Genomic DNA, 72089 nt, shown 5'->3' on the forward strand with positions numbered 1-72089 from the left:
TAGCTGAATATGCGGTCGTTGTGGACCGACTAATTTGTTAATGATCATTGAGTTTGGGACTATTAATTAAGAGTGCATGACGGGCTAACAACTTTACTCTTCAAGTTAACATATATTCACAGAAACCTCTCCCAAACATAATCATGACTGATTTCGTTTGTGATAAGGTAGATGAATTCCAAAGAAACAAACAAAATTAACATAAAGGCTACAATGTCAAATATGTGCACCGAATGCAGTTTTTACAATTCCTTAAAGGTAATACAAAGTTTTGGTATGGGGTCATGAATTTGGTTTAAATTAACATATTCAGAAGCATATGTGATCCTACAATGTTCAGTAACCGTTGTCGCTGTTGAAATCGAATCTAAAGTGATGAAATTGTAAATATTAAGCTGTTCATGTTGTATAGCTCCCTCTTAAGGTCAAGATATCAATTTAGCTATAAAATAATGTTTCTTGACTAGAATCGACCGATTGGCTATTCCCATTTGGAAATTATATACCACAACTACATATTCTGAGATTTTCATGGTCGCAGCTACCATTGTTTGGCCGTAGGCGCTATTTGAAATTTATCAAAATTTACCGGGAGCACCGGTAAATTTTTTAATTCAAATTTTTTCGAAAGCAGAAGTGTTTTAGGGGCTAAATTTTCTGTTGCTTATAATACATCCACAGGGGCATCCAAATATATACAAATTGTAAAGAATCACTATCCAGCCAATTTTCAAAATTTACCAAAACTTTGTATTACCTTTAAGAGTTGGTAATTAAATGTTAATAATTCACTTTCGAGTAGGTTTTTTAACTTTTCAGTAGAGTATGGTGACCTTGAGGACGCTTGAAGAGCCTACTAAACGCGATGACACTAACATGAGACATTTGGAAGAAAGTTACACACACATACACATACACACAGACAATTAAAAGGGACAAGCAGGTTTGCCTAAATATTAAAGGCCACGAGATAGATGGTCCACAAGATTAGCAGCCCACGCAACCGACAGCCGACAAGACAGATACCGTGCAAACTTTCTGAAATGTACTTGTCAGAAGACTCAAGATCAGACCCATATACCTTCTGGCAACTTGTTGCGGGTTCACCTGTCCCACACCGTTGGTCTTGTTGGATGTTAGTCGGTTTCATAGGCCGTCTGTCTTGTGGGCCGTCGATGGTCTACTGGAATGTCGTAGTTTCCCCCCTACTTTCAGGGTTTCTACTTCAATATATTTGTGTTTAAATTAACAGCGTAGAGTGCATAGCAAGAGTTTCCGTTTTCCATTAGGCCCTGTTTTAACATTTTCAATGAACATTTTATTGAATTAACAATAAAGTTGCATATATATTTAATATCTAAATTCCATTTCATGCATTCCTTGAGCAATGAAACCTTGCGATCACTTACCGGGTGACAGACAGAACACGATGAATAATCCCACAGCTAGTGCCATTTTAACCGCCATGTTGAGCGATTTGTCAACAGTACAATTAATATTTTTTTCGCGTGTAATATTATTTGCCCAGCGGCGTATTTATAGGGGAGGGTTGGAGGAGTGAGGTGTCCCAACCCCTTGTGGACTCCTGATGGAAATCCATATCATGATGCGGTCGGAAAGTTTAAAATACTGGGAGTTATACAGCTTTTTAATTTTGTTCATTTAACTAAATAGCAAATTTATTAGTTTTTAATGCATGGGGAATCTTGGCCCGTTTTCATAAGATGTGTTCCAAATAAAAACTGCAATAGATCTAAGACAAATCTGTTCTTAGCTAATCAAATGTAAGGACTTCAGTTGCTGATAATGTTTATTGTATATTTTTTTATTAAAGGCATCGTTTAACAATGTTAAATCTGAGATTCACGGCCCTACGTGTTATCAGTGTCTGTGCAGTGATATGCCGTCATATTGAAGCCCTAACAAAAATTGCGCTTCAAAATGATCAAGAAGTGCTTCATAAATGTAAAAATCTTTGAGTGACCGGTTTTACCATACTTGTTTGGCAAACGGTTTTCAAAATTTGTTATTCCAATCATAAATATCTTGATAAGCATATTGGCGATCAGGTCATGGGGTTCCTGACTGACCTAAAGGTTTATAATTATCATTTTAGCATGAGCTAAATCTCGGATTTTGTTTCAGAATCTGAAACAAAGTTACCGGATCCCTTTAATAAAAAATAAAACATTATTTAGATAGGGCCTTGTACCTGTAGCAGAGACGATTCAATATCAATCTGAAAAATCTCTAATCTGGCTGCACTTATACTAATTCTTAATATAACATTGTATCTATTTGAGACATGAATTAATCGGAAGTCAGTATTTATTATATAGGATATATAATTAATTACGAGAGATCATCCCTTTTAATGTGACGGGGCCCTGAACCAATAGCCTCCCCCCCCCCCCCCAAACCAACTTTCCCAGCCCACACACACGCCAACATACGCTCCCCTTCAAACAACGCCTCTGCACACGCCTATACACGGAATCTTTCATTTAGTCTGATGTTTACTTTAATCAGATAAAGTTTGATATCATAGCCATTTATACCTCGTGACTCATTATCGCAGTCTGTAGTCCAAAGCGTACTGAGGCCTGCATGCACGGTAATTAACCTGCTTTATAAAATTGGCAGTCAAACATTTCCTCATTAGTAAAATTTGAAGAAATGAAAACACGAACAAGCAAACTATGTGCATGCTTGGCATTTCGCAAACCATCTCTCTTTAGCCTACAATCCTAGTAAAGTATTCACGGTCTTTGTGAAATCGAATAGAAGGGATGTTACCTAGCTTGGGGACGGTTCCCCTATCATTGCAATGCAGCTTTCATCATACAAAAAAGACAAAACGTTCGATGCGTATGAATTATGATTTGCATGGAATTGCCCCTGTTATTGGCGGACGTAGAATATGTCAAGGTGGGGTAGGGAAGGTGACATAACGTATGCATTTATACTAACCACGATTTTTGAAATTAGACCAGTCCCTTCATAAACTTGCTTGACGTGGCTAATTATTTTTTTTTATACCTCTCTCGTTTGGATAGAAACGTTATCAATGAAATAAAAACAACTTCGAAATCTTTTCAAAAGATAATGACTTCTTCTTGATACTAATAGGCATAGTGTCTAGTTAAATGTTCAAACCCAAGAGACCCATAGACGTGACAGAAGTACGAGACGAAGAGGGAGGAGTGTTTGAAGAGGAGGCTGCTGCCTTCTGAGAATCGTGCTTTTAAATGACTAGAATTCCACAAATTATCAGACTGTGATGTCGCCTAGGTAAAGATTTGAGATTTAGGTCGGTTTATTGTGATAACGGGACTGCATGTGTAAAATTATTATTTGGAGAGCTGCGAGATCCACTCGACGAGAGCTACCCATCCATATTCTTATCAGATGCCATACCTGAGAACTGATTTGCATCGATATCTAATTCTTTCCGAGAACAGTAAGGAACTGGAATTCTCTGCACTCGGAAATTGTTGCAGCGCCATCTGTTGGAGCCTTCCGTAATCGTCTGCAGACGGTTGGTGACAGTGGCTAGTCTTCCTCCATCCTATACATTAGCTTGTAAATATGTGTAAATATACTGTATCATAATGTAAATAGCACTCGAATCGGCGTAAATAGCGGTTCACACACAAACGCACATAGTTTGCAAGAATCTTCAGTCAATTCAAAGGAGGCAGACTTAAAGGTAGTACAAAATTTTGGTATGGGGTCATGAATTTGGTTCAAATGAACATATTTGAAGCATATGCGATCCTATAATACTCGGTGATCGTTATGAAATTGTAAATAATAATCTATTTATGTTGCATAGCTCCCTCTCAAGGTCAAGATATTAATTAAGCTATAAAACAATGTTTATATACTAAAATCGACCGAATAGCTATTCCCGTTTGGAAATTAAATATTACAACTGGTCGCAGCTACCATTGTACGGCCGTAGGCGCTATTTAAAATTCATCAAAATTTACCGGGAGCACAGTCCGGTAAATTGTTACATTCAATTTTTCTCGAAAGCAGAGGTATTTTAGGGGCTACATTCTCAAGCGCTTATAGTATATCCACAGGGGCATCCAAATATATCAAAATTGTAAAGAATCACTATCCACTCAATTTTCAAATTTTCCACTTTGTATTACCTTTAAAGAGAAGGATGAGTTCTGGGAAGAGTTGAAACCAAATTTGTGAGCGTTATCATTGTTATTATGCAAGTGTAGACAAATATGAGATACAAAATGTTCCTGACAAGCATGGCTCTTCAAATGCCTTAAAGTATATATTCATTAATTTTAAAAACTAACTTTATTTTCATTATTGCAAAGTTGAAACTTTGATTCGACAAGGTTATCAAAATTCAAGGCTTGGAAACATTCAAAGTAATGATTATTATAAATTACAAAACGATTAAATACAGCCCGATATAGCACCTGAAGAGCTCTCCGAGCGCTGCTGAGATGTGTGAGATCATAGTATGGACTGTATGGTAGGCCTCCGTGTTTAAATAAATAAATGAAATGAAATAAAAAATGACTTGCACAAGCAGACGATGTCCCATGACATCTCACACATTTTCAGTGCCTGTGTTTTCATCTTCTCTTGATTTCTTTCTCTTACTTCACTACCGCCAGGCTAAATGTATAATATATTGCCTCACTCTAAACCCCGCGCATGGTTTTATTTTGATGACAAATGCAGCGATACAAAAATAAAGGAATCTGTCGCTTGTGAACAAAATAAGACGCCATTGTATATTCAGCTGCACACACCGGGGTATGTTCGGCGTTTCAAGAGGGAACAAATGCCGTCCTTAATATCATTCCGGGGGTTTTTCAATTTGAAAGTCTGGTTTCTTTGATTGTTAATTAACCTCTATCCTGTGTATTTACAAGCAAAAGATTTTAGTTATCAGAATCGGGTCATATCCCCGTTTGAATGGTTTGACATGCCATTACATTTATTATACTAAACTCATTATAATTTGTGAAATAATAGCTTTGCAATTATGTTCATTCTCTATGGGATGTCGTCTGCTTGGGCAGTGTTGGTCCATATGGTGACGTCATTAAAACATCGTTATTGTTCCGGCGAATCTCTCGTATATCCCAGCTGCTATGGAGGTGGTTGTATTTGTATTTTTATAAATTACCCGATATGTAGCTGACCTAAAACTTGTACGATGGCCATCTGTTAGCTTACCAGTTTCTAATGATCCATTAGTTGACATTTTTGATCTTCTTTGAATTTCACCTTTAATATTATAAATATATGTAACAGCATAACAATCGGGACAAATTTTTATGCCACATGTTCGTGTAGTCCCATATACACATTTCTGTGTACAGTGCTTGTAACTTTACCAAGACTGGGCCAAATTTCCTCTCATTTTTGATGATTCCAGAACCTTGCAGTAGACACCAATATTTATATCCTAGATGATCAACTTTTCTGATCGATTCCACACCGTTTCTTTCACAATGCAATCGCATGACCAGAACTCAACTTTATCTTTAATCAGAAGAAGAAGAAGAAGAGACTACAGCTATAATATTTGTATTTTCTCGAATTTTCACCAGCAATCATTAAAGATCATTGCCAATAAGTTCATAAATAGCTTCGGAACGCATGACCCCCACAAATCCACAGATCTTTTACACTATGGATACGTCCCGCTTGTGCATTTTACAATAATCACTGTCGAAGTGATGAAGGTGCTTCATGAATACCTTTTGTTTGCCCTTTTGAGAAGAATGCTTCCACCTGTGTATCAGATAAATGTAATGTCGGTACATAAAATGAATACTAAATACATAACTTTCATGGGCACGATACGAGTATTCGTCTCAATGGTTTTACAATTTGGGAACGAATGACCTTTATCTGCACATGCGCAAATCCTAATTACGAACTCGCTTATTGTCATTGTCAACCTTACCATAATATCAGCAAAAGAAAAAAAAGGGGGATTTAACAATCGCCCATTGGACTTCGAACCCTGGAGATTTGCGTACAAACGCAGCGCTCTTTCCGATCACGCCACACCATATAGTTGCACACATCGGTTGCACATTTGTTTATTCAGCTACGATGCTGACTAGTCTTGTTGAAATAAACCGTATATTTATGAAGGCAAGCAAAGTGACCATGTGCGCATGCGCAGGTATAGATAGTCCCTACAAACATTAGCCCCCAGCTCCGAGTTTATAGGGTTAAATTTGAAGACACTGGGATATTGGCATTAATGTATTCGTCGGTAATTGGTGGCTAGTTTTGTCGGTAATCGGTGGTCTCTACACCCCCCCCCCCCCCCGCTGAAAAAGGTCTAGCGACGCCCCTGAGTGAACTGCATTTACATGTATATACTCATGCTCCATTCTACTTCTCTCCCTCTCTCTCTTTCTTGTTCTCCTTTTTCTTCTACCATTCAACTGGAGGGGTACATGTACGTGACTCTTTTTTCATTCCCTTTACAAGTCATGATTCGAAAATGATTCGCCTAAAGAAATCATTTTCGAATCATGACTTGTAAAGGTCCTGTTCGCATATTTTAATAGGTGACGCACGAAGCTTTACAAAGAACCGTATTTTGTTGAATGGTAAATGCCTCCCGCGATCGGCTTTATCAATTCTGCAGTTTTGAAAACAGCAATATAGATTGAGTCATTTTGAGTGAGCACCACCATTATGTTTTGCGATACGGCACATTACCTTAAAATGTCGGTCGTACACTCTTACTGTACACCTTTGTTGATTGCATTCAATGTGCAATGATGAAAGATAAACTCGAGTTCTAACCTCGTATTGGCATTTGTTACCTATTTGTTAGCTCTAATTACCAAATAATTCGTATATACAGCTAACAACAGTTAACAAAGGCCATAATTCAACCAATCCAGATTTCATTCTTGAGTTATGAAACAACATCGGATCCACCAGGGATATGAATAATCCAATTGTTAACATTTATTGTATTTACTTTATATGTATGTTCAATTGTACATTCGAACTTCAATCTTCAAACTTCAAATGATTCCTCGATTACATGACGCGAGAAAAATAAACTGGAATTGTAGTCTTGGCCTACATAAAACCAGGGCTATGTGAGTTAAACTCACATATCCCTGATAAAACTAAACAAATATCGCCGTTTGGTATACTACATATTTTATTCATTGCCCAGACTCGTCACGATTAGTCTATCTGTCTCTTATCAATCACGTTCAACAAGGACCAAAATCTTTCTGCGTTAGTAATCTTTGAACTATATTTTTATTAAAAATCAATATATCAATGATAAACGGTGAGGATTCATACTGCCATGGCGGTTAAAGATGTGTTTTTTTTAGCAGATAAGTCAGGTAAACAACAATACTTACGATAGATAATGTTGCCAATAGAGTGGGGCTCTACACAATGACACCGCTCCCGTTAAAGGGATTGGGTATCTTTGTTTCAGATTCTAAACTAAATCCTGGATTTAGCTCATGCTGCAATAATAGTTACACACCTTTAGGTCAGTCAGGAATCCCATGACGTTAACAAGCCAATCGCCCGTCTTGTTATCAAGATATTTATGATTGGAATTCGAAATGTCAAAAACTGTTTTCCCAACGGTTTTTATGACACTAAAGCCTATTGGGGAAAATGAGTATGATAAAACCGGTCACTCAAAGATTTTCATCTTTTTGTGGCACTTCATGATCATTTTGAAGCGCAATTTTGTTTAGGTCATCAATATTACACCATATCAAAGACGCTGATAGCACGTAGGACCATGCATCTCAGAGGTTGCATTGTTAAACAATGCTTTTAATGATTTAATGATTTTGATCTTAATTTATTATTGTAAATTAGTAACTTTGACAGAATTTAATGAAATTTGAAAACTATGTGATCCCTTATTTTTGTATGATTTCTTGGAATGTCTACGCCTATAAAATCATGTTACTTTTCATCTTGTTCTAAAAGTGATTAATGTCCGTACATACATGTCTATTTCAAGATGATAACAATATATAAAGATGTTTTATTCCCACGTATCACCTTGAATACCAATGAGTTAATTTTCTGATTAAGATTCTATTTCGCTACATGTCCATCTATCCCTTTTATTACCACTGTCAGATATTCCTCCTTGATATTAGGCCTTCCTCTTCAGTGTAGAACTTGGTGGTAGCTTTGGGTCATTTTCCTCTGACTGTACTCTTGTTATTAATAATCTTATGCCTTAGTACTGTAATTCATCCAGTGGCGGATCCAGGGGTTGGCCCCCCCCCCCTGGCGCTCAAGGGGGGGGGGGGGTGCAAATTGAAATTTTTTTGAGGATCAAAAAAAAAAAAATGTGCTCACTAAAACACAGCTCATAAGACGTTGATTGTAGGTGTCGGGAGAGTGAGTCATCCACGGCCGTACGCCAGCAGTCAATTTAGCTAATCCTGTTGACAAAAAGTATACACCAAATAGTGAAGATTGAGTTGGAAAATTGAAATTGAAATTGAAAATTTCTTCATTTTTTTCTCTCAGACACACCCCCCCCCCCCCCCCCCCCCGCCCCGCCCCCCCCCCCCCCCCTGTCCGCTCGATCTCAGCAGAACGCGGCGCTGACGTACGCAGCGCTTCTGTCATATTGTGCCCCCCTCCCTTTCCCAAGTTCCTGGATCCGTGCCAGTGGCTGTCTGGCATATGCTGAAAAATAATGTACCATGGAAATATCATTGTCACTGTTAATGCACTGCCATGAATGGACGTCACACGTATCAGTCCACGCAAATCTAAAAGTCCCCATTAGTTGCTCTATGAACATATTGCTCGACATGGCGGTTAAAATAGCACTAGCTGTGGGATTATTCATCCTAATCTGTGTGCCACCTGGTAAGTGATAGCAAAGCTTCATAATGAAAGGATTGCTTGAAATCAATTTCAGAAATGAAATATCTATACAACTTTATTGCTAATTAAATAAATCGTTCGGAAAAAATGTTCTATGGCAAACAGGGCCTAAGAAAAAACCGAAACTACGTCGGTCTCGTTGGTCTTCTGACAATTAAATATTCAGAAGGTTCGCACTTTGGGTGTTGCTTGGCTGAATGTGCAGTGTGCATGGATGTGGCTGTCTACCAAAACATGTGTAATTTATGTTATTTGTAATCAAATATTTGTTGTGTGGAGCTAATGTTGCCCGCAAATTCTGCCCAGCACCAAGGCCCGGCATCAAGGCCGCCTGCTCGCGTGCGTTCTGTGTAATGCAGTAAGATTGATTCGGCATCTGACCCGGTATTTTTGTCCTTATATTTCTTCTTTTAAGTTCGCTGTCTCTATTTTCTTTCACTTTATTCGAAAACTTTGTGATTTTTTTTCTTCATCCTGCTGGACATATTAATATGAGTTTCCGCTATTATTGTGAGTTTTGTTCGACGTGAGCGAGTTTATTACATATGCTATTCTCTGTGTATGTTGTGGATAGGCTCTGAATGCGAAGTGATTTTAGCATCTTTGGAAGCCGTGCTTTATCTACACTTCTCCTTCGTTCCTTTCATTTGAGCCTTTTGAACACTTAAATGTCTGTTTATGTGGGGGATTTTTAGTCATTGAATATTATATTTTTACCAGAATTTGATGTGAGTTTGCGCACTTTGTCGAGCATTGTTTGGCGATTACGTTGCCGATTTGTATGTCATTGTATAACGTTGGAACTTTTTCGTCCGTGCCAGAGACTTCGCAGTTGGTTCCTTTCCTTCTTTCCATCTCTTTGTGTTTTTTTAAACATAATATCTGCCTTCTTGCCCCAATGATGACAACAAATCAAAAAATAGCTAAGTAAATAATTAACATAAAACATTTACTAACCGTTTAATGAATACGAAGTACTAACATTTAATTCACCTCATAAGTCAGGAACGGGAATATCCCCCCCCCACAACAACAACAACAACAAAAACAATTAAATAATAATCGACGGTCCTATGAAAAAATGTAGCGAAAAATGCATCAAAGAACAAATATCACATTCATCCAATGTGTTTATACATTCACTACAGAAATACAATGGTAAAAAGGGAAAAACTCATATCCAGTAATCGAGCCAAATAAAGACAAGTTTACCTTTCCTATCTCCTATTCTTTCTAAATTCTAGGAATGGTCCTATGAAAATACGCTTTTAAGTTCCATGAAATAACAAAAAGTTACATTGATAATATTTTCTTATACTTCCACATATTTAAACCTTACCATGATATTAACTTCTAAAACAAAAGCCCCCCAAATCACAAAATTCCAGGTCAGGAAAGAATAAATAAATTGGAAAATAAAAACAAACATGTAAGACAACACAAGATGCCATAAGTATCAAAGCCATGTGTATATGTTTGCTGTGCAACATGTATATCCAGGAACTAGTAGTTCTTAGATATGTTGTGAATTAGGGTAGAAAAGTTTGTCACACTTGTATTATAATTTAAGTACTATTCTATTTTGAGCTATAGCATGTATATGTGTGGTTTCAAATATTTTTTTTTACAATATTTGATATTGTATTAATGAAAATAACAGAGATATACTAGCAATGTGAATTAATGAGATGTTCATACATGCATTAAAAGTGCTATGTCCCATTTGCAGGCCAAAAAATGAAAATGTTAAATTTCAAAGACATGTGAAAGATAAAGCTTCCCCCAAAACAAATGGGCTTGAAAATGTCTTTTTGTGAGAAAATAACTACCGTTATTTGACTAACTGAATTTAAGGATTGCAGTCCTTTTATTTGTCTGATTTTCAGACCCTTGTACTTAATGGTCGTACATGTTTTTGCTGCGCAAAGATTTCTATAGTTTAATTTTGGCCATTGCAAGAAGTGGGTTATTCATGTAGACAAATATTGTCCACGTACCTTTTACAGCTCATTTTATGTACAATGTATGTTATTACAACAACAAAAAAGAAGTCAGTCACTTACTCAATAATGTCTGATGGTGAAGTCTAGAAAATAAACGGGTTTCCTTACATAAGTTGAATACTCGGACACTGCTGACGTTTACATTTCACAGATAGGACATGAGTGACATATTCATAATTTCTGCAAAGTTCTACATAATTTGATGTTGGCTGCAACAGCGATACACTACCATAACATTTAGTGAATGGAGAACTCCTTCAGATCCATTATTTAAAAGATTGCGAATCTTTAATGTGTATAATTTACATGATTTATCCATTTATACTTTCATGTTTGATCTAGTCAATGACAATTTGCCTCATATTTTGATAGAGTACTGTGACATTATAGAACATAGCTATTCCACAAGACAAAAAGAAGGTGGACAATTACATCTTCCAAAATTAAGAACGACACAAGGTCAATTGTCATTGTATTTTGTGGGCAGTTAATTTTGGAATGGATTTGTTGAGCAACTCATGAATGAAATATCAAGTGTACACAATTCATAATTCATATTTTACATTATTTGTTTGTATACTGTGAGACATTGTTGAGTACTGATTCTTGTTTTTTAAAGTATCGATTGTAAAAGTAAATTTATTATTTTTTGTTTTGTTACGTTCTTTAAACTGAATTGTACCAAAATACTTTGTTTAGCTGTTTAAGGGATTAGGCTCGACTAGCACATGTGCTATTATCTGGCCCCTTTTACCACCCAATAGTTTTTCTTCCTGTATTTATTACATGTATTGCTGTTGGTAAAATAAATCAAATCAAGCTAACACACTAGAAATACACAAGTTAAAGCAACAAAAAGGTGAATTAAGTGTTCCTAAAAAGGTTAACATAAAGGAATCTTGCTAATAATGAATAATGAATATGGAAATAGTTGCCTGATTACAAGCTGAAAAAACGTGACGGGGAAAACCCGCAATCGAGTTACATTACACCGCTGGAAAGCAGAAGTACCAGCAAGCTATTTTTGGTTAAGTAAACACCTCTGCTAGTCATTTGTTGAGTTGTCTTGAACATGTAGTCCCCTATTGTCAACTGACAAGTGCACCAAGCCTTGAAGTGCTTTTTGTTCGATTGTTTGCTCAATATTTTATGTGATGTGTTTTGAATTCACATTCCATTACTAGGCCCCTGGAAATCATTTGTTATAAAGCATAAAGCCCCTTTCACACCGGATCTGCGTAGAGTTGCGTACCGAAGGAAGGTAAATGTAATGTAGATGGAAGGTTGAACTGGTTCTGTTAAACTTCAGATAAAAATGAACTGAAATAACAATTCAACATAAATTAAAACAACACTTAAATACAGCACGTAGATACAAAGCCAATGAAACCCAGTTACTAGTCATTACGGATTGATTGATATTGATGATGCACCTGATGTATTGAATACTATCGATCTTTTTTTCTACAATCAAGTAAGGAAAGCTCAATATCCATTTAAAAATGAGTAACATTAGAATATAAATAACATAAAGAGATTTTGTAAATTTGTGTAGATTTGACTGAATACATTTTTAGATTTTGATATCTCTGAGGATGATCAGAAGGACAAATAAACAGCCATGATTATAACGGTTTAAAAAAAAATTACGTTATCAAGATATCTATTACTAAATTCCACTGTTTATAAAGCCATAATGGGATACACTTGAGTATAAAACACTGCAGTCTATGGGTGAAAACAGTCTGAAATTGCTTAGATGTTTCTTCGTTTTCTGAAGTACATAATGATGCATTTGAGGTGCATTTTTCAGGGATTCATTTTGTTTACACAATTTGATCTTAGCTTCTGTATTATTTTCGGAGCAATGACGATCAAAAGCAGAATTATGAAATCTTTTGAGCAGAAAGTCGTGTGTGTGTAATCCAGCTATTAACAATGGAAGTTACAAACTGATTCAGCCGAGAACGCAGGTTCAAAATTGAGTCACGTCTTTCAGATGGTGATGTTAAAAGTCAGTCCCCAGACGAAATAATCATATAGTATTAATACACGTCTGTAAAAACCCAATTACACACATATGCATGTGTGTTTATATCGTGCCTGGAAACAAAGCCAAGCCAGAATAGAAGTGTGTGTTCTATACTGCGCTTTTATTGGTCAATTGGATTAAGCTCAAGTTCAAGTTTTATTTATCTTTCTTTTATAAGACACATTACAAATATGACATGAATATAACAATTTAATAGAATACGGCGTTACAGAACAATGAGATGACCTTGGTTGAAAGCATTAAGGCTTGTGGATTTAAGGTCCCTCATGAGCAGCTTATGAGTATATCCTAAAAGAACAAACTCGTCGGATAAGAATAATGCATACATTTAAATGCTTACAAACTACACTAACTAAATAACTGAGAAAATATAAACATAAATAAGTATAATAAAATCTACTGACTATTAAAATGACTATTAACTAGAGAGACAGGAAAAAAACTACGAGCAACAGGACTAAAACACAGACAAAAACTAAACAAGACAGACACATGAATAGATGTGAGAAACGGGAGTAGAATTATGCACAAAAAGATTCTTAAATATTGATCATAACTATGATTCTAGTCGATATCGACTCAAATAAAGTTACTTCAGTTTGCGCTTAAATACATAAATATTGACCGATTTCGCTATTCTTGGTTCAAGGGAATTCCAGAACCTAGATCCAGTGGACCCCCAAAGTAGTAAGGGCTCCTTGTAGAATAAAACCTATTTGGATTTAGCTCCTTTTGGAATGAATCATGATATGTACCTCGAATTTGTCATACTTCCTGGTAAAAAAATTAAAATGTGATATAGTGCATTTTATTCCCATGTAGGAAATTATTATTTTAAGACAAAAAACCCAATTTTGATGAAATATGGATTTAGCTCCTTTTGGAATCCAGCTCTTCATGAAGTAACATCCAACAGAGTCAGTCCAAAAAGATAATATCAATAATGTTACATTACAAAATAAACAACACGAATATACTGACTGGTAGATAGTTTAAATCAAATATATAACGTAAAGAAGTCATAAAATGCATGTTTTCACTTCAGAGCAAAGATGTTAAAGTGTGAAATAACTTCATCTAACGGACAGATTCTTCAAAAATATAGTATATCATTCGAAGCAAGAATAATTTTACTTAATAATAAAGAATATGGATATTTATATAGCGCCGGTATCTGCCAGGCCCTGACGTTTATGGTACTTCACACATATTACCCTGGTCAAACCGAGCTGCCAAAGAATCTTGAAAGTTAATGTAGTCTGAAATATAAATTTTTCCTTTTTCAACACCTTTTCACATTCTATAAATGCTTTCAAGTGTCTTTAAACCTGTTGCAATGAGTATACAAGGAGTCAGATCTAAATGTGACATGTTTCCCATTCCTGCAACACTTTAAAGATAATCAATCAATCTTTCTTTCATGTTACATCAACACCTTTATATACATCGTTTACTTCGTCAAAGGACATCGTGTTTAGTTTTTTAAGGCTTAATATTTCCATCTTTTTGATAAGGCTCCCCTCAATGACTATGCGGCAAAAGTTCCGCTATGATTTCTCATAATGCTGCACACCGGTCCTCTACATTTATTTCACATTTAGAGGCAACCTTTGTGTATTGTTGGTAACAGGATTTATGATACCTTGCCTCCGTAGCTACAACATATTCACCTCTAAAACAGTAGCCCTTCATCTTGTTCCATGGTCACAACATTAATATAAGTAATTGCCCCCCCCCCCCCCGCTCTTTTGTTCACACCTCGTTAACTTCTCCACCTTCCTTTTTCCAGTTCCATATTACCTTAGATATATTGACAACTTTACAAATTATGCAACAGACCGGTAGCACATAAGTTACCGCCCTACAAGAGATGGTGTCCTATCAGTGGAAGAACGGAGACATTTCTTTGGTGTGACACCATAGAGGGTCGTCTTCAACTTCCTGGCAAAATATGATTTAATTTGTCCAGAAAAAATAATGATTTGTTTATACGTACTAGAGCTGAGTTAGGTGAAAACTAATAAAATTCCCATATATTAAAAGTATCAATGAAAAGAGTTATAGGGCAATTACCCCCTGGACAATCACCCTCGGCCATTTACCAGCGGGAAAATTAGCCACAAGGAAAATTACCCCAAGGAAAAAACCACCCTGGAACAACATCACCCGTGGTCAATGATCCATAAATTTATAGTGTAGAAATATCGCTCTGTGTTTGCGTGTCCATTTGTTTTGCTATTAAGCAAGAGTAATAATCGGGGCAGCGCCAGGAGCGTCACAACATGACGGACATGTGCGCTATATAAGAAGCCTATGTTATTATCATTATTAACTATAACATCATAAGGAATTGAAATTACATAGCAATCAAAATTGTTTCTGTTACTACTGACCGCACTCATATACTTTTACTCTTGTGAATACGTGTTTTCTATGTCAACATTTTAGTATGCCATAATTAATTCGCTTTGCGTTTTAAATGTATATCAGGTAACAGAGCTTTCTCGCAAGTCCTGTTTATTTAATGAAGTTTTAAAAGAAGGCTCATTGAAAATTAAAAAAAATAGGTACATTTTACCTCTACACATTGCTGAGAACTTATAAAGAAAATGAGCAAAGTACTTTTTAAGACCCCACCAATGTGAGGAATAAATTAAGTGCAATTTTGATTCCCTTTCCAGAACCCACTTATAAAGTGAAATTACGGCGATAAAACAAATGCGAAAATGGTGACGTCACGGTATGAACAACCCTATATTTCGAGACCATGTTGGATGTCCATTTCAATTCTTAGATATGGGTTTAACGCTGTTTGTATATTTACCACCAGTGGCGATATTTTCTTTATTTGTTGCACTTTAAATGAGATACACCTAATAAATAATCCTTTCTACAAATGCCTGTTTGATTTTTACGTATTTCCGTCACATTTAAACATAAAACTGAGAATAATAATCAAATATGTTGAGGCCATGTTAGCATATACGTGTCTGATCTTGGACAGTACTGGGAGTGCGAAGGACATTTTGCCTGCTGACTTAACGACTTTCTGGAGCAAAATAGGCTACAAATTTACATAAAACTGTCTATATATTTATTATGAAAGAGTCTGTTTAGGCTGATCGGATTAATTTATGATTTTTGATAAATCTAGTTGTAGTACTAAATAAATGGGGTAAGCGTACAGCAAATACCCAATTTTTGTAATCTTTTATCAATATTTGTCTTCAAGCACATTTTTAGTTTCGGGGGGGGGGGGGGGGAGTGGAGAATCTTTTCAGAAGTGTGTCTTAAATGAAATCCTCTCTCACATTATGATACAATTTAAGTGAAATTTTGGCATCAAATCTTTGGCGAATTTTGGACTCCAAACACTTTAGAGGGGCTTTAGAAGTCAAAACTATGCAGAACACAAAAAATAGGATCGTCAATTGTCACTAAAATTGTCCAAATTAAATCAAAGTTAAATAGCCCATGAAAGCTGAAAATACTTGTATTTTATTAACAATTGGCTTCTGAAAAGAAAACAATGTTCGAAAACGAAGGTAGATATATCAAGCAGATTAAAAAAAAATCGAATGTCATTTATGATTAAGGAAACCATCACAAAACTGAACAAACACAAAAGTCTTCTGTCCTATTTGGCTTAGCTCTAACGTATAAGGCAAAGTCAAATCCCCGATTTTGGGGTATCTGGATTTCGAATATTTGACCGACGTTTGTAATTGTGATATGGTTAAGTCCATCTGAATATTGTGGGAATATCAAAGTTTATTACAGTCATAATTTCAAACACTAAATTTTCTTGCCAAATAACGATGCTTAAAATCATCTTATTTTTAAAAGTTTTTAAACAACATGGTTGATTTTTAAGCTAACGGAAATATTCATGATGAGGAGCGATCGGGATTGATATTTTAAAGCTTATAAAAATGCATAGCATTCCACTAGGACTTATCCGTTGGTGAAAATAATTTGGCAATAGATAGACTGACTGACTGACAGACAGACTGACAGACAGAGAGACAAAGAGAGCGCTAGAGAGAGGTAGAGAGAGAGAGAGAGGGATATATTGAGAAAGAGAGATAAAGAGAGAGAGAGAGAGATAGAGAGATATAGAGAGAGAGAAAGGGGGATGTATAATTGCTTCGATACAAAACATTGAAAATGCATTCATGTGCGGATGCAGTTGAAAGGAAAGCAAATTTCATTGCATTCCACATGATCCATTCTGATAGAGCATCTACATGATACTTTATGAGGAAAACGGTCGTCATGTCATCAACATACTTTTATCATGATTAAGGTCTATTGTTATATCAAGTTTTTGAATGCGTTATTTTGCTATACAAGTACGTTCTTTTGTTGGTTGTTTTTCAAATTTTATTTCTTATATTATTTTGAGCATGCTGAGTGGTCATTCCGACAGAAATGTATTTCAAGTCAGACTTAATAATAAAATAATTTTTCTGATGTCACGGTTCAAGTTTAAGGTCGAAAATCTATTTGAATGGATGAAACATTTCCTGCTCGAATTTGTCATACCCACCCCCCTCCCCCCTGTCTGCACCGCTGGGCACAGATCTTTACGTAAATCCGTTAACATTAGTTAATCTGTGGACAAGTTGCTCAACATGGCGGTTAAAAACAGCACTAGCTGTGGGATTATTGATCGTAATCTGTGTGTCACCTGGTAAGTGATTGCAAAGTTTCATTGTGCAAGGTTTGTATTAAATGTATTTTATAAATAAATATATAAAAAAAAACAATTCAATAAATCCGTTCGGTTAAAATGTTCTATGTAAAGCAGGGCCAAATTAAAAATTGAAACTCTTGCTATGCACTCTACCCCGTGAAATTCAGCAGAATTAGTTTGAAGGATCGATCCCTGGAAGTATAGTAGGAGGCAAACCCTGCCATCCCGGTAGCCTGACATATCATGATATAGACGGTTTATGATACTGACAGCCAAAGAAACCAGCATTCCCAAGAGGACGACAACGTCGGTTTCGCGAACCTTCTGAAAATTTAATCTTCAGAAAGCCCACGTGGCCCACCATGACCGACACGTCGGTCTCATGGGTCTTCTGACAATTTGATATTTCAAAGGGTTCGCTAGACCAGGCGCGGATCCAGGATTTCTTAGGGTTGGGGCGCAGTTTGAAATCATTTTAAAATATAGTGTGCTGAAATATGAAAATCGTGCCGGCCAATATTTCGCTCAGTAGGGGGGGGGGGGGGGGGTTAGGGTTAGGGTAAGTGAGCACTAATTTGTTTGGCCCTCGAAAATTTGACAAATTGCACCCCCCCCCCCCCCCCTTGAGCGCCAGGGGAGGGGGGGGGGGCATCTAAAAAAAAAGGTAGAATCAACGTTAAAAAATGTTAGAATACACTTTTTTTCCCCAGAGGGGGGGGGGGGGGGGGCGGACCCTCCGGCCCCCCTAGATCCACCACTGCGCTAGGCCGTTCGTTGTCGGTCTTGTATACCGTCCGTCTCGTTGACTTTATAATTCCCTTGCCATTTTATACATATATTTTTGTTTACTCTTGTAACATTCTCCCAGACTTGTCATGGTAGTGTATTTTTTAGTAGGCCCTTCAAGCGTCCTCAAGGGCACCCGCTTATGCGGTCATAGTATAATACGCCTACTTTAAAGTAAATTATGCACAGTACCAACTCTTCAGGAATTAAAACAAATTGCAACCTTTGATGTGAATATTGTACCAAACAAATCTTTATTTAGAATTTGTCTTGCCACAAACAAAATCAGTCATGAATATGTTTGGGAGAGTCTCTGGGAATATATCAAATATTGAGGAGTAAAGGTGTTTAGCCCGTCATGCACTCTGGACAATATTAAAACTCACTATAGGCAAGTCCTTACGAATCATCATACTCTGAGATCTTTTGGTTCGATGAAATTATGAAAAATGATTTGATTCACAACGACCGGATATTTTACTCTATTTTGTTTGATGCAGGTATAAAATCATCCCAGGTAGTTCCAGATGGTCTGGTTTACACCGAAATAGAGAAGACACTGGTCCAAGGAGTGCAAGGTGTTTTCACATGTCGCTTCTATGGAGACCCAGTTGCAGTCTACTGGAGAAAGGGCCTAGATCCTGGCAATCTAAGACCCATGGTTGTATGGTATGATGGTGAAGTATCAGGACCAAGATATGACGATGGAAGTTGCGACGTCGACGAAAATTATTCCTTGATCATCAACAATGTTTCAACGGCAGATGTTGGAAGAATACACTGCACAGTTTCCAACAACAAGGGACCTCTGATGCACAACTACACTGACATTTCAGTTGTAGGTAGGTTATTTGGAAGAGAATCTAAAATTCATTTACACTTTTGATCAGTACTGATTACAAAAACAACCCTATAACTTACTTAAAACCAATGTTATAAACATTGTTAATCTGAACAACTGAAAGTCGATTATTTTGAAGTATAGGTTTCATGGCATTTCCTAAAAAACATTTAATTGTTTCTAAACTTGTAGATTTCCCTTTTCCCAATAATATGTATCATTCCTGCTCCTCTTCTCCGACTTATTTTATTACACATATTCCTATACAAAGTTTTCCCAGCACCCTTTTCTTCTACAACATGTTTTCGATACAGCAACTCTTCCTTCGCAAGAGCTTGATTTGCTACAAAACAATATGTTACAAAAACGTTTTGGATTTTTTTTTTTTAATATTTTTTAAACAAAACTAACTTGAAATAAGTTTGATATTCTTTAACCCTACAGCCTTCAAAATGCATTTTGCTACAGTTTCAAAATATGCCCTCACCTTTTATATCTAATATTTTATAAAAACGACATGGATATATCTCTAATTTTAGTTACGTTGTGGAATGTTTTCATGTTATAATAGCTAGCTGGACACCAAATAAACTTACACTTGAAGCTCCTAAATTGGCTGCGCCTTAATTATAGTTAGTTTCATGTTCTTTCATGTACTTTGGTAGCATTTGCTCTTTTTATGACGTGGCTATCATCGTTTTTTCTTCAGATACTGCAATCACAACAAATCCACAAGCCACTTTACAGCTGCGTCAAGCTACATTTGGTCTCCTGCAATGCACTGTTCATATCAAAGCCAGAAGAGTCTCTTGGAAGAAGAGAACTACCTCCTTGGCGGATGAAAGTCTGGTTGTAATGGAAAGCAACAAAAATATTTCTGAAAGAAGTGGAGCTGGATACTACGACGGCACGTACAACATCACCCAAGAATACTCGCTGGTCATCAAGGAGTTACAGATCCATCACGAAGGTCTTTATGTGTGTGAGGTGACCGATGATACTGGAATGTCCTTCAGGAATCACACATTTGTCAATGTGGTTGGTAAGTATTCTTCATGTGCCTAATAGAATTTGCCCACACTAAAAGTAAAATGATAGGATCAATAAGGTTAAACCTTAAATATGAAATGTTGTTTAATTAATTTTTGATTTGTTCAGGGGAAAATCAATGTATTTTAATTCCCAGTGAGTTTAAAATATCTATCTTTATTATCATTATTTCGTATATGAACCATAGCTATTTAAAACTGACTAGTGTGACACCAGGGGGGTTCACAAAGACTAAGATCGACATTAAGTGGAACTTAACTGTGTCAGGCCGTTCATGCCACGTTTAGCTCTCACTAGTTACTGACATTGGTCTTTCAAGTGACGTACAAATCATGGTTGCAAATCTACAGAATTTACATTTTTTGATAATTCATTATTGAAGGAATTGTTTTAAATCTAAAGTGGCATGAATGACCTGCCATAGTTAAGTCCAATTTTAAGTCGATCCCAGTTTTTGTGAAACAACCCCCAGTAGTGGGTTGTCAATATCAGCGATATGGGGGCTGCTATAGCACACGCATTCGGAATATGAATTTGACCACATGGACATAGGTAAAATTCTTTGAGACCCCAAAGCTTCATGCTTGCTGCAAAGCGGCCTAGCTGCGCCACATCGTAAGCGGTTCAGATGAAACCGGGGCTTCCTGGGAAGATTGCTGCCAGGAAGGTTAGAGGACCAAGATAAAAGATATGGTTTAAGCCTTTCAGTGATAACTGGCTCTGTAGCACCAGCTAAAGCAAGGTTCTCAATATAGAGGGCTTAGAGGCCCTGCACGGCAGCGCGGGGGCTCTATTTCAAAGATATTGTATTGTGCGGCCAGTCGATAAAGTTATATGCAGTTGTTATCCCGACGGATCTGTGGAGGTTGAATGTTTGATATCTGTCTAAATTGTAGTTGCCCCAAAACTATGTAGCAACTGATGAGTGCACATTTCGTCGGATGAGCACAACTGTATATGTGCATGTGTGTGTGTGTGAATGTGTGTGTGTGGAGGGGACGGTACTACACACTGAAAAACTCAACTTAGTATAAGATGTTCTATAGTTCGTTCATTTATTATTTAATTTGTTGATTCGTTAGTTTATTGATTTGTAGAATTGACAGCAAATATGAAAGGGCAATTTGACAAACCATTGTTTGCTTGATTATATTTCAAATTTAGCCCAGCCTCTGGAACCATATCCAACTATCCAGGAATGTCTAAATGCTGAACAGCACGACTCAAACTACTGCCCCCTCGTCGCCAAATCAGGAATGACTCTTACATGCCAAGCGACGAAGTACTACCCCTCTACCAATCTTGTCTTTCTATATGGATCCAAAGCAATTGAGCCATCATATACAAGAGAGTGGAACAACACAGACGGGACGAAAAATAAAACCATAACTATCACTATTGCCGCCAGGAGTATTAACGAAGAATTGTATACATGTGTGGCTTCCAGTATTCCAGGAATTTATGCAACTAAATCCACCTCTGTCTTACTCCAAGGTGACGGACAAGTGCAACCAACTACGATTGTAATCTTAGTTTGTAAGTCATTTCGAATACTGGACATCCTGAATATTAATTAAAGAAATCCAAGAAATAAGCACAATGTAAGTGTTACGTGTAATCATGAAACTATTGAGAATAGGCAAATTTAGTAACCAGTAACCTTGCTACGGACCTGATGAAAACTATCGGGAAGTAAGATGAAAAGCGGTCCTGAGCGAAAGCTCACTCAAGAACATTACAAGAAAGAAAGTGATACTCATAAATTCAACAAAATATCAAGATGGTATACCATATGTGTGTTACGCAAATGCAAACTAAATAACTACGTATACATATACAAATTTTGTAAAACGTTTGAGCCATGAAATACCGTGAAAGTGTTGGTTATGAGTTATGTCTACCACAAAACAGCACCTTGAACATGTGAACATAAAACTGATATACGGAGCTTCGTTTTTTTTTTTTTTTTCCTTTGTAATTTTACTTTAGGAAAGTTAACAAAACAGGAAGTTTATAGAAATCAGATTTTAATTAATTAGAACTACATTATTAGATTTTAACATGAACAAGCTTTTTGGTTATATCACAGATTTATGACCAGAAGGTCATTTTGACATTTGAGCGCTTTATAGCATACAAACCTGATGTAATAGTTATGTGTTTCTCAATGTTATCTTCTTCGTTTTTTTCAGGTTTTTGTTTTATGATACTCACCTTTGCAGTGGCCTATTTCATTCGGAATAAGAAACGTAAGTAATTCGGTAGCATGGTACATTCAATGGTGGAAGATGCAAGTAATAGGAAAATAATTAGGTCAAATAAAATGCTTGGTGAAACACCATTTATTCACCTGACAGATAGAGTTTTGTTCTCTCTTTAGTTTCATTGGTTTCAAACTTTGATACTGATAGCTGATAACATTCGTGAAATTTTGAAGAAAATTTCTCCATTTTTCATAAGTGATAACAGATTTACTGTTAATCTTATAAATCAAATAAGCTTAAGATGTTCAGATTATCTAAATGTAAAATGCATGTGTATACATTACAGTTTATAGCCCTATAAAGTAATGGGTAAATGTGGTAAATTTGACTAGCGTTTGATAAAGAGCACTGTAAATAGGTATTATGTAAGCATCTTTGTCTGTAGCAAGGGCAACGCCCCGACGAGGGTCAATGGCAGGCCACATTCAGAGTAAGCTTCTTTTGTATTTGACAGGAAGTGTGCTATTAAGTCTTGACTGTAGTTCTTCATACATGTAGCTGAATGCAATGTTGTTAAAGATAATTTACAAAAATGAGGAAAGTTAAAAAAGCAATAAGTAATCAAAGTGTAATTGTTTGTGACCTTTTTCAAGCTGCCAATGACGTAAAACATATAAGCCAAGGCCAGGAACTCTCGTGGGGGAAATGACGCCCCTCGCACTCTCATGGATAATTTCGGAATAAAATACATAGTATAACGACATTTATAGTAACGAAGGAGCTGGTGAACATAAGTCTAATTGGTACTGTCTTGTAATGTAAAAGTATCACAACTTACTTAGTTTAATATGTTAGCCCTCCTTTAAGTTTTCTAATATTTTTTTAAAAATCTATTTACAACTAAGGAATACCCGCCCCCTTCCTTTCTAGTTCATCACTTTTTGTTTTCTTTTCTCACCGAGGATAAATCCGAGAGTGCTTTTCAGGAAGTGAACTGATATTTTTCATTTTCAAACAGTCTAAAATTAAACTAGAGACACACACCGCAATTAAAAATATATAAGAGAGACAGAATGCGTAATATTCGCTCTCCCCTCATCCCCGAAAATCTCCGCAACACGATTACACGATATATTTTTTGGATTACACGGTTTACACGATTCACCTGAATCGTGTAACTGTGTAATCGTGTAGACTTACACGATTGAAGATTGTCGCTCTGAATCGTGTAATCGTGTAAATAGTTAAGTGCATTTGTGGGATGATTCGACCAGATGCAACAAACGTGTAACTGTGTAATCGTGTAAATTTACACGATTGAAGACTGTCGCTCTGAATCGTGTAATCGTGTAGATAGTTATAATGGTTATAAGAGCACTGGAAGGGATGATTCGACCAGCTGCAACAATCTGTAAATCGTGTCTTGCTTTCACCACTCGCTTAAACCAAGTAATTGCTTTTTACACCACTTGCCTACATCAGGTAATTACTGTACTTTATGTTCGTGTATAAACCTCATCACTTTCTACTAACCTGCACCATGAGACATAGTAGGAAAACGTCAAAAAGAACAAAGATAGCTAAGAAAAGGGAACATGTAAAAGGAAAATGAGAGTTGAAATGGCACGATAAAGATAAGAAGAAAAACTATGCAAGAGAGAAAAAAGGAAAACGAAAAAGAATTTGATCGGAAGAAAAGAAGGGCGAAACATAGTGAAAGAAATAGAAATGAGAGGTAGAAAGGCTTTGAAACGGAGAGGAAAAGAGAAAAATGAATAAGATAAGAGTGGAAGAAAACGGAAGAAAGAGAGATGAGAAAGATAAGGGGGCAGTGGAAATATATTGAGAGAGAGAGAGAGAGAGGGATGAAAAAAAAGCATCAGTTGAAAGAAAAGGGGCATTAATCGGAGTTGATGGGGGCATTTATCAAAAGTGAAGAGGGGCACTTCTCGTACCTAAAGAGGGATAATACTTAATTGAGATTAACAAGGACACTTGTGAGAATAGAAAATGGACACTTGTGAGAAAAGAAAATGGACAAGTATTGCAATGGAAAATAGGAACTCGTCGAAGGAAAAGGGGCGCGTGTCAAAAAAGTAACAATAAATAAAAGTGTCAAAATAAAAGGGGCACTTGTCAGAGATGAAAAGGGAAAGGGGCACTTTTACAAATGAATACGGGCAATTGTCAAAATAAAATGGGGACTTTTCCTACGGATAAAGGGGCACTTTTTGGATTCTTTAATAAGTGGGGGTGGGCACTGTACCGCCAGCTAAACGTAATGCAAAGCCAGTTGGCCATTCACTTATTATATTTATTCTCGTCTTAATTGCTACTGCTTCCTGTACTCTGTAGCCAGTGGCTTTGATCCGAACGTAATACCTATTGTTCAGGAGATCATATGTTCAAAGGGGATTCCCCTGAACAATAGGTATTATGTAAGCATCTTTGTCTGTAGCAAGGGCAACGCCCCGACGAGGGTCAATGGCAGGCCACATTCAGAGTAAGCTTCTTTTGTATTTGACAGGAAGTGTGCTATTAAGTCTTGACTGTAGTTCTTCATACATGTAGCTGAATGCAATGTTGTTAAAGATAATTTACAAAAATGAGGAAAGTTAAAAAAGCAATAAGTAATCAAAGTGTAATTGTTTGTGACCTTTTTCAAGCTGCCAATGACGTAAAACATATCAGCCAAGGCCAGGAACTCTCGTGGGGGAAATGACGCCCCTCGCACTCTCATGGATAATTTCGGAATAAAATACATAGTATAACGACATTTATAGTAACGAAGGAGCTGGTGAACATAAGTCTAATTGGTACTGTCTTGTAATGTAAAAGTATCACAACTTACTTAGTTTAATATGTTAGCCCTCCTTTAAGTTTTCTAATATTTTTTTAAAAATCTATTTACAACTAAGGAATACCCGCCCCCTTCCTTTTTAGTTCATCACTTTTTCTTTTCTTTTCTCACCGAGGATAAATCCGAGAGTGCTTTTCAGGAAGTGAACTGATATTTTTCATTTTCAAACAGTCTAAAATTAAACTAGAGACACACACCGCAATTAAAAATATATAAGAGAGACAGAATGCGTAATATTCGCTCTCCCCTCATCCCCGTTGTCTTCGTTCAACCCTCCCCCCCCCCCCCCTCTCTCAGCTGTTGGTTATTCCTGGTTCTACTGAACTAGACATCGTAATCTGCTCACCCTCACCACTGAAAATAAATTGTTACTCAATTCCAGCGAGCAATCGAATCGTGTAAATTTTTAATCGTGTAATCGTGTTGCGGAGATTTTCAGCGTGCAGATTACACGATTACACGATTCGACCTGAATTGAGGAATCGTGTAATTTTACACGATTACACGTTTACACGATTCAAATTTCGCTTAATTGGCAAAAGACGAATCGTGTAAAATTAATGTTTACACGATTCCCGTGAGCTTCCGAAACGTGTAAATTTTGAATCGTGTAAATCGTGTTGCGGAGATTTTCGGCGTGTACTACATAGTCTTACCTAGAAAGCACGTATCCAGTCGAATAGGTGAACACGATTTAAAATCTTGTTATGTAATCCTGAATTATGGCTACTTTTGTAATTCATTTGATCACTTACTTACAAATGACATGAATGTTGACACCACATTTCATCCCAAGAAATAAAGATTACACAAAGAAATAAAATGGATAAAACACTTAAAAATTATTAAAGTCATTGAATATAAAACACCCCATTCTTATTTTTAACATCAAGCATCGTCTGAAAACCCTTGGAAAATGTTGTCACTTTTTATAACTATGTTTGTAATATGCAGCTAAACCTTTTACTTGGGAGAAAAAATGATGTATCACTATAGCAAACGAAAACCCACATCCTTTCCTCTGTTCCAATAAAATGTTGACAAAATAATACAACATGTGATTCCCATTTTTTCCAAATGATGTATCTATCTCAAATAGGTTATGAGACACTTATAAAACATCGTTTGGATGATGCATTGATGCAGCTTCACACAAGGATAGGTGGCCCTATTGACAAGGAACTTGCTAATGACATAACTGATGAAAACAGGACTTCTCTCTTCGATACTCACCAGATGCTTACTGATTGGCAGTCGCATAGACTCACATTTACAAGAGTCAAACAAACGATCGACAAAGAAAAAGAGCCAGGTAATACAAAATACTTCTTCAGCAATTCACGGAGTGGAGGTAAAGAACCCAAGAGTATGAACACATCTACTCCCGGTAAAAAAAAGAAAGAGTTCTTTCCCGGGGGAAAGAACTCTATATGACCCTTCCTTGATTTTACCATTCCCTGCAACTACCTGTTTTACGGGGAATCGCACCCTGGTCTGAAACTGTATACGTCGAACGCCTTAACCACTAGATTACGAAGGTGGGTTGAGTATTCGGCTCTACCAAATACAATCACTGTCGGGCGGCCTAACTGATCTCGTAGCAATTAATTCATACTTTTTCTTGGGATCGGGGAGTACTGAACCATGACAATTCGTATACGATAGAAATTTCTGGTTTTATACTAAATAGCATCGGCAACTCCGATGGGGTAAATTTACATAATGTGACAAATCATTCATGTCAATATAGAGAAAAATAATTTGCTGAGCTTGAATTCGGTTTACCCCTGTAATTTTGTCCTGTTTTTACATTAATTGAAAAGGTAGCAAGTATTGTCTCCGCCCGGAATCGAACTCGAACCGTTGGATGTTGAAACAAAAGTCTCACCTTTTATCTTTTGTTTGATGATACTGTTTATATTGTACTATAGATGATATCTGGCCTTATAACGATGAACTGAAGACGATTTCACGTCATCTGACACAAGAATCAATGAAGGAAGTCTGCAAGAAACTAGAAATTGACTTCCAATGTGATGATGCTAATGACGAAGGGAAACGGTTAGAAACTCTACGTAAATGGAGAACCAACACGTCAACTCAACCTATATGGGATAAATGGGAGCAACTCTTTTCAGCCTTGGAATCAATCAACCTGGGAGGTACCGTCTTACCAAGTGCATAATTTTGTGTTAGTTCTTACAAATCTATAAACATGTACAACTACATTATTCTCACTCCTTGTACAAATTTGATGTTTTTGTGTTGTTCGTAGCTAAGGATTGAAAGAGTGACTGGTTGAATCAGGGCCGTCGTTGTTAAAGCTGCAATATGACACATTCTTTATAATTAAAATTAATCGGGACAAATCAATTTTTCACATACTTACAAAACTAAAACAAAATGATAAGGGTATTAATAATATTTGTTAACTGTATGAATGTTCATGAAGATTTGCATCCATGTGATCCCAATCTAAACAAATAAAATAAAAAGCATTATGTGCATGGCCGGTAATCCCCTGTAATAATATACGAGGTTTTCTGTTTATAATCCCCAGGTTTGCTGCCAATTTTAAAAGAACCATCCATCTACAAAGCTGAGTTAGTTGATTTGGCTTTTCATCTGCTCATGCAGGATATTTGTCCTGTCGCTAAAGAGCTCGGTATCAATGCAACTAAACTGGCATCGTATCGACCCGCATTCAATCCTTCACACCTTGAGATGGGTACCATCAAGTTACCATCTTTCTATTGACATCGTTTAAGATAAATATTATGTTTAATGTATACACAAAAAAAACGTTTAGCACTTTTCTCCGCTTTGATTTTCAAGAGTACAACATGAGCTATGGAGAGTTGTGTTCTATCTCGGAAGCACTACATCAACACGCACAAGGACGTGCTGATCAAGGTAAGAATCTATCTGCTAAAGCATGAAGTTGTTATGGAATATAGTTTGATATCCAATCCGATATCATTTTGGTATGATCCGATGATACGGTTTCCCCGTCAGTTTTCATCAATTCATCATTAAGCCCATATTAAGAGGCATTTAAGGATTTTAACGAATATTCCAACTTGTTTTACTTTTACAATGAGGAAATCAGCAAACTATCACGCAAGAAAAACAAAACAACAACAACCAATCAAAACTTTGGATAGCCGAATCCGTAATTGTGTCACTGATTTCGTAGAGTCAAACTGCACTCAATATCACGTTTAATAATGACGTTACACAAGTTGATCTTGTTGTCTTTTTTTATTTTAGACGTTACCTCTAGCATGCTTCCAGGTCCAGGGATCCCCAATGCACTTGGTATTCTTCAGGATGTGCTACGGCTGACAAATAAAGACATAGCTACCCGTCGTGATACCACACGCCCATTAACAGCATTTGCGTTGTTGAAGATATGGAAAGAGAGGCCACGTCCGTCGGTTTTCAACTATCGTGCAGCTTTAGCTTATGAACTACGAAGAAACGAGATGCCTGATCTCGCAGATGAAGTAGCTGCAGGTCAGTCCATAAGAATTTGATATTTTGTATATATATATATATATGCTAGGGCTGTAGAGATACGGTTACAATTAGGAAAAGAAGAGAGTTACTTCCCTCTTAAGCCCCCATTACACCAACCTAGTTCTTACTACGTTCTGGAAAGTGTTGCCAAACGGGCTCAAACTGTGTGCGAACGGAGTTGGACGTAGTATCGACTGTTTACGATCTGTTTAAAATTTCCCCCGTCCCGCAATTAGACGTAGTGACAACGTACTTATAACGAGGAGGAAGTACTACAAACGGACTGATTGCCGTACTATAAACGGAGTTGCCGTCCTTCGATCCTACTAGGGACGTGTTGCAACGTGATGTGGTAGAGCAACAATTAGCAGCAGCTAAGCCCCCATCATACCAAACTAGTTGTCTCTACGTTCCGGGAACGTCCTAGAAAATCGTAACAAAACTGGTAATAGTCAGGGTAGAATGTGTAAATAATATATATAATACGATCCTAGAAAGTTCATAAACAGTCCTCAATACGTCCATTCCGTCTATACTCCGCCCGCAGTCAGTGGGACTGTTTATGAACGAACTAGGGTCGTAATTTAGACATTATGTTCAAATTCTACTCCGACCACTACCCGTTTTACGATTTTCTGGGACGGTTCCAAAACGTAGTGAGAACTAGTTTGGTGTGATGGGGGCTTTAGGATTAAAATCTGTTTCAAAATCAATGGTGGATCCAGTATTTTGTGATAGGGAAGGTTAAAGTGAGCTCGTAATAATAATATATTTATGGTAATAATGATAATAATAATAATATAATGTTTTTGTGTAGCGGAATTCAAATCAAAGTGAAATTTAAAACAGAGAGCAAACAATCAAAATGAAAGAATGGTGTTAATTATATACGTACATGTCGGTTTCACCTTCTATACGAACCAAACATGCTCGATTGTGGCCTTTATTCGTATGTTACAGGCAAATACATGACAGAGAGGACAAGTCTCGTATTCATTGAAGATATGGTTCGCGGATTAAATCAAGATCAACTGGACTGTCTTGGGAAGCTACTAGAACTGAGTGGAACACCCTCCGATACGATTTCCAAAGAGATTTGTGCCCGGGTTGCAGAACTGACAACGGAAAAGGAGATGTGTCGGAGATCCCGTCCCCGCAAACAACGTGTCAAAACAGGCGGGACGTGGTATGTCCCCGGTGGCGAATTGTTAGCACACATGGCGGAGTCAACCCAGGAGTCCCAACCCTCTGGTTCAACTATGCCCCTTGAGCACAGGGATCTAAATGATAGGCTCGTAGAGCATGGTTTTCTTGATCTCGCGCGTGAGATTATGATCATAGAGCAACGATCGGTTGCAGGGTTGTTAACATAAATAGAGCAGACTTTTGTAAATAGAAATCCAACCAAGTTTATCTTCGCATCGGAACAAAGTCGACAATTTAGTCTTTGGATTTGGCGTATCATTGGCAATTCTTTTCTGGTGTGGACCTTCTGCTTTTTTATCCCTCCCTATCTAGCCCCTCCCCCAAGAAATAACGGGAAGAGTGCCCACTATAGTAGGTTTCATAGTTGCCTTTTATGCGATGATCGGTAGGAGGGGAGAGCGTTGTGGAAGATGTCGTAATGTACTCTCATAAGTATAGACAATGTCAAAGGTATTATAAATAGATCTTTGTAGACTCTTTGTTCATTTCGAATCTTCAGCTGGTATAAAGTACGTGGCTGGTAATTTAGGCTAGTGTATATTATGACGTTTTGGTAAAAAAGTGTTAGACCTCTTCCTTTCTATACCATCGACTATAATTGCATAAGATTAACCTGAGTGTAATATGGCAAGTTTTAAACAGAATGCTAGAAAAACATTAGAACCTTGTATATATATAATATATACATGTACAAGTTCATTTTTATTTAGGGATGCTCTATGCTCTACAATTCAGGATGCATTTTCCCTTATTTGAAACACAGAATGAGAGAGAGATATAGACACTTAAATAATGTAATACAAGCTATCAAAAGCAACATGACATTTTTCATCTGCAGTGCGCATTGAATTGTTCATTATTATTAGACTCTTTCTGTTTAATATGAGTTAATACATTGAATGGTAATAACATTATTATGTTCGTTAATTATTTGTTTCCCCCCCCCCCCCTTTGTAGCTGTAGCATCTAGTGATGTATTGTACAAGTGTCTCTTTATTTTTCTTTTTAGTTTATTTGTTTGCGCTTTTCTTTTTATCAGTGAACATCAGCCTGCGAAACGTTAAATACAATCAACAAATTTATGTTAAGTGATTTTTTTTAGGGAACCCATGACAGACTTCTGTACATGTAATAGTTATCAAAACGCTTTGTGCAATGGAAGCGCCAATATGATGACATATACACGTATCTATGAAAGACTTATTGGTTAGGATTTAGTTCAGTTCGATAATGATTCCAAGTCATAGACTTGTTTCCACTTTTAATTTATCAATCTAATGTTTTTATTGTCATATTCTGGTGTTCTATATTTGTTTTACAGTGTAATTCCATCGAAGAAAGGGCTATGTCGCACTGCTTTCTTCATGTGATAAATATAACATATTATCGTGTGCAGAACAAAAAACGAGAGTAACCAATGATACATTCATCACACTTTGCAAAATAATTTAGTTGTGTGTAATTAACTTTAAAAAAGGAAGAGGTCTGTAAATATTTGTTGTCGCTAATAACTGTGTATGCTATCTGTGTCACCAGGTCCTCTTTCTCATCACAATCTTCATCAATTCATTATTATGTTTATCAGTAATGATGAATTTCATATATTTGCTATATCTTCTGTAGCTGTAGCATCTAGTAATATATTGTACATATGTGGCTTTATTTTTCATTTTAGTTTAGTTGATAACGGTGTTCTTCTTCTTTGTGAATATCAGCCTGCGAAACTTAAAATACAATACATGACTTTCTGTAACGTGTTTGGAGCGAACCCATTACAGACTTCTGAACAAGAAATCAGTTCCAAAAGGGTTCATCCGTACATGTATCTATGAAGGAATTATTGTTTAGGATTTAGTTCAGTTACGATAATGATCACAAGACATATACCTGTTTCCACTTTACCTGCGTCAATCTAATACATTTTGTTATTGTAATTTGTACACACACAACAATATTTGGGTAATCTTACTCAAATAGGGAAATAAACTTTGACACTATAGTGACACACTTAACTGAATGCATTAACTCATTAAATTGATATTATTAACGCACAGGAATGAGTTTTGTTGATTTGACATTATAGTGACATGGCAAATGAGTATTTTAAATTAGTGAGTTATTTAACCTAATGTTGTGAGTAAATCGCTCCATCTCAACTAGTGAGTAATACTTCAATTACTCAGTCAGTCAGGTTATTAGGCTCATCACATGTGGTTATATGGCAAATGAGTAATCTAAATTATTGAGTTATTTAACCAAATGTTGTGAGTAAATAGGTGCGCAGACAAAGGGCTCCCCATTATATACACACATACAAAATGACACATCTGCACATACATGTCCAGGATGTTCGATGCGAGCTGGGGATCTTACGAAGTAGTTAAGATAAGAGAGAGCCCCGTATAGCCTTGCTTATGGGCCTCACGATTGTAGGACTTCGCCATGCACTCCATACACTTCGGTCGCCGTGCACAAGAAGAGCTTCAAAATTTCAGCACCAGATCTAGATTCTATATCTAAATTGGTAGCCTTAACTCGTTTTTTATTTAAGGGATCCCCTTCAGTAATATTACTACTAATTGATTCAAAATTATGAAAAATCAAATTTACTTACACTTATTCTGTGGCTCATTGGCCGCTAAAAACGTGACGATCGGGTACGTACGTACGATCACGAACGCGTACGAATATACATCAGCGAAATATTTACGCGCATGCAAAGAGTAAGATAGCTCCTAAGACGAGTACAGCTTCGAAGAGACTGAGGTTGTTGGTTCTTTTACTCATCCAACGAATAAAGATTCTTTGACATATTAGGGAGCAAAAAGCTACTCTACACACTTGTGAATATTTTTACTCATTCGGTCACTAAAGTTGGAGAATACTCATCCAATATTAACTTACATGTACTTAAAAGGGTAAAAAGACTCATCGAGAAAATAATCGGGCCACATACTCGTTTTAAATATCATGTGTGTAAAATTTCACTAAGAGAAAGGTGGTGTATTCACCAAATGTGTAAAATAATGCATTTATTAGATATATTCTCTCGACTAAATGAGTGAGCTACGATTTTACTCACCATGCTTAGTTCCGTTTTTTGTGTGTAGTTGTTTGACATCTGTTTACAGTGTAATTACATGTAGTAAGAGCTCTGTCAAGGCTTTCTTTCGTGAGCTAAAGATAACATATTATCGTGTGCAGAACAAATAATGAGAGTAACCAATGATACATTCATCACACTTTGCAAAATGATTTAGCTTTGTGGAATTAACTAGGGAATTAAAAAGGGAAAGGGTCTGTAAATATTGCTGTCGCGTATAAATATGCATGCTATCTGTGTCACCAGGTCCTCTTTCTCATCCAAATTTGTATCAATTCATTATTATGTTTATTAGTAATGATGAATTCCATCTATTTGTTATATACTCTGTAGCTGTAGCATCTAGTAATATGTTGTACATATGTAGGTTTATTTCCAATTGTAGTCTATTTGAAAAAAAAGGTGTTCCTCTTCTTTGTGAACATTAGCCTGCGAAACTTAAAATACAATAAATGAATTTCTGTTACATGTTTTAGCGAACCCATTACAGACCTCTAAACAAGAAATCAGTTCGAAGGGTTTTGTACAATGGAAGGGTAAATATGATGATATATACACGTATCTATGAAGGAATTATTGTTTAGGACTTATTTCAGTTACGATAATGATCACAAGTCATATACTTGTTTCTACTTTTACTGTGTCAGTCTAATAATTTTGTTTTTTAAATTTAGTTTGTAGGTCTTTGATATTTGTTTTACAGTGTTACTCCATTAAAGTAAGGGCTCTGTCGCAAGGCTTTCTTTCAGGAGTTAAATATACCATATTATTGTATGCAGAACACATGAGAGTAATCAATTTCACTTTGCAAAATGCTATAGCTTTTAATTAATGGAATTACCTTTAAAAGCAAAAGGTCTGTAAATATCTGTTGCCACTTAATATAGGTAGGTCATATTTGTCACAGGGTCCTCTTCATCATCGTATCTTCATCAACTCTTTCGAAACCCATTAAAACTTGCTATCAAAACCTAGGACTTTTCTTGATGATATTTTCATCATAATAATGATTTTATTTCGTTTGATGGTGTTATGTATTATTAAAGCATTAGAACTTAAAATACCGAAAGGAAATGCATTTATTAACAAAATAATCCATGGATCGAAGCTGACAATAAGCTTCAATATATTACGAACGGGCTTAGAATGTAACATTTAGGCTCAACTACACAGAAAATGCTCAAAGACTACAGTGCCTCCCAGAAAAAAGAAACCGAGAATTATCGATGTTTTATCATAACTTAATCACATTCATAATTGACAAATGACATATACCTGTAAAGCTTAGATCCTCCTTATTCATTTGATGCAACTCACATAATGCACAATTCACGCATGAGTGATTAAAATCAATTTGAAGAGAGGAAATCAAAAAGTCCTTTGGCGGGCGTATCTGAATTTCAAAGAGAAAATCACATTTATAGAAAGTTGAGTTTCTGCCCTTTCATATGACACCTCAATCAGGAAAAATGAGCTAGGAATAACAAAGTTCTGGTTGTTTAAAGTAGTGCTTGCATTTCCATAATTTTATTAAACGAATTCGTTTTCACTGGCTGCCTGCCGTAGCAACAAGCGGAATTAACAAATTAACTCCGTTTCGTTGACAATCAGCCGTAGACGAAAGACTTGATGCTTTTTTAATCAAACGGGAAAATGGTGAGAGGCGATGGGGATTATGTACATAGTATATTTAAGCTTATTACATGCAAATCATACATGTTTATGAACTTGAACTTTGGTGAAATTGTTTGGTAAACAGATATACAGATATTCATAGAGAGAGAAAGAGAGAGAGAAAAAAGGATAGAGAGATTATAGAGAAAGACAGATAGAGAGAGGAGATGTATAAGTAATACGAAACAAAACGTTGAATATTTATTCATATGTTGATGCAATGGAAGAAAAACAAGTTTCATTGCATTCAACAGGCTCCATTCTGATACAGCATCCACATGAGACTCTACATTACCCGAGTCTGATTTGTGTGGACTACTGTAACGATAGTCAAGTCATTAACACATGCTTCTATCATGTTGACAGGTTATAATTATAACGATATTTTTATTTTCTAAATAATGTGTTAAGCACGCTGAGGTGTCAAACCGACGGAAATGTTGTTCAGATCAAGCTTAATAATCAAATAATTGTTATGATGTCACGGTTCAATTTTAAGATCGAAACTCTATTCTACTTGATGAAACATCTAGGGCCCGAATTCACAGAGGAGGTTTGTCGACAAATCTAGGTTTATGTGCGTCATATGACGCGTATCAGACCAAGGTTCAGACAAACCTTGGTTTGAATCGCGTCAAAACGCGTCAAATGACGCACATAAACCTCCTTTGTGAATTCGGGCCCTAGGGTTCGTTTATGACTCAGCGGCTGGGAACATTTTCACGGCAAAATAAGAATGGATAAACTTTATCATATTTACAATGCAGTCCCGTTTTTTAAATAAACTGAATTAGATCTGAAATCTTCAGATAGGCAACATCGCTGTCCGATAATTATTAAGAATGGTGGTCATCAAAAGGCACCATTATTTGGGACACCGGCCGGCCTCCTCGACCCGCACCCTCCCTCTTCGTCTCGTACGTCTGTCATGTCTATGGGTCTCTTGTGTGTTAACAATTTAATTAGACAACATGCTTATTAGTATTAATAATACGAAATATGGGTTGCTATTCATAACAGGAGTACGGGGTCGCTATTCATAAGACGAAATGAGGGTCGCTATTCGGAATAGGAACAGAGGGTCGCTATTCATAATATGAGCAGAGGGTCGCTATTCATAATACGAGGAGAGGGTCGCCATTCATAGTACGAAATGAGGGTCGCTATTCATAATACCAAACGAGGGTCTCTATTCGTAATACAGAGTTAGGGTCGCTATTCATAATACGTAATGAGGGTCGTTATTCATAAAAATTAAGTAGGCCTATAACAAAATGCTCGTAACAAAAGGAAATATTGGATAGAGGGCACCCTCACGGCTGCTTGTCTTCTTTTTTTTAAAAGTATGTTTATTTTACGTGCTACCTTTGATAACTATATAGAGACATCCCCCACTCCTGTGGTGACAAAAGAATGAGAAAAAAAAACATAACACTCACATAATCCTCTCGTAATTTGTTCCTCTTGTTGGAAATCCTGCCCAACCACCCTGCCCCCGACTAAGCTTATCCAGGCTTCGCCACTAAGACATTAAGTAGACCAAGCAGGCCCATTATCATAGTTATTTAAGAAATAAGTTTGCTATTTCAGAAACTAGTAATTGTTTAAAGAGAAGGTTGAGCTCTGGGAAGAGGTGAAAAATAATTTGTGAGCATTATCATTCTTAGTATGCAAGTGTGGAAGAACATCAGATAAGACATGTTCCGTGAAAAGCATGGCTCTTCAAATGCCTTCATATTCTAAATATGTCATGTAACATCGTAAAACTCGGGGGTACGATTTTTGCGCCACATCTTTCTGTGTACAGTGTTTGTAACTTTACCAAGACTTGGCCAAATTCTATCATTTTGATGATTCCAGAACCTTGCAATACACACAAATGCTTATATGATAGATGATCAACCTTTTCTTGTCGATTCCACACCGTTTCTTTCACAATGCAATAGCATGACCAGTACTCAACTTCATCTTTAAAAGGAAGAAGGCCATTGGTGATTGAAGAATAAACAATAACACGAAAAGGACAGAATCTGGACTAATGTAAAAAAATGTAATATCATATCATTCTCCCTTAGCTCAGTTGTTTTGATTCTCTTATTTCATACACATTGTGCAAGACGCCCCCCCCCCACACACACACACACACACAAACACCTCACATCTCTATCAGTCATGAGTACCATTCATTATCTGGACCCACTCTGAGGCACTGGTTTCAGCTGTTGTAAAACCTTTCCGTTTAAAAACGGAAATATCATTATAATTAGCGAAATAATCAACGAATCGATCTAAAAACGGAGACAGTCCTCATCTTCCTCACCTTCAACGGGTGTATTTTAGGGGGTTGCGCAAACTGTGTCAGATGCAAAACGTTTAAAAAAGGACAGAATCTAGACTAATGTAAATAATGTAATATCATTTCATTCTCCCTTAGCTCAGTTGTTTTGATTCTCTTATTTCATACACATTGTGCAATACGCCCCCCCCCCCACACACACACACAAACACACACAGACAAACACCCCACTTCTCTATCAGCCATGAGAACCATGTGGTCGTGGTCGAGTGGATACGTCGACGGACTGTCGATCTTAAGGTCCGCGGTTCGAGTCCCGCCACGGCACTAATGTCCTTTGGTAAGACATTGATCTACATTTGCCACACTCAACCCAAGTGATGTAAATGGGTACCTGGCAGGAATTAATTCCTTGAAATGCTAGAGCGCCGCAGTGGGTGCCTTGCTAAAACCAGGGTAATAATCTGGGCAGCGTCAGGAGCGTCACAACGTGACGGACATGTGCGCCATTTAAGAAGCCACCATTATTATTTATTATTATTATTATCTGGACCCACTCTGAGGCACTGGTTTCAGCTGTTTGTAAAACCGTTCCTTTGAAAACGGAAATGTCATTATAATTAGCGAAATCAACGAATCAATTGGTAAATTAAGGAATAAATTGGTCATTATAACTAAAAATCAAAATTCAATAATACGATATTTATGCAAGATCATAAAGATATCTAAGCTACACTGTCGCTCATAACGTTGGAATATTTTTTGTTTACCCCAATTTATGAAATTATTTTGACAATGATTTATTCCTAATAGATCTAGATAATAGTATACATTCTCAGATTTTATTTAATAATAATTTGCCAGTGTTTGATTTTCGTGACTGCTAAAGCATGTGTATGCTAATATGCTTATCAATTAGGGGACCTACGCCCCTACGTCATCAATGACAGTAATGAGGATTAATGCCCCACAAAAGGGCACTAATATAGCACATCGACACGCTTTTGATCCTGGGGCCTTACAGTTACGAGGCTATTGCTTTACCACTGAACCATGAGTGTACGCAGCGGAGGCTAGGGTAGCCTGGTAGGCTGATGCTAGATCCATCAGAGTCACAAAGGAGTAGATAAGAGCTTGTGTTTAGGGATGTGGTCGAGATTGGTCGGGGGAAAATGGGTGATCGGGTTTGATTGGACTTGGTCGGGTTGGTTTGATCGGCAGTGGGAACCACCATGATAGTGTGTGGTAATTTCAATGGCCACAACACTATATGGGGAAGTGGCAAAACTGATCCAAATGGTCGAGAAATCGAAAAGTTTGCAGAAAAACAGTAATCTTGTAATATTGAATGATGGTAGGAAAACTCGGCTGGACCCCCAAACAGGGAAGCTATCGTGTCTCTATATTACATTAGGTACAGCTTTAGCAGCAAAGAGCAATAATGTATTCCTAAAATGAAACGGAGGGACCGCATGCTTGCTCCCAAAATCTCCGGCTCGTAACAAAAGAAAAAGGTCTACCCGTATTGACTCATTGATTCACTGAGTGGGGGGGGGGGGTAAACCACTGATAAGCTGGTGGAACGATACTGTCTTAAAACCTTTGTACACCTCAATTGATAATAGAATATAAATTAAAAAGGGCTTGTGCCTAATGTTTCATTAGGTAATCCAAGGTACGCCACTGGAGAACTTTTAGTTCAAAAATAAATTGCTTCACTCCTATTGGAGATGTATGGAAAACAATTCATGAAAAATCTAAGCGAAACAAAATTTTAGTAGTAGCAAATGACAAAGATTACAGTCTGAAAAGCAAACTTGGAGGATCCCCTATAAAACATGAATAGACGAACAATTATAATACTGCACAAACTTAAAAGCGTGATGGGTAGATCTAACAATTCTTCTCCACGCCAAGATGAAATCATTTTGTCATTGATTGCCGAGCCAGGCGCGGATCCAGGATTTCTTAGGGGAGGGGGCCCAATTTTTTGTTTTGCTCCCGAAAATTTGAAAATCGCGCCGGCCGAAAAGTCGCTCAGTGGAGGGTAGTGAGCACTATTTTTTGCTCCCGAAAATGTGAAAATCGCGCCGGCAGAGAAGTCGCTCAATGTGGGGGGGGGGGGGGGGGGGGGGGGGGGTAGTGAGCACATTTTTGTTTTTTTTGGTCCAACCCCCCCCCCCAAAAAAAAGGTAAAAATCACGTGTTTTTACATGATTTTTTTCCTCAAGGGGGGGGGGGGGGCTAGATCCGCCACTGTGCCGAGCTACCTATCCAGTCATGTTTAACCCTTTTTAAATTACTGAATAGAATCTGGGTCAAGACCGAAATTCTAGATCATTAATGGCGCCCAGCACTCCTGATGCCAATTATTAAGAAGGATGTAAACCCTTCTCACCCTTCATCTTATTGCCCTATGGCTCCGACTTCAGAAATTTGCAAAAATAATGGAAAGATTGCCTCAGAACCGCCTAAAGTATCAACATGAATCCTATTCGAAGTGGCTTTAGAACAGGTAGGAATACTCTGGACCATCTTTATACGTCTAGACACGGATGTAGCAAAAGCTATAGCTGAAAGAGATGTAAGCATTAATATGTCACATTCTCAAGAAACATGAATCGGGATAAGTCAGTATTTCTCAATCTAACAAAAAAACCTGGTAAGGATATGAATAATTTAGTTGTTAAATTTACATACGTATTATAAGGAAACTAGAGCTAACAAATAGCAACATGCTCATTCATGGTTGGAACTCGAGTAAATCTTTGATCATTGCGCATTTCATGTAAATGCAACCGACAAATTTGTACAGTAAAAGTGTATGACCGACATTTAAGGTGCTCATTCAATCTGTATTGCCGTTGTCAAAACTGCAGAATTGATAAAGCCGATCGCGAACACATTAACAATTCAACAAAATACGGTTATTTCTACAGTTTCGTGCGTCACCTATTGAAATATGCGAACAATACCTTTACTTAATAATGAGAGCACAATTTCTTTAGGCGATACAATAGGAAACTATGACACATCAAAATGATTCCTCTGAAGGAATGTGGAATGAAAAGGTGTCACGCACGTGTTCCCCTCTAGTCGAATGGTAGAAGACAAGAGAAAACAAGAAGGTGAAAGAGAGAGAGAGAGAGGGAGAGAGAGAAAGAAGTTGAAGGAGCATGAGTATATGCATGTAAAGGCAGTTCACTGTCCGGACTGTTCCCGTGTGTCGCACGCCCATATTAGCTGAGAAAATAACACACCCTCACCGCTAAAAACGGAGGCAGCCCTCACCTTCTTCACCTTCAACGGGTGTATTTTAGGGGGTTGCGCAAACTGTGTCAGATGCAAATTGATGATTGAAAAACGCAAAACGTTTAAAAAAGGACAGAATCTAGACTAATGTAAATAATGTAATATCATATCATTCTCCCTCAGCTCAGTTGTTTTGATTCTCGTATTTCATACACATCGTGCAAGACGCCCCCCCCCCACACACACACACAAACACCCCACTTCTCTATCAGCCATGAGTACCATGTGGTCGTGGTCTAGTGGATACGTCGACGGACTGTCGATCTTAAAGATAAACTTTAGTACTGGTAATGCGATTGCATTGTGAAATGCAATGAAAATGTATACCCTTATTGTGCATACAGGAATTAAATATTTCACTGAGGTATTCCTCTATGTATTACCTTTCAACTGGGCAAAAAAGAAATTGAAAAAAAAAATCACCCAAACTTAGTTTTGGCGCACTTTCGTTCCTCCCTGGCCCACTGTTCGCCGGTCCGTAGTCGGCCCGGCTGCACCACCGGGGCATAACGCATTATATAATCTGACATTTTCTATTACATAATAGAAGATAGTACATCAAATACACCACAACATGAATAAAACAAAAACAAAATGTAACAAAAACAAATGAATCTATCCCTTGAAAGGTTTTGCACATAATATAAAACAGTTATCATTATGCAACGCAGAAATACTTGTGGATGCTTTGCCACTTTGCAATATGCTTCTCAAATTTGTTTTTCTTTTTTGCAATATCATCGTCAGTGGATTTATAAGACAAAATATAATTATTAAATTGTTTCAAACTAGGTATACTGTATTGATGTTTATAACGTAGAATGAACTGTTTACCAAGTAGAGTAATACAATTAAAAGCTGAGGTTGCTTGACTTTTTGGTTCGGTAATTCCAAATAAAATAAGTCTGCCTGTAAGAAAATAATCTGGATTAAAATCAGTCACTCTTCTGCGTAGCGCATTCCAAAAGGCTGCAATCTTAGGTCATGTAAAAATAAATGGTCCAAAAAGAAGAAGAAGGAAAACTGTACTATCCAAGAGGCAGAACATTCCTCTGGTGCAGTTGGAGTAACAGACAGTGTACCTGTTACTCATTTAGATCTTAACTGTTGTAGAAAAAGTAAAAGATCGTTACTTTTGAAGTTGTAATGTTTGACAGAGGATCGTGTTGAAAAGCGAACAATCAAGTTCATTAAAAAGGAAGCAAATACTGAAAAAAAAACTCCACTGAAACGAACACTAGAGTATACAAATGGGAACTGGACTATATTTGAACTTTGAACTTTGAAATTTATTTGATTTCCAGGTACATGTATAAACAAAATAGAAATAACAACACAGAGCATATAACATTAAGAGTTACAAGACAATGAAAATGCCATCAGCTATCGCTTGAGGATTACCTATTAAAAAGAATTTCGATTCTGTCATGAGGTTCTCCACATCCACTGGTGTTACATATAAATAGATTTAAGACGTAACGGGAAAATAACATAACATTATTCAAGTTCATTCATCAAGCATAATAACTTTATAGAATGATTGCATGTATGTTGAACTTTATGGCATGAAGAAAATAACAATCGTGTACGGCATGTAACAGTAAAATAAAATAACATAATTCAAGTTCATTCATCAAGCATAATAACTGTATAGAATGATTGCATGTATGTTGAACTTTGTGGCATGAAGAAAATAACAATCGTGTACGGCATGTAACAGTAAAATAAAATAACATAATTCAAGTTCATTCATCAATCATAATAACTGTATAGAATGATTGCATGTATGTTGAACTTTGTGGCATGAAGAAAATAACAATCATGTACGACATGTAACAGTAAAATGAAATAACATAATTCAAGTTCATTCATCAAGCATAATAACTTTAATAAAGAATGATTGCATGTATGTTGAACTTTGTGGCATGAAGAAAATAACAACCATGTACGGCATGTAACGGCACAATAAAATAACATAATTCAAGTTCATTCATCAAGCATAATAACTTATAGAATGATTGCATGTATGTTGAACTTTGTGGCATGAAGAAAATAACAATCATGTACGGCATTTAACAGTAAAATAAAATAACCTGGCTGGATTTGAATAGTGACTTCACATTGTATCGGGTCTGATAGTTTAACAAAAATATGTATGTATTCTTTGTATTTGATGAAAAGGGGGATGTAGTGATATGCATATATATCTCATTAGTCATAAGCAAACAGCGCCACCTTGTGGTGATATGTCACATAGACAACAACACGAGTACAACGATGGATGCTATACAATGGACCGACTACAAGTAGGTCCATGGCTATACCGTGCGAGTCTCACGTACTGATAAGTATGTATCAAGTAATAAAGTTATATTTGAGCTTAACTAGATTGTCAAGCATGATTATATTTAGATCTATTAGGAATAAATCTTTGTCAAAATCATTCAATAAATTGGGATAAAAATGAATATACCACCTTTATGACCAACAGTGTATGAACAATTAATGCATGAAATCTAGTTTAGTAATTTAATGTACACTCTTAACTAACATTGAAAATACAAATGTATTTATAACTGATAATAAATGATATTAAAACATTCTGTAAATTTGAAAGCATTATATCGTCCTACATTCAGTGCTAACAAAAACAGACACTAAACAAACCTCCTCTTGTCATTTTATCTTTTTGGGAATCGATAATGCAAGATTGTTTGAACATGTATTTAAAGGTGTCCACAGAGCTTGCCATTCTCAATGATCTGTCAAACTGATTCCATGCTATAATTGAAGAAACAAGGGGGCTATGTTTAAAGTATTCTGTTTTATACTTTGGCACAGAAAGTAAACCTTCAACTACCTGCCTCGTATTATGCTGATGAATGTCACTTACTTTAATTAAACTTACTAACACGCTGAAATTCAAAACGTTTCTCAATTGGCATCCATTTCAGATTGCTAATCAATTCACTGGATGGGGTCTCGTAACTGTTGTTTGAAATTATTCTAGCAAAGTTTTTGAAAATTCTTGAGTTTATCTGTTTGTTCCTGATACCGATTTGACCACACAGAGAAACAATTATCAAAGTGAGACAATACCAGTGCATTATACAGCAACTTTAAAGATGTTATTGGTAAATAGTCCTTAGCTCGTTTTATTACACTGATATTTCTTTGCGTTACTTTTGTTACTTTGTCAACGTGCTTGGACCAATTCAATATTATTCATCAATTAATATACCAAGACATTTGACGACGTTAATTCTTTTCAATGCCTTTCCATTTATAGAAACGTTGAAGGTTGTTATTTTATTCAAATTTGCACGCGAAGCTATGACCATGACGCAAGTTTTTTTCTGTGTTTATTACAAGACGGTTTTTGTATGTTACCCAGTACATCTTGTCTTTGTATTCTGTTGTGTTTTTCTCTAGAGCGCTTAGGGACATGTTGTATTATTATGTTATGCGCTATACAAGAACGGTTAAATTATTATTTATTATTAATCCATACCATTAATTCTTGTAATGCGAAATAAAGTTTTTGTTCAACCTCAGCTACGCTACTTCCACTTACAGTTAAAGTGGTATCATCTGCATACCTGCATAAATTCACAATGTAACAGGTTTTGTTCAACATAGAAGCAATAACATCAACCTGTACACTTCCAAATGAGTTTATTGCATAGCCATCATAAGTCCTTTCTTTGGAAAAAAAGAATTTCATTACAAATTTGATCTATTTTATATGAAGTAGCCTACATGTACTACTATAATGAATATAAAAAGTACACAATTTACAATGAACAGTTTTTTAAATATTCTAATATGTAAAACAAAATATAAGGGACCAGCTGTAGGCCAACGGGCAGTTATTAGGCCTACTTCTTCTTCCCCAGTCCGGCCCTAAGGGCTAGAAATATACCCGTAGATGCGTATACCGACGCGTACAGCAGGATTTAAGACCATTTTGAAAAAGTACCCGTTTTCTTTAAAATGACCCCAAATTGACGTTTTTTAACCCCTTAATGCGGCACCACGCGGACCGCGTCCAATCTATCAAAATAAAAAAACACCTTCTTTATACACGTTTTCTTGGCCACGCATGCTTAAAGTATTGCCTGAGACCCTCGGGCTACCCGTCTCTACGGACAATAAATTATGAAAATTGCGAGATAACACTTGCATAGTGAGTTCGAATATGAATTCCTATGTACCACACATGAATGTTAATAACTGATTACTTAGGTTTTTAACATGTGAACCTCCTGGATGTACATCGTCCGCAATTAATTGCGCACTTGACATGCTCCAAGAGTCCATGAAAGCTATGTTTTCGGCAATATCTCGTCGTATAATGTATTCCATACGTCTGGCCAGCCAATCAGAGTGATACAGACGTTGCTTTTCGCTAATATGTTCGCGCGTGTTCGCACCCTTGAAGACCACGAGCGTGGACGGGCTGCGCTCCCGCAGACGCGCAACGGCCGCCATGATTGTTCGCATTCGTTGCGCGAAAAACCACTCCGGTTGGTGGGTGAAATGGGACCAAAGTGAGATTACAACCACCGAATTTTCATCACCAGCAATGTTGTCAACTTCGTTCGCTATGTAATGGATGTCCTTCACTGTGGCCCATTCGTTCCTCCCTATCGGGTACGCATGGAAACGAAACATCATACTGATGTTGAAGACCTGGGGAGTGTTTCACAAAGATCCTAAGTTGAACTTATCTCTAAGTTGGACTTAAAATTCATGGGAAGCCATTAGCGTCCTTGAAAATATTTTTTTTTTTTTTTTTAGAAGGCATAACATTTTGATTCAAATCATTCATATTTTTTATTATCATGGGAGATTTCATGTTCTTGATGTGGAATTGATGAAAAGTCTAAAATACTCCAATTTTTGCTTTTGAATATATTTCATTTTAAGGCTCTAATGGCTGTCCATACTTTTTAAGTCCAACTAAGTGTTAAGTTCTACTTAGGATCTTTGTGAAACACTCCCCAGGTCTAACACCCGCGTTGGACCGACGTGCCATTGTGGTTCTGGACCAGGTGGCGTCTTCTTTAATCCTGGTCCAAGTCGCTCCACGTAGAACTCGAAGAGCTGGCGGATCGTCGAATCTCCCAAGAAATACAGCTTCTTCCCCGAGACACAATTTCGCATTTCGTCGAGCGGGAAATTGAGAATTCTGCAGGATGGATTGTACCAAATGTCGTTGAAATAGTAGCCAGAGGTGAGGAGGTTTCCAATATTGCACTCATTTGTACAGATGGGAAGATTTATAACTTTTTGGTCGCATTCTCTGATGCCGATTTTGGTTCAGATGAATCTGGATATGTGAACAAATTTATAGAAAGAAACTTTTGTTAATATTTAGATTTCAACAAGTAGACCAAGATTGGTTCTAATTTTTGTGTATGCTTTATATTCTGGGTAAACGCTCTTTTCATTTGTATATTTTATATAGGGTGTTTCTACATACATGTAATATGACCAGTTGGGTACATGCTGAACTCTTTTCTGTCTGTATTTGTTCACTTTCGATGTAAATTGTACGTATTTGTCTTGTCTATTTTTGTTTTTGTTTGGTAATGTTTAATAAAAATTGCCTACATTGTAATAAGATTGTATGAGGTCAACTTAAGAGTGCAATATGGAACTGGTGGTTATATTTTGTCCGTCCCCCCCCCATCAGTTCCAAGTACAAGTACAGGCGAATAAACATGAGAAGAAAAAAAGAAAAAAAAGATTGGTTCTTATATCGGCACAGGATCTTGATTGTTCAATACTTTCTAGGATGTGATTTTTCCTTTAAAAAAAGTGCAAACTAAGTACAGTGCAAGACATGTCGATACAGAGGGCGTTTGGCCAACTTGGTTTCAGTTTGTCAAATCAAGAAGTTTTAAGAGATGGATTCCTATCTAGCTCATTCCCTTTGTACCATCTTCGATGCCGCCAGGAGAAAATATGTCAGGCATGTGCTTGATTGGACCTTCCTTGCAGATACGTAGGCAACAGATTCCTGCCTAGCTGCAAACTATCAGGCCACTTTCAAAGGGAAATATGCTTTTGTAATGCTAATTACTTTTCGCTACCACTCGTCTGATAATACGAGCAGTGCACAGTGCTTACTTTTAATACAGGAGGCAAGTGAAAGAAAATGGAGCAAAATTTCCTGAAATATTAATCAAAATTACTCGACTGGGCATGTGTGGGCTCTTATCTGACATATAACATCATAAAGAACTGTGCACGAACAAATTCACTTTTTATTTTCGAGCCGCAAGTAATCGGAAAAAGTGTCAAATTGCAGGTTTTAGGACCGTAAAATGTTTTTATTTTTCACAAATTAAAGCTGTTATCATACAATGTAAGTAAATTTCTTGACACAATTAGACTGTTGTATTCATATTTTATCATCTGTTCGATTTTCCCCTTGTTAGTTCAAATAAAAAGTGAAATATTAAGGAAATTTCTTTGTGACAATAATCACTACTCAAGCTTTCCAATGATATTGACGGCTTCGAAACTCGGACATCAAAGATAACAGCACACCTGTAGATTATATAATTGTGCAACCATATAAAATGGCAGCTGCTTGGAATAATGTGTTGCCAGTTGGGTCTCAAGTTCTTAAAACTCCTTGGTCAAATCAGGGTAGGGATTCTTTTGTTTGTGCTTGCTCAACGAAGCAGATTTCGCCATATTGTGCCCAACTCAAGCGGGGTTGGCTGAACTCTCCTAATAAATGACCGTGTCAAATCACTCTGAGCAACAGAGCAAGTTAATTTACCTTAACTCGTTGTGTTGAGTAAGAACCTCCCAGAGCCTGCTCGGAACAGATCTAAAAACGTTATATTCTACACCGATTCGATGTGCAATTTTTATCTGAACCGATAGCAATCAATATCAGGATTATACGGGCTACGGTAGTAAGTATCTATTCTAAATCAAATCTGCACTTACTTCTTATCGTTCCTCGGACTTCGACCTGAATTTTCGTAGGAAGATCACTTTTTGGACTGTTGATAGAAGGAAAAATCACATTCCTCAAACTTAAACTGATGTAGAATTGAAGTTAGTCACGTAATTCGTATATCTGTCAGCTTCTTTTCTCGTCATTTCCCCTCCCAAGTTCAATTTCTCCATCTTTCTCTTTTGTTCTCTTCCATTCTTCTTAAATTGATAGGAGGGGCATGCGCCTCAGGCACATAGAAAAGTCCTGGGGAATGTTTCACAAAGACTAAGATCGACTTTAAGTTGAACTTAACTATGGCAGGCCTTTCATGCCACTAGTTCCTCTAACCGTTCCTGGCATTGGTTTCTCATGGGACGTACAAATCGTGGTCACAAATCTACATAATTTACCTTTTTTGATAGTTCATTATTGAAGAAAAAATAATTGAGAGACCAATGGTGAGAGCGATCAGTGACATGAACATCCTGCCATAGTTAAGTCCAACTTAAAGTTGATCTTAGCCTTTGTGAAACACCCCCTGGTCACCATCAGGGGAGGCGATTTCTTTTCATGACCGGGGGGGGGGACGAAATGCGAGGGACGAGGGAGCACAGTGAAGGAGAGGGGTGAAGGTGACGGAAGTGACTACCCCCTCACAGGTAATACCAACGGAATACAGATTTTCTACATTATTTACTTGTACACTTTGAAGGATATTATGCGAGGGAGCGTAGCGACAGATCCAGAAGATATTTGCATTTTTATATAGTCTAAACGCTGCACCCTTGGGCATTCCAGAGCCTAAAAGGGTGATGCAGTCTTTGGTCAGTATCTGCTATATATTTTTTGTTTGTACTTTTTCAAATTTTCCCGGGAAGGGGGGGGGGGGAGAGGATGACCCCCCCCCCCCCTAAACAAATTGAGGGGGCGTGTCCCCGTTCCGCCTGGGATCGCCGCCACTGGTCATCATCACATTTATGGAAAAGTAGCATTGATCACGGTAAGTTCAATATGTCTTATGATATGTCAGTAGCGGATCCCGGAAAATACTGATGACCCTTTGTTTTGTGCTCTACCCGTCACATAATTGTTTAACTTGTGACCCCCTCTTTGCCCGCCCCCACCCCGGCAGTGCCAGAGATTCCATGATCCACCGATGTATATACTGACTACTCAATATATTCACATCTTCATACCTACTCGCTCGCTTATTTATCAACTAGGCCTTTCCTATCCTTGCTATCAGCTACTTTTACTCTTAAAGATTGAATTTGAATGTAGGCCTACTTACATCAAGGTTAACTTGTCATGGGATGATAAAAGCGACGCATCATACCAGCCTGCCGTGCTGGAGTCACATCGATGTTCCCGCCAGTCGCTGCACTTAAGTTTCGGTGATTTGGGCGTGTAGCAAAACCAGGGAGATCCCGTAGCCTTATCGGTAAAGTTGCATAGGTCAAGCTGTAAAATATGAGTCAAGGTATTATGTTTGATTCGGTTTATACTATAATTGATTGTTCTCTTTCATTTTGTCTGTTCTATCTTCCTTTATTGCAGGATTGCACCTGGAGCATTTGATTTCAAGTGGATTTGGCGACTTACAAATCTCATGTTATTGTTATTTATTATTAGGAGTGTCACGTATGACAGACATGAGCGCTATACAAGAACCCGCTACTATTATTATTATTATTATCATTATCGTCATCATTAAAGGCCCACTGCACTACTTGTAGCTACTTGCGCCCTCTATATAACAAACAATGCCTAATCGATGACCATTGGTCCCCCATGATCCTCTTTTTCTTATGTTAACTGAGAGCTGAATTGATGAGATAACCACCTGTCCAGTGACCTTGCAGGGCGATCTAATCCCTCCTGTAAACTATGGCAGATAAGCTTTAATATTACTTGGCACTTCCATCTAAAATGATGGAGTCTGAACGATTTACACGTTGTATACAAAGCGTGAGAAATTGCTTTATTTTAAAAGTACAATTTCAGAGCCTGAGATTAGCGAACCCGAACCACTTGAAACTTTCTGTACACCATGGGGGGGGGGGGGGGGGGGGGGGGGGGGGGGGAGAGAGAAAAGAGAGAGAGGGGGCGGAAGTGTAACTATGGTGACGAAAATTCGTCAGTTCCAGGATAGTACCTACTATATTTAATCTTTACATTCCTGGCATCCACTCATATTTTGTTCAAAGGTTCAATCCAGTCTGTAACATTATACAAATTGTTAAATGCATTTACAATTATAATTGTTGTTAAAAATAATGAAGGATAAAAGGCCCCTTTACCGGATGTCCACAGAGTACAATGTTGCAGAAAGTCTCTTCTTTGTGCGTACCGTCTGCGGACACAAACTTGCCGCGGTAAACGTACCGCGCTGGAGCTGCGTCGCGGAAACGGCGAATCACATCGACCGCTTCACTGGGATGAACCAAGGTCACCTTAACGTGGACCTTCCCTGGCCATTTCAGAGTAAAGAGAGCCCTGTAAGTCCCATTTCCTAGATCGATCACTTCTCCATCCGTTGCAGAACTCGCAGAGAACGTTGAATTCTTGGTGAATATCTTAGCCCGGAAGTAATCACCGCCATATCGTTTCAGCCGTCCACATCCATCGCGGGCCTGGATTAGTAACTCGAGCCGATCATGTAGGAAGTATACCGTTTTTGCATTACTGATTTTATTGTCGCTGTACTTGGCACTTGTCAGATTCTCCCTCGTTGTCCATCGTACGTTGGAGGGCGGGCTTCGTTGTATCGCATCTTTGAGATGATTCACTGGGCATGAACCTTTCCCCACGGGGCAGACAACACCTGTATCATCAACCGATGAATAGTAGAGTACTGGTTGTAAGCAAGGTCTAAATACATCTATGTGTGCGATTCCAGTAGCCTGAAACAAATTAATAGTAAAAGTTCAATCATTATGAATCTGTACATGAACACTCATATTGGCCTCTATTCATTAAAGAAAATAATGGGCCTTATTGTTAACAACTACAAAACTGTTTCAATTAAATATGTTGGTTCTTCAATTCCTATGAAATCATCCAAGATTAACTAGCGCAAAAAACAAAAACAACCGCATTTAGTTTTTTAATGAATAATAATTGGCAAATTTGAGGTTTTGAAGAAAAAGAAAAAAAATCAGAATTGTTTAATTTTCATTCTAGAAAATATGCAATCATACATGCACCTCAAATGAAATTATTGCAAATATCTTTCTATTCAACCCCTATATGGACAAAAATATATACCGTCATCAATAACGAAGAAAATGCAAGTTCATGAAATTGTCTGTACAGAACAAATTGGAAAGAAGCTCGCAAGATACGTCGCAATTAATGTTGCCAATTTGTTTGGTAATAAACGCAATCGAAATGACGTTTCTTCTGAAACAAGAATTAGAAATATGAACTGGAAAGAATGAACTTGCCTGTATGAAAGAGTGCACGGAATTACAAGATCCCAGTCCACAATCAAGCCACAATCCGATTAAACAAACGATGAAAAGATTGATCAGCAGGAACATTTTTTTGGGAGACATCGCACCTAATAAACGATAAAATTTAATACGACAACACTATAATTTCAGTTCTCGGATATCACTGGATTTCAAGAAAAAAATATTTCTTTTTTATAAACATGAGCATACTGTATGTCGTGAAATCTCCTTGCCTGTCAGTTGAGAAAGGAATCTAGTATTAAGAAAACTCCGTTTCGTTGAAGATCAGCCATGCATCAGGTCTTTCGTCTTCTTTGTGCATGGCTGATCATCAACGAAACGGAGTTAAGTCTTTTGTCAACTCTATTCGTTGCAACGGCAGGCAGCCAGTAAAAACGAACTCGTTTGATCAAATTATGGAAATGCAAGCCTTACTTTAAACAAACAGAACTTTGTTATTACTGGCTCACTTTTCCTGATTGAGGTGTCATATAAAAGAGCAGAAATTGAACTTTCTAGAAACGTGATTTTCTCCTTGAAATTCAGATACCGCCCGCCAAATGACTTTTTAGTTTCCTCTCTTCAAATTGCTTTTAATCACTCATATAAATATGAATCATACGAGTTACATCAAATGAAAGAGGAGGATCTAAGCTTTCCAAAGATGTGTCATTTATTATTTATTATTGTGATTAAGTTATGATAAAACTTCGATACTTCTCGGTTTCGTTTTTTCTGGGACACACTGTACAGTTACCAAAGAGGTACCATTAAAAAAAATGCATATCATACAGGAAGTCAGGAAATCACAGGAAATAATATAAAGTCATTTACATGTAGACTATGGGATGGACATTAAAACACGGAGAGCTCAAACGGGCTAGAATACTACGGTTTAAAAGCTGGTGAGCACCATACGGTAGCGGTCACATAATTTTGTTATTGTAGCCGCACGGCGTATTTGAACTTTTGGAGACAGAAAAATCTGCGGCCGCCGTAGGTTTTTGACAAAATAAGGCAGACACCGGTAACCGCAAGGTGCCCGTAAGGCGGCCGAAGGGTAAACCATACGGCGACCATGCGGCCAGACTGATGCTACCGCTTCAACCCTGGGGGGTGTTTCACAAAGATCCTAAGTAGAACTTAACACTAAGTTTGACTTAAAAATTATGGACAGCCATTGGAGCCTTAAAATGAAATATACTCAAAAGCAGAAATTCAAGTATTTTAGACATTTTATAAATTCCACAACAAGAATATGAAATCTCCTTAATGATAGAAAATATGAATGATTTGAATAAACATTTTATGCCTTTCAAAAATATTTTTACCAAACATTTTCAAAGATGCTAATGGCTTTCCATAATTTTAAGTCCAACTTAGAGTTAAGTTCTACTTAGGATCTTTGTGAAACACCCCCCAGGACTATATAAAACGCATGGCCACCGTACGCCTGACGTACGATCGCCGTGGAACCGCTCTACGGCATGGCTACGGCGTGTCTAATCGCTACGGCAAACCTAGAAATTAATAATAATAATAATAATAATAGTGGCTACTTGTATAGCGCACAGGTCCACCTTTCGGTGCTCATGGCGCTTAGAAAAGAGTACATGTAACAGGCATAAGAAAGAAAAAACAATAAACGAAAAACAAATTCGGAATTCTCCTAGACATAGTAAATTAAAATATTGCAATAATTACAACGAAAGAAACAAATAGGTTTTTAGTTGTAATTTGAATGTTTCTGTCGATGACAGTTGACGTAATTTTAGAGGGAGCTTATTCCACAGTTTTGGACCCATGGCTGAGAAAGCCCGTTCACCCCAAGCAGTTTTATTCTGGGTGTATTAAGTAATAGTGTGTCTGATGAGGAGCGAAGACTTCGTGTGGGGTTGTATTTTGAAACAGAGTTGCTCAGGTATGCAGGGAAGAAAGAGAGTAAACTGAATGATGTACAAGTAACATAATTTTAAAAATAATCCTTTTTTCAACTGGCAACCAATGGAGAGAACGGAGAATTGGTGATATGGAATCAGATTTCTAGTGAATGTTAATAGGCGGGCTGCAGAATTTTGAAGTCGTTGCAGTTTTGTGACATCTTTTTTGGAAGGTTACAGAACAATGAATTTGCAAAATCTAAACGAGAAGAAATTAAAGCATGAATTAAGATCTCAGCCGCAGGGTTAGGGTTATAACTCCGCGTTATAATCCTACTATTTATAATCCCCTATTTTAGTCAGACGAGCTCTGATTGGTCAGTGCATATGCGCATGAGCTACAGCAATGGCGCATCGTGTCGATATAGGTACTGACAAATGAAGGAAAATTAGCATAATTTACATATTTTAGTCATGTTAGGGAATTATCATGTTTCATTTGGGCATATTATTTGTGTGAAAGTTATCCAATCAAGAATAAGGGTTGTACCGAAGGTTATATTTGATGATTTAATTAAATTAGCAGAAGTGTTGTTTTACTAACTAGTACATAATTGTCTTCTTATACGTGTTGGTTCTTACAGTCTGCACTTGTGTTGAGTTCAATCTAACTGTTGTTTAGGTAAGCATTAAAGCCTTTCGACATATAACTCGACATTCTGGTCTGATTTCTTTAGAGCAGTGAAACGTAGACAAAGGGGCGAGAATCAGTGACTGTTAGGTGATTACGAAGCATGGATGATTGATTGCTCGAGGGATGATCAATAATTGGTTGATGCTGTGCATAAGAAGGGTGTAGATCTACTCCCCACAGGGTGTCGAATCGATCATAAAGGGTATAAAATTCAACCCCACGGGTGTAAATTTGAACCCAATTTTTCATGAAAATGGAACCAAAAGGTGATAATTAAGCACCATTGGGTGCAAATTTCACTCCTTAAAGGGAGTAAAATCATAACCTTGGGGTGCAAATTTACACCTTCTTATGAAAATAAAACAAATTACTCCCTGAGGGGTGTCGCTTATGCGACAAGCACTTACTCCCTATAGGGAGTGAATTTACACCTCTTTGTCTCTGTGTGTAGGCATAATAACACGAAAGTTGCGGGCTATATACGATTCGAGTTCAAGAATATAGTTTGTCATGTTTGTTAGCAATCCTTACCATAACACCTGATTAAATTATGTTTTGAACAAACTGAATTCAAACTGAAAGTATATTTAAATATAACCCCTTTACTTAATACATAATTAACTATAGATACTGATCATCATGTAATACTAGTAATAATTGATTTATTCATAACATTTGAGATTTCTTCTAATCAGTATTTTACCGAACATGTTTGTTTAAAAAGAAGACACGTACATATAATACATCAAATAAGTCAAGGCTTCTTTAAAAGTGCAACGGCTTTGACCCATGGCAGTGACAATTCGAAATAATAATGCTGAATTGTAATTCATATCATGTGTAGTCTAATCTACAAAATGAAATACAATTCCGAATACTGATTATGCATTTCAAAATGTTTTCTGTGTTATCGTTCTAATTTTTCAGACTGGACTAAAAACACACAAACACTGTGTAACAAGGGAAACCAAAGACTCTACTTTCTGAGAATGATGAAAACTATTCATGTTGACAGAACAATTCTGATTTTGTTTTATCAGTCATTAATACAAAGCATTCTAACATACAACGTGACATATGGCTTCGTTTAGTCTCATTTCACAACGCCCCCTATCGTCAGAGCATGGTCAGATTCAGCAGCCTAACATGTTAGCCTATGGACGTTTTTTTTTTAAATCGTTAAAATTCATTTTTTGTTTAAACGAAAAGCACATCCACCCCGACGTACGTTATCACTAGCTCTTTCATTGGAGCCCTCATGTCTCATTGACTTTTGAAAGTTCACCCACCGTAATTTTTCAAAATAGGTTGCAAGCTCGTCATTGCCTATAATACACATGTGAAACAAGTCTAACTTTGGACTCAGTTTACCAAGCGATTTGAAGATTATAGGTCGAGCACACGAAACATAAAAAGCATGAATTATCATAGATCACTTCTGCCTATTTCGTTTTGTCCATTTCATCCAACCCTCCACCATAATTTTTCCATTTAGTAAAAGCAAACATTTTGCCGAGTTTAGCAAAAACATGAATATTCATGAACGGTCAGACAATACAGCCTTTTAGTACGTAACGTATAGTGAATGGGAATGTGCGATGATCCGTGTAGGAGGTAGAGGTCAAGTGGTTTGTGCTGGCAATGTTCACGCGAGCGAAAATGAGACAATCGGAGCAATATGTTTGTTTTTACGGAAATGGGACCCAGAAAAACCGGACTCGCTTAGACCGGGTGTGACGAGCGGCACAGAGAGTGATAGGGCATGATTTGACTAATATAAATTGTTTGTTCGAACAGAGAGTCATGTCCAAAACAAAAAAAAAATCATGAAAGATCAAAGTCACCCTCTTATAAACACCCAGTATTCTTTCAACCGTTCTGGAATTCGACTAAACGTCCCACGCACAAACCGAGCACGCTTCCGCTAATCATTCGTACCAAACTCCATCCACATGTTCAACCAGGCGCGTACTTTTACATTAATAAATCGGGCCGAAAATTTCACAATGACTCAGCCAGCCGCTGAATAAGCGGCGGGGAAGGGGGGGGGGGGGGGGGGGGGGGGGGGGGGGGGGGGGGGGGGGGTAAGAGGACACTTTTTTTTTTTTTTCCCAAAAAAATCGCAACGACTCATCCAGCCGCTGAACAAGCGGAGGGGGGGGGGGGGGGGTAAGTGGACACTTTTTTTGGGGGGGGGGTCTCGAAATTTGAAAATTTGACATTTGGCTCTGTTGGGGGGGGGGAGTAAGGTCACCTTTTTAGACCAAAAAAAAATCCAAAGGGGGAGGGGATTAGGGTGGTGATGGGGGGGGGGGGGTTACACACATAAAAATACCTAAGGGGGGTTAACCCCCCCCCCCCCTCCCCCTGTGTACGCGCCTGTGTTCAACCAATTCGTTAAAGCTTATCTGCCATAGTTTACAGGAGGGATTAGAGCGCTCTGCAAGGTCATTGGACAGGTGGTTATCTCATCAACTCAGCTCTCAGGTAACATAAGAAAAAGAGGTTCATGGGGGACCAATGGTCACCGATTAGGCTTTGGTTGTTATATAGAGGGCGCAAGTAGCTACAAGTAGTGCAGTGGGCCTTTAAGAGATAATAATAATAATAATAATAATTATAATAATAATAATATTACTAATAACAATAGCAATAACGATCATACTTATTCTAATTCATAACTGTTCATTACTGTTATTTATGTGAAATGACGAGATCTTCTCTGTTCTGAAATTGTTTGCTTCATTGTTTTGCATGTTTCATATTATTGTACTCTGTTTCTTGTATTATTGTAATGCCGTTGGGAAGCTTATTTCCACATTGTGGACGAATAAATAAGTCAATCAATCAATGAAAATATACGCTTAAAATGTCAGTGCGTTACTGCATTGTTGACAGCCCAGGGTAAAAATAGGTTCATGAAAAAATGAACGCACAAACAATACGCCGTATTCAAAAATATAAATAATTATCAACTATAACAACTTTTAAGTAAAAGCATAAGCTAGATAAGTAAAATGTATAGCTTAAGTATTAAATTACTCAATACCGCATTCATAAACTTTCACTTTAAATATGATAACACATGTTACTTGCCGCGGCTAGCAAGTTCTCAAGTACTTACTTACAGCAGCAGCTCCAAAAATAGTGTTTTGGGGGAATGAAAAACTCAGCAACACAAAATATATTTCATAAATATTCATAACTGTCACATTTAGTTACTATTGTTACTCATATAAATATTGTAGACTAAATGTGAATGTAAGATTTAGAAATATCGACTTCAAAGATTTATTAACATAATGTTGAAACAACCTCATCAACCCCATTGGTGAATTAACAAAATGTTGGATATAAATATGGTGGTTGTTGTTCTAAACTGATGCAAACTAAAATGGAAATGCCAAAAATTAAGTAGAAAAGGTATTGCGTTTCACCAGACAAATAAAGGTAAGGGGTGTAAGGGGGTGAAGACTACTACTTGCTTCATAAAAGTAACATATTTTCATCAATGAAAAAAAGTTTGAATTTAACGTTGAAAATCAACTACATGAATTATAAATATAAAGATCTGCTTGTAAACACACTAGATACTGCTGAAACATCATTTTAGTTAATAAACATTCAGGCATTTACTAATCCAGAAGCATATTCACTTCTAAGAAAATACTACTTTGGCTTACAAATTTGGTTCATTTATTTTTTGAACTCATTTTACTGAAAATCAATCATATTTACCTAGTATATTTGTATAAATGTATTCGTAATATGTACTTCTACCTGAGAAAGGATTGGTGTAAAAACACACATGGGGGGGTGAACGGAAACATTTGATATTGTGTCCCCCGGCCCCCGCCTTGATTTTATTTATTTATTTTTTATTTTTTATTTTTTTATTTTATATATATATATTTTTTTTTTTGTTTGGGGGGGGGGGGGGTTGACGCCCATGATCATGAACAAATCATCGAACATGTCATTTCTAGTTGAGCCCGACGCTAAGACTAAGTTCAAGCCTAACACAGGCATCAACCACTTGACATTGTCCATGCTCTTAAATCGACATAAACCGAGCATTAGCCGCAGCGTCAGGTTGATTATTTGTTGCAGAACACATCCAAAGAGTGTTTGATAATTTCATCGTTATCCTGAAAATGTAAAACGTGTTCTCGGCTAAAAGCATCACATCAACCAGAGAACTATGAATCAATTTTGATTTGAAACTGACAGATTTACAACAGGTAGATTCAAATGTAAAACGTTTGTGTCCTCGGCTAAAAGCATTGCATCATCCAGAGACCTATGAATCAATTTTGATTTGAAACTGACAGATTTACAACAGGTAGATTCAAATGTAAAACGTTGGTGTCCTCGACTAAAGCATCGCATTAACCAGAGAACTATGAATCAATTTTGATTTGAAACTGACAGATTTACATCAGGTAGATTCAAATGTAAAACGTTTGTGTCCTCGGCTAAAAGCATCGCATCAACCAGATAACTATGAACCAATTTTGAACTGACAGATTTACAACAGGTATAGATCCAAATGTGAAACGTTTGTATCCTCGAATGAAAACACCGCATCAACCAAAGAACTATGAATCAATTTTGATTTGAAACTGACAGATTTACAACAGGTAGATTCAAATGTAAAAAAGTTTGTGTCCTCGACTAAAAGCATCGCATAACCAGAGAACTAAGATTCAAATTTTGATTGAAATTGTGACAGATTAACATAAGGTAGATCCATATCAGAATAGCTCATAATACTAAGAAAACTGACCGTCGTGTTCACAAATTTAAAATGTAACGTACAAGCATATTAAAATTGCCTAAGATTTGTGTTTTCGAAAGACTCTGCGTAGAAGCGGATAATACAAATGTTTTAAAAAAAGAAACTGATGTGACTTACCTTGTAACACTTTGCTTGGAGAGTTCAGTTTAAAGCATATATGACGTCTCTCGATCGTGGATCATGTCGGCATATATTCTGAACATTTGGTATTGTTTTTCAGCGCGTTCATGTGCTTTCCCACCCCTGGCCGTATGGGAAGTATGATAAATGCGTCACTTCCTTTTTACAGAAACGGAAATTTATAATCGATATATACACGGTGGCTTCCGGATGTGCGTTTAAGATATCAGACCGAATCAGGCGCGGATCCAGGATTTCTAAGGGGAGGGGGCCCAACTTTTTTTTTTTTTTGCTCCCGAAAATTTGAAGGTCGCGCCGGCCGAAAAGTCGCTCAGTGGGGGGGGGGGGGGGGGGGGGGGGGGGGGGGGGGGGGGGGGGGTACAGAGCACAATTTTTTTTTTTTTTTTTTTTTTTTCTCCCGAAAATTTGAAAAAACGCGCCGGCCAAAAAAAATTCGCTCAGTGGGGGGGGGGGGGGGGGGGGGGGGGGGGGGGTAGTGAGCACATTTTTTTAATTTTTTTTTTATCCTCAAAAAAAATTCAATTTGCACCCCCCCAAAAAGGTAAAAATCACGTGATTTTACATGATTTTTTTTCTCAAGGGGGGACCCGGGCCCCCTGGGCCCCCCCCCCCCTGGATCCGCCACTGGACCGAATTAACTTTCAGTCCTTTGTGTTTTATGAACAAAGGGTTTTTAAGTTTACTTGGAGCAATATTGCTGTATAGTTCATAGTACAGGTAAATAAATATCACACGTGTTTCTTCGATGACTTTTGAGCACACTGAGCACGTGGACATGTTGGGCATTGGAAAATGTTTGCCTAAGACCAGGGGGGGGGGGGAGTGAATAGGGTGTTTAGCCCCCCCCCCCCCCCGCCCTCGGGCTGCCAAATGCAAACGTGATGTCCATAGAAAAACGCCATCATGTGTCCAGACCCACACAGTATCCGCATCGTCATTGGGTCAACCCCCCCCCCCCCCCTAGCAAAAAACTAGATCCCCCCCCCCTGCATGAAGTGCAATTATTGTGAGAAGATATTCAACTCATCTGGTAACTTAACCCTAATAAGGCCGGGGGCCATTATGCCTCCCCCCCCCCCCCCCCCTCCGCGATTTTCTGATTGTTGGGGAACGCATACGGATGGCGCCCCGCCGCTTGTTGGCTTTTTTTCTTTCGAGTCTTGCGCATCTTTAAAAAAAAAATGAAAATCGGGCGTACCGTTACAAAGTCACGTGACCTTTTTTCTTTGCATGTCAGCCCGAAAATCGCTCATTTTGTGATTTGTGTACAAAACATATGGATATGTCATTTTTCCTAAAAAGAGATAAAACATTGGTTATTGGGTCTTGTTTAAAGTTTAGGTGTTTGTTTTGGTAGTCAAAATAGTTGAATTGAAGTTAGAAATTAAAAAATAAAAATAAATATAATATAAAAGTAAGAAATTATCAAAACAAGAGATAACATAAGGAATAACCTAGCTCTTCCAAATTTTTTGTCGTATTATTATTTCAAATGGTCTAACGAATACATGTAGTGAAAAAGAATGCTTATATATACAGAATATATGATTTATGGGTAAAAAGGTGAATTTTATGACCTTATTTGCATAAATCACCATAAATATACAAACGAGTGAATTTTTCAAAACATTAAATTTACAATAATATTCTTTACACTTCACTTGACACGCGTGCAAGTTTTCGCGGCGATCAGCCGTTTTACGGCCGAGATCTTGCCCCCCCCCCCCCCCCCCCCCCCCCCCCCCCCCCCCCCCCCCCCCCCCCCCCCAGCCTTATGAAGACCTGAAATAGCCCGGCCTTTTTAGTGATTTCTGGATATAACTATGTATTAAACTGTTACTTGATCTAAAAAAAGACGTTATCATGCACTGCTTTTTATGGTCTCAATTGTGTCAGTAGATGCCAGGAAAACATCACTTACGGTGGTTCAAAATAGCACTCCCAAAATCGCTCTGCATCGTCATTGGGTCACCCCCCCCCCTCCCTTAGCAAAAAGCTACACCCGCCCGTTATTCCAATGCTCCTACAACACTTTAAGGCGTGTAAGTATACTGTTTTACATTCTCTTGTCAAGTTTAGTTCCATCAATACCAAGGATCTAGCATCAAATTGTTTAGTTAACAAAGAAGCAAAAAACAATGATGAATGATACTTGAATTTGAAAATATTTGATAGAGGATGAGAAAATCATGAGTCAGTGTTTCGTTTCGTTTAAAGTTGCAAATTTGCAACTCTGTGATTTTCCTTGTTTGCAGCTTTATACAGTAATGTACCAAGAATTGTTATCCTCCAAAATAAAATAAAATATGTTTTGTACCGGCTGCTCAGATAAAGGATAAAAATGTTTGGCCAGGATTTTAGATAATCGCCCCCCCCCCCCACCCAATGAGAGATAAAGCTCTTCCTTCTTCAACTCTCAAGACGCACTGCATAAATAAGCAAAGCTAAAAGATGCGATGTATTTTGTATAAGCTTTTCTTATTTAATGTAATGCCACACTGAATATTATTATTATTATCATTATTATTATTATTACTATTATTATTATTTTTATTATTATCATTATTAGCATTTGTAGTATCATTATCATTATTATTCTTGTTTTATTTCTTCTTATTCTTATTCGAATTATCTTCTTCTTCTTCTTTGTCTACTCCAATCTTCATCTCCTTTTTTCATAATCATCATCTTTATTTTCAAAGCGAGTGTTGTAAATCAATTCAATAAAAATATAGCAACGAAAATAATAAGCAAATATATTTTGTTTAAAATACAGACTAGAAGTAGAGGAAAATAAAACTAGGGTAACAGATGTGAATACTACTAAGTTGAGAAAGATTATTACTGATTTACGGGATATATAATTTGATCTCATTTAAACATGTGATTAAGTATGAAGTAAATATTTATGTATGATGTAATCCGTGATTTTGTGTGTGAATAAAGATTTATTTCAACAATAAACAATTTTTAAAATTTATATCATATAGTTTTTATAGTCATAATAATCATTGTTATATTATTATCATAGTCATTGATAACAATAATAATATCAATATTAATATCAGAATAAGAGAAGACGGTTGCCCTAATATTCGTATTGAAAATATTTAAACACCTGGGGAGAGAGCCCGCAGTCCCTACATGCCCCCCACTCCGTACGTCTGTGGTAGCCTATTTTCCTCCTATCCAATGCACCTCAGGTTCGATACCCGACATGCCCGTGACAGCAACACATGTATTCAAAAGTGAAGGTTCAAGATTCAAGCTTTATTGTTCATAATAAAACAGAAATATAATTCCCATTTGGTGTTACATACAATATAGTCAAAGGCATGATCATGATATTGTATGCTGAATTGCTGATAGCCATACTGATGTCGTCTCAATAACATGCCGTACATGTTTCTTCACTTTGATGTCATGATGGTCACCGCCAAAAAGCCGGGATGGAATTAAGATAGTGATTTTACATATGTTAATCTATATATATGCGCAGAAGATAATAACTTGCCTAAATCATGGAAAATCGATGTGCACTTCCGGCTTATAATCGGAAATTGTTGTTCCGTGTACTGTATTTTATTTTGAAAAACATTTTGATATTACCAGATAGAGGTTATATTTGAATTGGTTGTGATTTAAAATCCCGTTTCCCCTTATTTCCTCATAATATTCCAAAGTTACAATGCACAGGGCTTATACAGATCATGGCCTTCTAATTGTTTTATAAGGTCATAGGTGTGTGCGAAAGTGTGCAAATCAGTAATAATACATTTCATACCACCAAACTCGTCTGCTTTTCAACTTTGCTGCTCCCCATTGGGGATGTTTTCATTTAAGACACACTCTTACAGAGCACATCGTCCAAACAAAACCCAAGAGAGGGAAACTACTCCTAAATGCTTACGCAGTCGTTATTGTTAAACAGCTTAATGTTCTCATTAAGATGCACACAATCAGAAGGCGGTGACTATCATTCTCCATTAACTCAGTAGTTTAGATGCTCTTATTTCATACACATTGTGCAAGACATTATCCCTCCCCCACACACGCACTAAATTTCTATTAGTCATGGGTATTATTTAATATCTGAACCCACTCTGATGCACTGGTGTCAGCTGTTTGTAAAACCATTTATTTTGAAAATGGAAATATAATCATAATTAACGAAATAATTAATGACGAATCAATTCGATTAATAACTAGAAAGACAATCCAATGATATGATATTTATAAAAATAAGCGAGATATGCTTTTAATTAACGCCTACATTAAATAAATTATAACATGCAAATAAATAATGCGATAAACAGCTTGGAAGTCATTAAAACAGAACAAAGTGTACACTATACATGTAGATGACCTCCTGAAAAAAAAAAAATAGAGATTTAGACAAATTTCCTTCCTTAATCTGTTTTCTTAATCTTTTATACTAGTTTCTAACGATAACTGCAACCAAATAACGTAAGAGACTGCTTTTGAAAAAGGAACCAGTAAAATTATCGCTTTGGTGTCTGTTATCAAATGCCTGCTTGTGAAGCAAGCAAACGACTCTTTTGTAGAAAAAGAGCAGGCACTTGTTAGAGATTTGATATTAGATATCCTTTAATAGCGACTTTACCCGACCCACAAAGTGGTATGCACATACTGCGTAAGGCAGGCGCAGCTCCATGGGGGGGGGGGGGAGCGGGCCTTGCCCTCCCCCTGGCCCCCTAAAAAATACAGTAAAAAAAATTGTGACCACAAATGTACCTTTTGTTTTTTGCTCAAGAGGGGGGGGGGGCGATGTTCAAATTTCCGGGGGCAAAAAAAAAGAAAAAAATATTGCACACTACCCCCCCCCCCCCCCCCCCCCCACCCCCGAAACAGCCGAAGCCTCATCGACTGCCCATACCCCTATCATTTTTGTTGATTTCAGCGTAATGTGGCAATCAGTCAAATTTGACTATTATCATGACAATCTTTTTTTTTTAATACGACTTTTTTTTATAGGAAATCAATTCACCTGTCTCTTTTATCATTATTTTTTTAGGGTGTCTTTTTTTTTGTTGGTCAGGGCTTTTATTCATATTAGTATAATTACCATATCTTGTCCTTATTATTTGGCACTATCCTGACAAACCCGCTCATATACGATACGAGGGTTTCTGGATTTGTTTTATTTATGGTGCGAAAGAGGGTGGCTCCCTTTGCGATACATTTATCCGATAATCAAAGGAAAAGATCTTGGGTGTGATCTGAAAGTAGACTCCTCCCGATGAATCTGGTTGCACTACCTTACTGACAATTATTTATAATGATGAACAACTAATGTAGGCTATATCGAAAAATTATATTTAAAGGCATACAATTTATTTCCATCATGATAATGATTACGATGTGGCAATAATGAGATGATCATTTTGACATTCGAAGTTATTATATAAACATGTATAAATTTTACGACAACTACACGCCTGTAACATACTTAAAAGAAAGATTGGTTTGCAATTTAATATGTTTGTACAAGAAATATAATTTGAATAATTGTATTCTCCATTACACAGGCTACAAATATGCGGGATATACACTTTTTTGTACTTGTCACTGTCACTTCCATCAGAATCATTAGGTGTCTAATGAAATATCTGATAAACGCTCCGGGAGTGAATCCAGTATTAGTTTAATGACGATAACGATTTGCTAACAAAATATGATTCTTTTTCAAAGTTCTTGAAAAGATATTTCATCAGACTCGTCCTAAGTACACTCCAGATTAAGATGCCCTATGAGAATACAAATGAAACTGAAACACACAAATGTAGAAGAGTTTACAGAGAGCTCTGCGTAGCAAAATTACATCACAACGTAATCTTAAGAAAATCACACATCAAATCCAAAATATGTACATTAACACAAATGTATTTCAATTCTCTAGCGGAATCAGGTACAATCCATAAGCTGAAGGTAAATTTACTTATTAACACTCTAGTCACACCATTAAACCAACTCCAAACTGTCTTTGTCATTGTAAGTAGTGTTATGTCATGTTCGGTCTGACATCGGTCTCATTGGTCTGACTAAGGTATTAAACAAGCAAAGCAAAATGAGATAATTATAATTGAAATTTGAACTGTTTTGCCTGAAATGTATAGCGTTCACACACACACAATTTCGCGCACACACACGCACACACACACACACACCACACAAACAGACGCATGTCATGCTTATAGAATTATGTACAGATAGGGAGAAAGGGAAAAGTTGTTTTAACATTAGTAATCTTCTTCGAAAAATAGAACACGTTGAAAATAAATAAATGATTCTGTGAAACGTCAGAAAATGCGAATTTGTAAGACCTTTCAGGGAATCATTTATTCATTTTTAACTTGTTGTATATGTATATATATAAAGACATGTATGCACACAGAGTGTCTAAAAACATTTAAGAGAGATTGATTGGCAACATGTTATAAAGTAACCTTGCGGCTCGGGATGATAGTAGCCCCGGCACACCTCGGCGATGACAGTTTGTACCATTACCCTCGTAGTCGATTAATATTTGCTTACTCACACATTATTTCAGATGTAATCGTGTATTAAATTCAAAAGAATCGAAGTGAAAATCAAAGTTATTATCATTTTTGTAAACAGCATTTTCCAACTGCTACCAGGCAAGCGGGTTGAACAGCATTAGTGTACAATAAACCTACACCCGGCGATTGAACATTTCATACCAAACTCTCAAATTAGCTTCATTTCTTGATACAAAAAGAGTTAATAATTAAGATTAATATCATTCACATAAATAAAGGTAATTTAAGTTCTTTAGTCTCTCTTTCATAGAGGCATAACTACCTATCAAATAAAATAAAGATATGTGGGGAAACCTAAACGACCAGTTAAGCAATGTACATAGCTCTTTTGAGAATGGAAATCATGAAAAAAGTAAAAGCTAAATGCTTCTTCAACGCGCTCTCTTTTTTTAAATTTTAAAATGGAGGGATAAAAATGATCAGAAATCTGTAGTTTTAAATTATATCCCTGTTAAATTCAGACGGAGATTAGGTGATAATAATAGCAAATTGCCTACCAAAACTTCGTTGAAGATCGTAAAATGCTTCGCGAGATATCACCACTCAAAAAAGCGTCGCATTTATTTAGGTACCACGTATAGTCCTTTAACTAGAAGACAATCAGAGTGACAAAATAAACTCTTGTTATATAGTTAGCTGAGGCTGTATTACTTAGACTGATGGTTTTGGGAATTACAGTATTTTGTATAATATGTAGCATTCTTAACATTTAAATAATGTTATGTGACATCATGGACTATGCAAAGCCAGCAGATGTATCACAAGGGCTAATTTAGAATCATCGGGTCATCCCGTCGGGTCGGGTGGTCGCGTTACCCAATTTTTAGTGACAAAAATGGCAGTACAGCTAAAGCCGGGGTAATAATCCCCGAGTTTGGAAGCGCTTACAGACTGAATTGTAATTCGCGCTATATAAAAGGTGAGTATTATTATTATCATTATTATTATTATTACAAATGGTGTGATGTACAAGTATTTCCTTTGAATATTATACAGTTTTCATGTTTTAAATGTATACACATTTCAAATCAAATCAAATAACTTTCATAAAAACTTGTAGTTTGGATTTGATAGCTAGGACAGGAAATAAAAGAGAATGTGATGATTAGAAACATAAGCCATATCAAATATAAAGATATTTACTTGCCTTTTGCTTTGACTTTTTTAAACTGCATAAAGATATATGGAATTTTGACAATACTAGTAAATAATGATGATCCTATTTTTGTGTTCTGCATAGTTTGGTCTCTTTAGACTTCAGTACATGAACAGGATTTCCAAGAGACCTATGTAAAACCCAGAATAAAAGCCTATGATAGTGCGTTCAGTTATAACAGAAACAATGGATGTTTACGTATTTTAAATTCCTTATGATGTTATCATTACAAAAACAAATAAAAAATATACAAACATCAAGTAAAGGTATGTACACTATTCTTACAGACTACAGGTTATATAAAAAAGAACAGCCATATAAACTACAATTCCAAGGAAATAATGAACATTACAATGCATTTTGCAAGTCGGGAATTTTAAATCAAAGTTAATTTTCCCTTTCCCGTATTAGAATCAATGAAATACTGCTAAATGGCAAAGGGCATAGCCCCCAAAAATGAACGTATACGCACTGAGCAAGACATATTATTTGCATATTACATGTACATGAAAACTTCACTACTAGTGACCTACGAATACACGCAATGATGTCTGAAGCACGTGCTCTGTGGCAAAGAGAAAATAGATGTCTAAATGAGACATTGTGATAACATGTATGATGTTTACCATGTATTAATCATTATGCCATTAATGTGATATCTTCATTATGGATCTCCTTTATTTAATAGTTTAAATATAGTTCGTTTGTAAATCTCTGAATAATCTGCAAAGTACAAAGGAACACTTACTGAATTACTATCATCAATTTCTAATACTACTTATATAACTGAGTCCACTACTATTACTACTATTACTACTACTACTATTACTAAATTTGCTACTATTACACTGTTGCTCATAACGGTGGAATATTTTTTTTATCCCAATTTATGGAATTATTTTAAAAATAATTTAAAAATACTAGATCTAGATAATAGTAAACAGTCTCAGATTTTATTGAATAATAATTTGCCAATATGTGTTTTGCGTGACTGCTAAAGCATGTATATTATGCTACTATGTTTATCAACTAGGGGACCTATGCCCTTAAGTCATAAAGGACAGTAATGAGGATTAATGCCTCACAAAAGGGCTCTGATATAGCACATCGACACGGTGTTGATCCTGGGGCCTCACAGTTACGAGGCCATTGCTTTGTCACTGAACCATGACTGTACGCAGCGGGGGCTATGGTAGGGGGCAGTTTCCATAAATTTAAAAAAAAACAGAAAATGCAATAAATTTTCAATAATTTATTGCATTCTACCCCGGTCCCCAACATAAAAAAATCCTCTGGACGGCCATGCATTATGGCTCAAGGCATGGGCACACAAAAGATTTTTTATGTTGGGGACCGGGGTAGAATGCAATAAATTATTGAAAATTTATTGCATTTTCTGTTTTTTTTTAAATTTATGGAAACTGCCCCCTACCATAGCCCCCGCTGCGTACAGTCATGGTTCGGTGACAAAGCAATGGCCTCGTAACTGTGAGGCCCCAGGATCAACACCGTGTCGATGTGCTATATTAGTGCCCTTTTGTGAGGCATTAATCCTCATTACTGTCATTTATGACTTAAGGGCATAGGTCCCCTCGTTAATAAACATAGTAGCATAATATACATGCTTTAGCAGTCACGCAAAACACATATTGGCAAATTATTATTCAATAAAATCTGAGACTGTATACTATTATCTAGATCTAGTATTTTTAAATTATTTTTAAAATAATTCCATAAATTGGGATAAAAAAAAATATTCCACCGTTATGAGCAACAGTGTACTAAATTTAATACTATTACTAAATTTAATACTATTAATACTAAATGTACCACTAATGTGACAACTACTACTACTTTCAGTGCTGTTTTATCATTATATTCATTATGATAAATGTCAAAAAACATATTTAAACTGCTATTAAATAATACGCCCATCCGTTTATTGGTAAAAATTCTTAATTTTGATTCAAGAATTAAATTTGTTTGATTCATGACTGAAGTCTGTTCGATTCATATTTTCTAGACGTTCTTCATAACATGGTTACAACTTAGCAAGCTGTCGTTCTATGATCATAATCTCACGTGCAAGGTCTAGGAAGCCGTGCTCTACGAGTTTATCATTAAGATCTCTGTGTTTCTTGGCTGTCGCTTCCGTCCTGAGATTCACCAATGCCAAGGCACTTGAAGGCAGAGAATCCTTTCTACCAGAAGTCCAGTCTGCCACCCAGTCGTAGATCTGCTTGATGATTTTATTGAACGGTGTAGTCGTATGCCATTGTTCCTCTTTTCTACTCAGCTGAAGTAGCTCCCCAAGGCTTCTTATTTCATCTTGATTCAATCCCTGAACCATGTTTTCAATGAATTCGAGACTTGTCTGTCTAGTGATGTATTTGCCTGACGGAAACAAGATAGTAAATGACAAAATTAGAAGGTATTTTATGTTCTATTAGGATGTTTACGCAAATAGCCATATTGTATGTCTTGTTATATGACCATAATCTCACGTGCTAGAGCTATAAAGCCATACTCTGCAAATCTGTCATTCAGATCCCTGTGTTTCTCGGGAGTCTTATCTATGGATGTTACTGCCTCGGAAATATCATTACTAAATTCCTTTACATTTTACAATGTACAGATGTTTTTAAAATAGGATCTTCGAATTTAAATTCGGAGCAAAATTAATAACATGTTATAGTACATAAATCGTTACAAATCAATCACACTTTATTTCAGGTATAAGGTTTTTGCAATCAAAACGCTCATCAATGTGCAAAACAGAAGTAAAAGATCATATGAATATTTGGCTGAAAATAAACTTATGTTTCATTATTATACAGTATAAAAGTCAACATTGTTCTATATTAATGATTTCAAGTTACATAATTATGTGTGAATTAAAAGGCAATTTAGGATTTAAAAGAAATGAGAGAGAAACTATATTTGTTTTTTAAACACGGGTAACTTGGGAAGCTAATGACTATTTGGTAGTAAAACATATGAACGGAAATCTATTGCATGTAAGGCTGTCCTGTCCAAATCGACTAAAAGTATTTTTGATCCTCAACATGCCGTTTTTAATATTTATCATTGTATTCTTTCTCAAGAAATGATGCAAAAGTAATGTGTAGAATAACGGACCTGCAATGACTTCATCTGCGAGACCAGGTTCCTTCATTTTTCGTAGTTCATAAGCTAGAGCTGCACGATAATTGAAAACAGATTGGCGTGGCTTCTCTTTCAATAGCTTAAACAGCGTATATGTGGTTATTGGGTGTGAGGTTCCAAGGGCGTCAGTTAAGTCTTCATCTGTTAGTTGTAGAACGCGTAGAAGATTAATTAATTCTTTATCCTTCGGCTCTCCAAGCTGTCCTGGTACACTTTCAGCCTTCTCAATGTCAGGCTCGTCTCTGTCTTCACCTTGAGGTAATGTTGATGGGGTGCCAAGACAACTTTCTTCTTCACGTGTGCCGATCTTTGACGTACCTGCTGCTTCATCACTCTGCAATGCGCCACTCTGTATATCTGTTGGGATATGTTTGCATTGGAATCACTGATTAATTAATACTCCTTGAAATAATTGTCCAATATCTATCTTGATAACTAAAATACATTGTTTAAAATTAAAACCTCGTCTTTGAGAAAATTAGCATGCAAATATATTGACAACTTTACCAAGTTCGTTTCAAACTTTTTATATTCCGTTTAATTAGCAGAAAACTGTGTACCTGTAACAGCACTCTCTTCTCCTGTGTTTTGCTTCATTGCTTCTGCGATAAGAAATAGTTCTCCATAGCTCATCTCGTATACTTCAACATTAAAACAGATTAATACAAATATGATTAACACAATAAGCCTTCTATTTTCCTTAAACGAATGCATTTCCACAAAATGACCAGTGCATTTGATATTAACTTACGCCATCAAGACTACGATAAAATACTGTGTGGCAAAAATAGTAAACTGTGACTAATTGAAAAACAAAATCAAATCAAGAAAGAAGAAGAAAGCATTCATGACAATTCAAAGCAATGTCTGTACTTTTTTATTTCGCAATTCCCTTCTCCTACGACCACGCATGACGACCGCACTGTCACATGATAAGTATAATAATGCGTCAGTCGCTGACAGTCTAACGTCAATAAATAATTATTCGTATGTAACGGGCATTACAGGCAGGGTTGCGATGACCAACTCACATTAAACGTTTCACCACAGTAATTAAGTGCAAAAAGCCGAAAAAATTGAAATATGGATTAAAAGTGGAACAATGCTTTATGCCAATCAACCTTGGGTTTCATTACCTAGTTATTTTTATTTTTAAATCCCCCCTCATCAATGTATTTCATTCATACACAAATTGTACTTTAGCTGATACGATAACGAAAATCAAATGATGAAATGAGTTATTATCTTACCAAACATGCCAAGAGTGGCAACGTTGCGATATTGGAGTTTACTCATTTTAGTGCAGAAGACAGGTCGCGTTTCCCTCTTTTCATCACCACTAAACATGTCGACCTTGATTTTTGTCAGAAGCTTTGAAAGTAATGCGATGGTACCAATTTGAAGATGTGATGGTTCGAATGCTGGCCTATATGTATTTAGTTTGGTGAAGTGGATATCCAGTGCTTCAGCGATTGGTAGAAGATCCTGTAAGAGCATATGAAAGGCCATATCCACGAGCTCGGCTTTGTATATAAACTGTCCCTTCAAAAACGGCAGCAAGCCTGGGAGTTAGAAGAAAATGTAATCATTAAAATGTTCAAAGAACATGTAAATATTGTCATTGATACAAAATTCACTAATATGTGAAAATCTAGTGCGTATTCATAGCATTGGAATATAGGAAATGTATAATAGTTTGACACGTCTATCCTTCACAGATTAAAATGTGTACTCCATTCGTAATTTATGAATATATTTTGTAGAAGAAATGGAATAACAAATAATCATTCCGTAACGAATAGAACTATCTGACGTAACAAAATCCGTCCTTAATAAGAGGATGACGTCATCCAGAGGGCATTTAAACATTGTAAAAATCCGCAACTCTTTCTGGTTCTTGATGTAGAACATATTGAAAGGTAAGTACGTAAAGAATGCATCGGGAAAGGATTACCTTTGAAGTTGATAGATCCCAAGGCTAAAGAAAGTTGTTCGTGGATCTCCTGTAGACTTTTCTCTGCCACCTTATTTCTCCATTTCTGTAGACTGTCAAACCGTTTGTCCTCGTCATTAGCATCATCAGATATGCAGACAATCTTTAGTTTCTTGCATATCTTCTCCATTGATTCTTGTGTGAGATGAAGTGAGATCGATTTCAGTTCATCGTTCGACGGCCAGGCGTGATCTGAGAAAGGGACTTTATTGTCATTTGGAAAGTTAAACAAAAATGTTGTCAATGAAAATATTGAATCGGACCATCGGGTTTTTTTTAAAACTAAATGTGTTTTACCTTTATTCATATAATATTTTCAGTTTGAAGACTTTTCCATGTGTACGTCATCATTTCTCCATATGCATCAGAAATGTCTGTAAGGTGAACTTAATGTAGGCACCAACATTCGATAAGAATCATTAATATTAAACCATACCAGCAACACCAACAACCAATAGCCAAAATTTCTTAGGTACCCTCGCAAAATAGGTGGATTTTTCAAAAAATGTAATTGGATATTTCTGTTTTTGTACAGAGGGCAATCGGTTCTTAAACCAGAAGAAAACAATTATGGTTTATTTCAGACATTCCAAGAAAAAGGAAGGAAAACATCACCAAAAAATGTTATTTATAGTGTTACACTTGCAATTAAAATCATATCAAAATGAAATCATAAAATGTATACAATTGTGAAAGAGAAATCAGAATGACGAGCGTGCATCGCCCTAGCCCCCCCCCCCCCCCTTCCCTGGACG

General features: G+C 36.8%; 1 protein-coding gene and 1 pseudogene across 1 annotated transcript; one reads left to right on the top strand and one right to left on the bottom strand.

The window, feature by feature from the left end:
• The first annotated feature begins 8831 nt into the window (after nt 1-8831).
• On the top strand, nt 8832-28157 carry LOC115928511. Its single transcript, XM_030995785.1, has 6 exons — nt 8832-8889; nt 18946-19287; nt 19996-20328; nt 26500-26712; nt 27332-27562; nt 27961-28157. The coding sequence occupies exons 1-6, from the start codon at nt 8832-8834 to the stop codon at nt 28155-28157; spliced, it is 1374 nt and encodes a 457-aa protein (XP_030851645.1).
• Nucleotides 28158-44511: 16354 nt separating this feature from the next.
• Nucleotides 44512-50389, bottom strand: LOC583557 (annotated as a pseudogene).
• Between the last annotated feature and the right edge of the window lie 21700 nt (nt 50390-72089).

Source organism: Strongylocentrotus purpuratus, unplaced genomic scaffold (genome assembly GCF_000002235.5).
Source record: "Strongylocentrotus purpuratus isolate Spur 01 unplaced genomic scaffold, Spur_5.0 spur5_scaffold_3, whole genome shotgun sequence".
In the NCBI taxonomy this organism is placed as follows: Eukaryota; Metazoa; Echinodermata; class Echinoidea; order Camarodonta; family Strongylocentrotidae; genus Strongylocentrotus; species Strongylocentrotus purpuratus.

What these genes read in the sequence shown, in the direction of transcription:
- LOC115928511 (XM_030995785.1), top strand. Translation starts at nt 8,832, where the DNA reads ATGGCGGTTAAAATAGCACTAGCTGTGGGATTATTCATCCTAATCTGT. An exon ending in CCTAATCTGTGTGCCACCTG is followed by an intron (nt 8,890 to 18,945) that starts GTAAGTGATAGC and finishes TGTTTGATGCAG; the next exon opens with GTATAAAATCATCCCAGGTA. An exon ending in CGACAAAGAAAAAGAGCCAG is followed by an intron (nt 26,713 to 27,331) that starts GTAATACAAAAT and finishes ATTGTACTATAG; the next exon opens with ATGATATCTGGCCTTATAAC.